Source organism: Daphnia carinata, chromosome 4 (genome assembly GCF_022539665.2).
Source record: "Daphnia carinata strain CSIRO-1 chromosome 4, CSIRO_AGI_Dcar_HiC_V3, whole genome shotgun sequence".
In the NCBI taxonomy this organism is placed as follows: Eukaryota; Metazoa; Arthropoda; class Branchiopoda; order Diplostraca; family Daphniidae; genus Daphnia; species Daphnia carinata.
The window spans coordinates 318,878-389,421 of NC_081334.1; the positions used below are offsets into that span (position 1 = coordinate 318,878).

Sequence of the window (70,544 nt, forward strand, 5' to 3'; positions counted from 1 at the left end):
TGGTGAAAACTCCAGCCGGTCGACTATACCGCCGCAACCGACGTTTTCTCCGCAAACGAATCCCGGTAATGCCCGGCCCGACGGAACCTGATTTGGTCCCACCCCATCCGAACATCCCCGAATCGTCGGTACCGCCGCCGCAACCCTCACAGCAAAACAACACCTGCCCACCACGTCGCTCAACCAGCCGCCCGGTGCCGACAAGAAAATACCCAGCCAGTACGTGGACCAAATAGACCAGGGAACAACAGGCTTCATGACACGAGAGTGACTTGTGGGCGCATTTTGGCGTCTACTTTTAGTTCAACTTTTTCGGTGAACTTGCGTCAACTGTCCGGTAGATGGTTGAACCGGTTGACCGTTTTGGCGCCAACTGCAAGGGTAAGTTGAACTGAAAAAGTTGAACTTCTTCAACGGTGGTCCAAACTACCGTTGAGCTCTAGGTCAACCGTGGTAGAGCTAATTTTTTTTACGCATTTCGTTTTCTGTAGAAAATAAGTATTGCAACCTTGTTTATTGCAGACGTTGTTTGTATTTTTAAACTTGATTTTCTTTTAATTTTTTTTTAGTTGTTTGAATTTACAGATTCAATCAAAATGGAAAGTCTTTTTTATTATGTAAGTGAAACAGAAGAAGTTATTCCAAAGAAAGAATGCTGGAATGGGAAAAAAACTGCCACACAAGTAGCAATTGATGCTGAGGCAGACTTGCCGTTGCGATTGTTTTTTTGATTTTGATCGCCGATCCGATCTTCACTGATTGATTTCGATCGGCGATTCGATCTTTTCCAAATGATTTGATTTGCGATAAAATTTCTGCGATTGCGATCATTTTTTAGCGACATCTGGCGGTCGAAATATCAATTAATTAAAAACAATTTTTGCTTAATAAAAACTAATTTGAACGAAATGAGATCGGGAATAATTATCGTATTATATCGTATTATTTCTTATTTTCTCCTATCGCCCATGCATAACTCATGTTAATACGTATTCTATTTATACCAGATAAGATAACATTATGTTTAAAGCTAGTGCTATTGAAGACATCAATAAAAAAAATATTTCAAATCTGTAACCATCGTCTCTTGTTTATTTGAATTTCAAACAACATTAGCTCATTGATTTATTGCCACTGTTCAAAAGCTGAAGAATTAACTTTTAAGAACAGTAGCATCTCAAAGTGTTTGTCACTTAATTTCAGTCGTTTGGGTGAATAAATTAGACCCGCTTGGCTAAACAATTTTTCGACTGCAGCTGAAGAAGGCAGGGCCACATTATATCGCCTGAAAAAATAATCAAAGACTTGCTTAATAGAAATGGAAAGAAAGAATATGACCTACTTGTAAATTAATGTCATCGTCGGATATTCCTTCAACTGGTCCAAATTGTGGCAGAAATTGAAATATTTTTCCACTTCATCATTGGTTTGCTGTACTTTAATCTTCTTCGTAAGGGACGCAAAATAATTTTTCTTAATTCTTTTTTGGGGACTGGGATCTGACCGTGAAGATGATGTTCCATCACTATTCTCGTCTGAGCTGTAAATGTATAAAAACATGTAAGTTAAGTACCATACTTTAATGCAACATTCACAAAGACATTACTTACGAATCACATTTTTCTAAAACCCCCTGCAAACGGCGGAATTCACATTGTAGCAAAAACTTCGCACGGCAAACATCTTCTTCTGAATCTAGCCAGGACAATTTAAACATGGGATTGGATATCGCAGCCAATCTCAGTTCGTTGTCTGCAAACATAGTTTGAAACCTAAATCAGTGTAAAAAGATTATTATGAGCTGGATAATACAAAATGTAAAAGGTTACCTAATATGAAAAGCATCCAATAAGCTCGTCAATAAAGGCTGACAAAGAATAATGGAAGCATCGTCTTTGAGCGTTTTCAAATTGTTTATCAAAACCACAAGAGTTGGCAGTAGGAATCCCATACCCACATTTTTTTCGGCCTGTAAAATGTCCAGCGCTTCTGCCACCGATTTCATGATGGAAACGAACTCGTTCAAAAAACGTTCTTCACCTTGTGTGATAGGCGTGATGTTGAAATCTTCAAATAATTTTCGCATTGCACGACCTTTTTTGTTGTGAAGTCGAACAAAGCAGCAGATTGCGGAATATTCGGAATTCCATCGCGTTTCGTTTTTCAGCACTAACAGCCTACCCAAGTGGCGAATGACAGTGTCGGAATTCAAAGAACTGGAACTCTGCTTGTTCCACAGCTTGTTCAGTTTTTCAAATGCGCCGGTTTTCAGTTTTAGGAAATTGTAGTCTTGAATTTTTTGGACATCTACTTTGGAGACCAGATTCAATAGATGACAAGCGCATCTTCTGTGAACCGGAAGGGTCGCGTTAACAAAAAGTGATTCCTCCGATTCGATAAAATGGTCGTCCAAGATTTCACCCAGCTCTAAGAAAATCATATCTTCATCTTCTGATTCACCATCAAAGAATTCATCTTCTTCTTCCTCGGGAGTGTGGCATTCATAGTTGGGAAGTGTTGATCTTGCACCCTTTTCCTTGAAACATTTGATGAAATTCGATCCATTGTCGGTTGTTGATCCTCTTAATTTTCATTTCACTTCGTATTCCTCGTGTATGGATTCAATTACTTTGGACAACACATCAAAGGTGTGATGCCCAATAATGCGACGGGTGGCAAGGCACGCGCTTTTCCTTATTAGGGATTCACTATCGTACCAATGGATAGTTTCCCCGAGGTAGGATCTCCTTCTACACGTCCAAGCATCCACAGTCGTCGCCGCATCAGTGCACTTTAACAGCGCATCCTTTAGCTGCAGTTTCATTGCATAGTACTTAGTTTCCAGCATGTTAGTGAAAAATGTTCTTCCCCGCAACTGCAAGTGCGGTGCCAATTTCGAGATAAGTAACTGAAATCCTTTTCTTTCGACAATGTGCAGCGGGCACACGTCTTCGATGAGGAAATTCTGAATAAGAGAGAATATTAGTAAAAAGTAAAAAATTGAATTATGTGAACAAATTACCATCACATAATTGTCTAAATCACTTTGTTTTGAAAGATGAGGTGTACTCGTACCACAATGTATGTATGAGTCATCCAAGTTTTCCTTTTCTTTTAAGCTGTTAACAGCTACGCTCCACTTGTCTTCGTGGCCGAGTTTATTGTCCGGATCATGTGACTAGAAAAATATTATTAGATGTAATGAAACTCTTCAAAAAACCTACTCAATACATTACCAAGAAATGCCTTTTCGCATTGCATCTTGTGTTATGGAAAACCATAAGCAGTTTTGGAGATCCATCTTTTCTAATCTTCTCCTTGCAGCCTTCCATTAGGCATTCATACATACTAGCATTTTTTCCATGTGCCACTCGTACAAGCTCGAAATATTCACTAGGCAGCTGAAGTCTTTTTTCTGTTCTGGTATAGGGAAAGACAAACAAAAAAGAATGTTGGAAGAGCTACTTGAAAATAAACAGCTATGAAGACGTTAAATTGAATACTCATTAAACCTTTATCTATGTTATTCTTAAAATTGTTGTTTTACCTTTTATTGTAATCCAAACTTGTGTTAGAACTCAGAACTTCTCCAAGCTGACGTTTTGACATTGTATGAGTTTAGTGACCACTTCGCAGAAGACTCTTCACAATTGGTAGGCATACCGTCAGAGGTTAATGATACTACGTCCCACTGCAACATAGTTAAAGTATAAGCTTTGATACTGTAATCATGTAATAATAGTATCATATTACCTTAGAAAGAATCCTGATGAATTAAATTTCAAAAAACCTACAATGTATACAGCACTGCACAGCCTAGTCAGTCAACACCTCTAGTCAGCAACTATATTGTTCTTGAAACTTCTTCGCAAACTTTAAATTTTAGTCAATTATATATACACTATCAAAATTATTGCATAATTACCTTCAAGATGTGAAACATGTGTTCAAGATTTGAAATAGCGTCATCACCAACTAAATTTTACAAGCTCTAGTACTGTGAATGAGGGCTAAACAGCTTCCTCAGGCAAAATGTTTCACAAAAATTTATATGAGTTCTAAACTCCTACGTTTGGTGGCGCAAAATTCAATCGGAATCAACGATCAACGAAAAAATCAAATCAAAATGAAATCAAAATCAAAATGAAAAGATTTGATCGTCGATCGTTTTTTTGATCGTAATCGGTGATCGAAGATCGCGATCGCGGCAAGTCTGTGCTGAGGCTACCGAAAGTTTTTTGGGTAAGTTATTATATTATACTTAGTTCATTTAAAATTTATAATTTAAAACATCAACCCATTTACATTTAGGTTTATTAAAAGATAAATGGGCAATGTTAAGCGATTCGAAGACAGGCAAACGGCAAATTTGGCACTGCATAGCCACTGAACTAGAAAAAGCTGGATTTTCTATTCGTGGCAGTGACAAAATTCAAACGTGCGAGACCAAATGGGAAAATCTACGCAAAGAATATAGAGGCTACATTTCTAAAAATATTGATTTATGAAAATGTCAGATTCACTTTCTTCACTGGATGATTGGATTTCATTGTAAATATATTGCGACAGAAGAAGACATAATGTTTTTATCTGCCATATTACCTAAATTTATATAAATGTTATTATACATAGTCACTTCAATCAATAATAAAATACTTACAAATATTTAGGATGAAGTTTTTAGATAATAAGATGGTTGTATTAATTTTAACTTTGACAATTATAAAATCGTACAATGTTACACAGAATGTAAACAAAAATAAGCAGACGAAAATGTAGCAGGCAGCCACCTGGCGGATGTCAATTGACATTAACTGTCATTTTACCGTAAACTAGTAGTTCAGCTGGGCAGTTCAACCTCAGGCCGTTTTAACGTCAACCACTCACAATAGTTGAACCAAAAAGGTTGAACTAACGGTTGACGCTAAAATGCGCCCTGTATCCCCCCAGCCCCGTGTACACCCTCGGCTTTCGAAAAAAAAAAAAAAAAAAAAAAAAAAACGGACATGTGATGACTCCGTTTAGCATTAACCCGCGTTAGCCACCAAGCGGCCAAGGTAAACGGTAATCCCAGATATAAGGGAGATGGGACACTTAATGGGAAAGCCGCCATGACAGATTTTGGCACTCCATCTAGCGGCTAATTCCCTCCCTTTCTCAATAGCAGACGAATTCCCTGCAAGCAAGCATTGTTACAGGCGGCTGATTTGAAATGGTCACGGAGAGTTAGACAATACGCCAGTTGATGACACACAAAAGAAAGTTTCATTACTAAAAGTAAATTGTAACAACTTGTAAACTGAGGCTGGGTATTTTGCAGGATAAAATTTGATAATTACCTAACAAGTTCCCTGGAGACAATTCAATAGAAACTGGAATGGAAAGTATTTTTAGCCAAAAATTCCAGAAAATCGACCCCTTTTGATTCTTCGAGTTTTCAACGCCCTCCGAGTCACAGAACTTTTGTTGTGTGTTTTTATCTGGCGAAATGTCCGACTTTCCTTTCTCATATTCAAATTAGCCGCCTGTCACATTGGTTCCTTGCAGGGAATTCGACTGCTAATGATGAAGGGAGGGAATTAGCCGCTAGATGCTGCCCCAAAAAGTGTCATGGCGGCTTTAACACGGTAGTGTCCCATCTCCTTATCTCTGGGTAATCATCGTAAGAGATCCCACCTCACACGGGAAATCAGTCTGGTATGATCTAATACAAGTATCACACACCAATTCAACTCTCGCCTCTCTCTCTTATTTCACTACTATTCGGCGCAGCCTAAATAGGTTATCACACTCGTCCTTGAGTAAACGATTCATCTGAATTTGCATGTAGGATTCTAGAATCCTCATAGATGTCTCTCACATGGTGTCAACACCAAAATAAGTTAACTCATTGACGCATAGTGTCGCACTTTTAGTTCAATAAATAAATCGTTGAAAAAGAAAGTTAAAAAAAAAAACCTTTGTAGCGATAAAACATCAAAGAGCATTTCAACTGCAAACAAATGCATTATTTACTACAAGAAGACCAGGAGCTATACACATTTTTTGAAGCACAATCGTCTTTAACGTAAGATGCACGTAAGAGCTTTGCAGACGACGTTGGCTTTCCGTGAACCGACAAACTTGTTGTTGTAAGCTAACATAAGTTTGATTGTCAAAAGAGCCTGCAGATAATCCATTAATGGTCTTTATTAGTTATCTGTAACTTCTCACGAGGCTGATTGATTTTAAGGTTCATAGAACATGGTACCTATTCCTTTTGGCCATACCTATCATCAGACTTGCCGCGCCGATCAATTTTCCGATCGCGATCTCCGATCCGATCTTTTGAGTTTGATCGGATCGCCCGATCTGATCAAACTGCGAAAGATCGGATCGGCGATCAAACTTTGCCGATTATTTTTAGCGATCATTTTTGTGCAGCATCTAACGGTAAAAATTTACACTGTTTCGCGAAAATAGCATTGGCTGTCACAGCGACAGTCACTGGCGGCCATTGAGGGTGAACACTAAACAGTTTCCTTCAATTGGCATTCGCATAAATAGCAGTGAAATAGAACCCTGCGGCTGAAAATCTACAACTAGATGGCGAAAAGTTTGATCGCTAAAAACGATCGGATCGCGATCAATTTTTTGGGATCGCCGATCCGATCTCCGATCTTTTTCAAAAGATCGGATCGGCGATCAATTTTTTGATCGGAGATCGGATCGGCGATCAATTTTTGATCGCGATCGCGGCAAGTCTGCCTATCATAATGATCATGGCCTTTGTTAAGGGTCTCGAGAAAGCACGGAGAAAAGAAACGATCCAGCACGTTGAAGTGACACCCTTTGAACTTAGTGTAAAGCATCTTCCCGTGTGGGAAGATGGACTTTACCGAAATTAAGACAATAAATGTAAATCGAACTCGAGGCGTTTTACCCACAATGACGTCTGTGTTTATTATAAGCTAGGACATAAGAAATAAAAAGACAAGAGAACAAAAGACGAGAAGAAACATTCAGAAAACAAGTTAAAAGAGGGAACAATTAAACAGGGTCTTACCGTGAACTCACGAGTGAAAGAATGGAAGATAAAATGACACAAGACGAGCTTGGAATTCAGCTTCCACACAGACAGAGTTTGGAACGCAAGAATTGGCACAGAACGTCTGAGAAGACTCAAGACGAGAACGAGTTTTCTACTCAAAGGTTTGGTTACTGAAACATTAATTAAGGCACAATACTACTCAAATAAGCAAGAAAAAATGACTTAGGGCAACTACTCGGCACGGCTGCAACAACTTGTCTGATCTTCCTCAGATGCTGGGTTAACCACGGAACTTTGCATATTGCAAAGTGGCGTGATTGGGAGGAGCTTGTAGGCTTCACGCGGTTAACCAATCAAAAGGACGCGTTCAATATGGTGTGATATTGGTGACGTATCGTCTGCGTGAATCAGCTTGCAGGTGTTCATCTAGGTCAGCTGCACTGCGTATAGTGTTGCAATTGTCGTGCCCAGACTTGTATTTACTACTGAAGCAAAAGCGAGAAAAGTTAAAGTAAGATATATTCGGCTTCGTTACATCACTCCCGGCGGCGTGAGATTACGTCCCGTAATCAGAGTTGATGCATCGGAATCGATTCGGGAGCCGCAGGTCTTGGATCATCGGAAGGGCGACAGCAGACAGCCCAGATGAGGGTAAAAAGACCGCAGGCATAGCAAATGCGCAAGAAGATAAGCACCAAAAGACATAAAATGCCGATGAAGAAATAATTCGTGATGGTGTCCCACCAAGATGTATAAGTTCCGACACTGGCTGATGTCATTAAGACGGTCGACGCACTGTATTTGTGGTGTAAGGCAAATTCAGGTGCAGGATGTTCATTAATCGCGGCGGCTATATCGGCCATAATGTTCATATGATTTAGCATATTGTCAGTATATGCCGGGTTGCTTCGATGGTCGTAGTCGAGAAACTCGACATTTTCATACCGAAAAGAATGTGCAAGTGTTTGTTCCGGTAACACAATGTTTGCTTCGATTGGTTTCCATGTGTCGTTACGGAAGGCGTAAGGTTTGTCGTTAAAATTAACGAAACCGTTAGTCCAATAACAAGGGGAATATTTAACAAGTTCCCATCCGTCGAGATTAATGGTGTAATTTTGAAATTTCGGCTGCGGTCCGCAAGATGTCAGTATAGTCTCAAATGTAACATTTAAAGTTTTACATTGAATTAATACAACTGTTTTTCCAAAGGCCTGTAATTTCGTGCATTGTGGTAAATTTAACTGCGAAGCTGCTAACCATCCGTTATATTGAGCCGTTGTAACGGCCCTTTCGTGTTTGGCCTTGCGAGCTTCACATTGCATTAGTCGAATTTGTCTTGCTAATTCATTTTCATGATCAGTAAGTTGGTCTCGAATATATTGTATATTCGCGGGTACGTTTAAATTTTCATCGGTAGATGGCGCCGGAGTCTCCAAAGTGGTTGGTAAATTTTCCATGATGGCCGCCGCCGAAACGGTGAGTTTCGATTGGCCGATGATCTCGAACGACGAAGTTCTATTCTGAATTCTAAGTATTTTTATGCGGTGACTGGTGTCATTGGGAAGAAGAAAGAATAATCTCAATGATGCAAAAGAAAAATTCGGGAAACAATGCATCGATTAGACAGGAGAAGAAGAAAATGCATGATATAATTGTAACGACGGGGAAAAACACAGGTCAATTTTCATTAGAGTGACACAAAGGCGCATACGGATAGGGTACAAGGCAAGTGAAACACGAGCAAGGGAAGAGAAAAAAAGGGCGCGCTTGGTGGGCTTGGAGGGTGCATTTTTCCTAAGCTCAACGTAAGGCGTAACACAGATGCTAATAGCTCAAAAGGTAGAGCGCTCGGCTGTGATGCTGTGGGTCTGAGGTTCGAATCCTCAGTAGGACTAGATAACTCATCCATTAATGAGGGTTCTAACCTACGAAAAAGGTTATACTTCATTCTTTATGGTAAATAAAACGACGCGAAAGCTAACTTTTATTTTCTAAGTCCAACGCATGAGAAATGGTATGGGGAAAGAAGTAAAAGGGCGCTAAAGGGAATGAAACATATGGGGAAGAAAGAGAAGCGGCTCGTGCGAGACAAGGGAAATTTGTCCCAGACACACGGAGTTGGGGAAAAATAGGCGGAAGATAAAATTTTGGGAGCTTATGTCTATTGTTTTGTTTAGAAGGACCAAAGGGGCAGGGAAGAACTGCATGAAATGAGAGAGACGAGAAGTTAAAAGAAGAAAAGGAGAAGAAGAAAAAGAAAATTTAGGGGGGAGTTTCAGAGAATTCTAATTTGTATAGTAAAGTCGAACGCATGAGAATATCTTTCCCATGCGCCGCTATAGGGAGGGCCCTCTTTTTTTTTTTTTTTTTTCTTTTACTTGTTGTCTTTTGGATGGAAATCTTATGGATCGTGACATATTTATTTAAAATCAAGTGGGGCGAGTATTGTTGGTAGCTGGGTGTATTTTTTTTGTTAGGAAACATATGACAGCATACAGATACATTCGGGATTGGGGTTACAAGGGAAGACAAAATTCAATTTTCTTCCGGCGGCGGAATGGGACGGCGGTTTTCCGGGTCCAGATCCAGGATTGAAGCAAATACTTCGGTTGCCTGGCTCCATTCTTCACGTTCGAGGAGTTGAACGAGTTCCTCCGTGCGAGCTCTCGTCAGCCTGGCGATTCTCCACCGATTTTGGAGATGGTGCTGGAAGTTTCTCAGCCCTGATCCGGATGGGCGCCGGTGGTCTAGGGCTTCCCGCATGGCCCGGTCCTTCTCTTCCACTGTTGAAGAGGTGCTAGTAGCTTCCGCCACTATGAAGGATCGTTCAGCGGTAAGACCGTGACAGATTCGTTTCCAAGGAGGCATCCCCGTTTGACGGGAGTGATTTTCGGCCATCGTGTAGAATAGCAGTGGTTCTCTTGGTAGCTTTGGTAGTGCTGTTGATCTCCAGTGATGAATTGAGAGTGGAGGCTCAGCGTTCGAACCGCGTTGACTTATATGGTCAAACCTTCCACTTGTAGGTTACCACTTCTTCACATCTATGTTTTTTTTGTTTTTTTTTTTTTTTTTTTCAAAAGTTCGAGTTCAACACTAAGTCCCTCGAGGTGGCCCTCGATTGTTTTAGCAGGTGTCAGTTTTCGCTGCCGTTGTCATGAGGGGAATTATTTATTGCTGTGTAGGGTCGAGTAGCATTCTTCCAAGGGCGCACATGGTTCGTTTTTCTTTCATTTCTTTTTTTTTTTTTTTTTTTTTTTTTTTTTTTAAATTTAGATTCACTACTGTTTATTAAATGGTTATAGAGAAAGAAGGAAAAGTGAAAGAAGAAATGACGAAGTATAGTGCTTCTACACGTGAATAGGGTTGATTAGGCGTAAATTGGGTATATCAACTTGAGAGGGATTCGGGGTATAGGCGTTGGCTACGTGGCATAACGTTAGAGCTTCTGACTTCGACTCGGGAGTCTTAAGTTCGAATCACGCCGTGACCTTGACTAAGAATTTAACTGGTAGATTCCTCTTGAGTTGCTGAGGGTAGCTAATTCTTAATTGTTATTCTGTGGGTTGATTAACAATAAATGTTAAAAATTCTAATTATCCTGTTTCAAATTTTCGAATGTTGCTGAGTATTGAAATTTATATTTATACAACTATATGGATAGTTGTTATAGCCCTAGAATATGGTTCAGAATTCGAAGGTTCAAACCGCGCTATGATCATAGCTCGAAAAATTTTGTAAGTACCTCACGAGTTGCGAAGCTGATGAATTTATAACTAGTTTGCTATGATTGAAAAATTTTTTATTAGATATTTGAAGGTTCTGGTTTGGGCTGAGATTGTTTTGATATATAAGATGGGGTGTACATATATCTCTAGACGCCATAGCGACACAGCCCTCGACCACCACTCGGGAGTCTCAGGTTCGAGTCTCGGCTCAGCCTTCATTGCAAACCTTAAAATGAACTATTTTCTTTTTTTTCTAAAATTAGAGTTGTGAAAACTTGAGGGTCTTTGGTTCAATCCTTGCCTCGGCTGTTTTTTGAAATACCCCTAAATCGATATGTTAGCTTTTATTTTTTTTATTTTCCTACATTTCCTTTTTCCTTTTTCATTCGCCTGTTCTAGATCGTCGGTTTATTTAAAAGTTTGTTTTAAATAGTAATATAATAAAAGATCTATGCATCCTACTGTGTTTATTCGATTTACTTTTGTAGAGAATATAATGTGAAGGGGGAAACAAAATTGTTGGATAGAGTCCTAGCCTATGGGGAATAAACACATGTTTCTACTGGGGTAGGGGTAAATAAGGGGAAAGAGAAAAATGTCTTGTTCGTGGTCTTGATCCTTTTTTGTTTTCCGTTTTCTTATTGTGGGATGGTGATAGGGTCGCGCCTCGGTCTTTTACGACCAGTGTCCCACTGCTCAGGCAAAAAGCTGTAAAGAGGGGGGTAGCGCTTTGTTGGATCCAAATCCAGAATTTTTTTCAGGGTGTTGACTGCTCCCTCCCAATCTTCGGTGTAAAGATTGGTATTTAGTTGACGGATGAACGCAGCCGTGCGTTCCTCGATATGGCGCTCGTAGCGGTCACGTTCCATGTCCCATTTTTCCATGTCGTCGAGCTCCGGGGACTGAGGCGTTTGGCTGACGATGTTGCTAGATTTGTCCGGAACGGGCGTCCAATCGGCGTAGACGGGGATGGCAGCCATTGGTGCCATCACTTTCTCTGCTTGCTCGTCGGCACTTAGCCACTCGCAAGCTGCCTGGGATTGCTGGTTAGCAGAGTTAGCGCACGGGTCCATTTTTCGGGATTTTTTAAAATTGTGGAGCACAATTGAGGAGAACTTTACTCAACAAGTGTCGAAAACGTTGTGAAGTCCCTTTGAAATGTCTCGCTGTTAAATACACGACGGTTGTTATGTGATCGTTTTGATTTTGTTTCGACGAAAATGTACTCTTCTAATTCCTATAACGCATTGGTAGTTTTCGATTTCTTTGCGGGCGTCCGGTAGCATGTTGGGGTGGCAGTATTTCTTGCTGACTGATGGCAGGCGCCACCTGTCGGGCGTCAGATTCAAGATTAATCACCGCAGCTGCGTTGTTTCCGTGAATTGTTGTGGTGTTCTTTGTTTTATTGGACGCACCAACATGAGTTGACTCATTATCGTCTGAAGTATATATTCCTTGGGTTTCGCTGACGATATGAGAATGTTTATTGTTTTGGGTGGCGGCCATTTGCAATTCCGCTGCCTCCAATTCCACAGTTTCCAATTCCACACTTTCCGCATCCATACTTTCAACATTTCTTTCCGTACCCACATTTACTGTTTCCAAAGGTTCCAATTCCATATTTTCCCATTCACTCGCGTTTCGCTCTATGTTTTCCATAGTTTCGATTGTTTGGGTGGAAATCGATTTACGAAATCGATTCTCGAACTTCGAAGGCGTCTCGATAGGGGGACAATGTTCGTCTTTCCATAACATTGTTTCGTACAGGGGTTTTAGGCGGTTAACATGAGTGCGTTGACAAATGTATGAATTATCAGCAATATCTACTGTATTATTGGAATATACTTTTACAATTCTATAAGGACCTTTATATTTAGAGGTAAATTTCCTACTATCGCCCTCTTTGACTACTCTAATATCTAATAATACCCTATCTCCTACCACATATTGTTTTACATTTGCTCTTTTATTATATTGTTCCTTCTGACGTTTTCTTGCTTTTTCGCTCTCCTCACGGACGCGTTGGAAACTATAACGTAAGCGATCAGCTAAATTACCTACGTAATCTGATGCGGAGATAAATGTTTTTGGGGAAGCGTCAAGGAATTCATTAATAGGTATATTAGGATCTCTACCGTGCAGTAAATAATATGGGGTTTCACATGTCGAAGAATGGACAGAACTACGGTAAGCAAATAAAACATCATCCAGCATATCTTCCCAATTCTCATGTTCTCCATCTTTTAATTCCTTTCTCAACATTGTGGTCAATGTTCGATTAAATCTCTCAGTTTCGCCATTGCTAGCTGGATTGTAAGCAGTTGTTAACTTTTGATCAATTTTTAATTTCTTACAGAAGTAACGGAATAATTTGGACGTGAAATTAGTTCCACGATCGGAAAGGATGGCTTTAGGCATACCATGTCTAACTATAATTGTTTTATATACACAATCTGCTGTCGTCTGCGCTGTTTGATCTTTTAACGCAATAGCCTCTACCCACCGGCTAAAATAATCGGTAATAACTAAAATATAATTATTTCCATTAGGTGAAGCCGGCGTAATAGGACCCAAAAAATCCATTCCAATGACCTGGAAAGGGGCCTTTGCTATTTCATGAGGATGCAACAATGCTTTATATGAAGAAGAAGTGTTGGCAATGCACACCTCACAAGCTTGACAGTATTCTTTAATTTCCTTTCTCATATTCGGCCAATAATAATGATTCTTTATTTTCAAATAGGTTTTATAAAAAGCTAAATGCCCACCCATCGGTGCGTCATGTAGTTCTTTGAGCACTAGATGGCGTAACGATGCAGGCAAGACTAACTGATGGTTAGTTTCGTTTCTTTTGCTATCGGTAGATGGCAGCACGTGCCGGTAAAGTGTTCCATCAATAACTTCAAAATACTCAATTTCTTTCACCCAATCTGGTTTAGATTGAAGAAAAGCTTGATCAAGTTCTCCGTTATCCAAATAATTACGAATGGCTATGCAAAGCTCATCGTCCAACTGTTTTTCACAAATTAAGGTAATATTGCTCACTGTTTGGATACTAGCTATTTTTAAGCGGGACAGGCAATCTGCGTTTTGGTGAACACGTCCTGGCCTATATTTCAATTCATAATTCGTTGCGGCCAATAGTATAGCCCATCTCCCTAATCTACCATTATTATCTTTCTGTTCTTTAAGCCATTGCAAGGGACGGTGGTCACTAATAATTTCAAAGGGTTTATCTAATAGGTAATGCCTAAAATGCTTAATGGCATCTACGACTGCTAAGGCTTCCTTTTCTGTCGTACTATAATTCGATTCTGCTTTTGTCAACTGTCTACTGGAATAGGCTATGGGATGTTCCTGGCCATTTTGAATTTGGGATAGCACTGCTCCAATACCGTAGTCGCAGGCATCGGTGAAAAGAATAAATTTTTCATTGAAATTGGGGTAAGCAAGAACTGGTGGCGTTACTAGAGAATTGCGCAATTTCTCGAAAGCAACTTGTTCCTCAGGTCCCCAATAAAAAGGCTTTCTGCTAAGATCTTTATGCGTTAATCGAGTTAACGGTTTGGCAATTGATCCAAAATCTTTAATAAATCTTCTGTAATATCCAGCTAATCCGAGAAACGATCTGATTTCGTCGACTGAAGTCGGTGTTTTATAATTGACTATTTTGTCAATTTTGCTCGGATCCGGTTTAATACCATCGGTCGATATTACGTGACCTAGATAATTTACTGAGCGTTTAATAAACTGGCATTTCTTGAGTTTCAATTTCAGATTAGCATCTCGTAATAATTCAAAAATTTCTCGAATATCACGTAAATGATCGTCGAAAGTGTCTGAAAAGATGATAACGTCATCCAAATAAACTAATGTTTTACGCCCCAAGACGTCTCTCAGTACGTAGTTCATTAGCCGTTGGAATGTGGCCGGTGCATTGCACAAACCAAATGCCATACGTTTAAATTCGTAGAGGTTGTTTTCTACCACAAACGCTGTTTTTTCAATAGCTGGATCGTCAATTTGAATTTGCCAATAGCCTGAAGCTAAATCAAGAGTTGTGAAAAATTTCTTCCCATATAATTTGTCTAATGTTTCGTCTATTCTAGGCATAGGGAATGAATCTTTTTTCGTAATGCTATTCAATTTTCTATAATCAACACAAAATCTTTGTTCACCACCTTTCTTTTCTACTAAAACCACGGGTGAAGCCCATGGGGAATGCGAATATCGGATTACATCTGCATCAAGCATTTCTTGAATTTTATCATCTAATAATTTCCTTTGGTTATTTGTTACTCTGTATGGGCGTTGTCGAATGGGGCCTCGTCCTTGTGTATCAATCGTATGTTTTATAAGGTTGGTGTTTCCTAATTCCGAATCTTTGGACGCAAACAAGTCGTGAAAGTCGAGTAATAATTTTGAAAGCGGTTCTTGAAATTCTGAATCTACTTCTGTGAGTAAAATTGGCTCAATTACTGGTTTAGGATTATCTTCTAATTTCGCTAACGAAATTTTTCCGATACAATGTTTAATTATTTCAATTACGCCTAATTTAGTGTTCCTATGAATTTTGATTTGATGTAGTGAATGATTCTCGACCAAAATTTTATAAGTTCCATCTTCCGATACATTTCCGATAAATTCTTCGATATAAATGCCTGCTGGCAAATCTTGTGCTGGGGTAAATATAAATGCTGTATTTCGTGGGACATACGGAAATGAATCTTTCATTTCCGCTGCAATTACTGTCGACGTCTGACGAAATAGCGTCGTCTTTTTGACCGTAGTAACCGCCATGTCGGGTACCTCAGAGATGGCTGATCCCTGCTCATCCCTCGCTAGGTAAATGCTTCTGGCTTCTCCGTCAAGCCGAAATCCGTGCTTCTGGATTGCATCCCATCCAAGGATACAGTCCTCAGAAACACCATTAGTTACAATAAATTCTTGTTCAAAAACTGTTTCTCCGTATCGTACGGGTAAAATAACTCCTCCCAGCGTATGTAATTTCTTCTCCCCTACATCATATAAATCGAAATCAAGTTGACTGCAGATCACCTGACCTCTAGGGGGTAACTTATTAAACATCCTCTCGTGGATAATACTTTTAGACGCGCCTGTATCAAATAATGCTTGTAACGGAATCTGGAATATTTTTAATGGAATTCTAGGGGTTGATTCATTCGTAATAGTGGTTAATTTTGCGACTTGTCGGGGTTTAATCTGAGGCTCGTTATCAACTGACCCGAAGCTACAGTTGATAGTTACTGGTTTCCCTGATGTTGAGGGGGCCCTGGAATATTAGGTCTTTGTGAATTCCTATATTTCGGACAATTATTAGACTTATGCCCAATTTCTCGGCAGGAGTAGCAGACTGGAGGCTGGGCTTGTTCCAGACTGTGACGCTGGAATTGACGACAGTTGAACTGAGTGTGACCGCGGTAACCACAAAATTTACAAGTTATTATCTGCTGATCAGACCTGTCACTATTATTATGGTTAGGTGGCCTTGAGAAAGGGGGCGCAGCTTGCGTTTGTCTGTTTGGAAATCGAGGAGGTTGGTGTTGGTAAGGATTAAGATTATAATTGTTATTATTATAATTATCATTGGGGCGTTGCTGGGGAGGCCTCCAGTTCCTGCCTTGATCAGGGTTAATCGATTGAAATGAAACTTGTTTCCTATAAGGAGTTCCTGGTGTAGCAGAAGAATAATCTTTCCTATCTTGCTGGAGTTGTCTTACAGCCTGTGTGAGTTCGTGAATAACCTCCTTGATCTCATCTTTATCCGACTTTGGATTATCCCCTTGCTTATGGCTTTGGCGAATATTAGCAACGGCACTGCTTACAATTTCTTTCTGGTCAAGTAACATTTGCTTAAGTTCTTTTAATTCCGAATTTTTGTTGTTAAATGACTCGTCAATTGCCCTAACAAATTCATGCTTCTCGCGGTCTGTTTCTAGAGCTTCCAACCGAACAGCATAGACGCGTGTTGCTGCCACGAGTTCGTTATAATCTTTAAATTCCTTATATCTGACTTTAGCTTGTAATTTTGAATCTAATCCTTCGATAAATTTCTGCATGAGGATAACGGCGAAGGATTTTTCCATATACCCATCAGGATATGCCTTTTTAAAAATTTCCTGTAAACGATGAGCATAGTCAACAATTTTTTCTCCAGGTTTACGTTTAGCTTTATTGAATTTCTTAATGTACACATCAACATTTTCGTCTCCGTGGAAGTGATCGAGCAAAGCCGTTTTAATCGAACCATAGTCGTATGGATGATTTTTAATTAAGGTTTGTATGACAGAAAAAGCTTTATCTGTAAATTTTGCACGCATCATTTGAATAATTTTCCCTTCAGACCATCCTGCCCCATCAATTATACTCTCAAAAGATTCCAGCCAAGAGTCAAAACGAGAAATTGGACTTCCGGAAAAAGGAGGGAGAAGTTGTAGACGTGAAAAGGTATGCTGGTTGTTTTGCATATCATTCAAATCATTAACTGTAGCTGCCTTGATAGGGGAATAAGAGTAAGCCATATTGTCGGTAAAAAAAGTTACAGGGGAGTTTGGAGCTCCGTGATGGTGAGTTTGCGTGATGCCTGGGATGCGGTTTGAAACCGACCGGGATTCGCTTACTTTGTTGTCGGTCAGTTGTATCGACGGTTTTTGAATCGTAGTCGTTCTGTCTGGCGCTTGTCTGTCTGCTGTGATGATGTCGAACAAGTTGGGGTGATATCCGGCTCTTCCTGATTTTCCCGAATGGACGATAGCAACTGTTTCAATTGTTTGGCAGTCTGGGTGAGTACGTTTTTGATGATGGACGATAGGTGCTTGTGGCACGGTCGTGCCACTCTCCGGAAGTGGGTCAATCTGTTTTCGAGCAGTAGCAGTTCGGGTAACAGTGGTTCCGAGCTGGTGATTGATTGTAGCTTCCTTAAGAACGAGAGTAGGTTTAGTATTGCCGTGAGAAGAGTCAGCTGGAATTCCAACAATGTTTTCTCCAGGTGGATCGAGAATTCGAATGTTTTCAGGATGAGGAACTCGTAATGCCTCTCTTCCTCGCTTGCTTGCGTTGTCACCTTCGGCACAATGCCGAAGAGGGCCTTGTCTTTGGCTGGTACGAACGTCTGTAGTTCCTCTATGCTGTACGTTTGTCCTAACAGGAACGTCGTAAACTGCCTCGCATACGTCGTAAAGGACGTTGTCAACTCGGTCGCCTGTTGGTCCGCCTTCCGCGTTGTCCGCTTTATCCTCCCGCTGGCCCTCACTTCTTGAATCGCAGCTAGGTATCTCAGGAACACTGTTGGCGTCTCCACGTCTGTCAGCAAATGTGGTTTGCCCAAGGGGCGGCTCCTCAGCCCGAAGTCGTTCAGTAGTTGGGTCAGCTGGCTCCAAATTTTCGGGTCGTGTGACTGGAAGTCCAACACCCTCTCCTTCAGACACTTGAGCGCTAATATTAGGGATGGAATCGGACTCGACGGCGTCGGAAATACTTTGGATGGATTGCTCTGGATCTCGTGGTATAGGTGATGGAGACTCAGGTTGAGGTGATCGTCCATTCACTGGGCTTTTCTTTTGAAAGAAGCTTAAAAGAGTACTCGAGAGGAGACTAGCCTTTGATTCGCTTTTCGTAGGTGATTTTGGAGGAGCAAGACGAGAAAAGAATTTAGCATAGACCGATCGTGGACGTTGAGTGGCTGCGGCGGTAGACTTAGCACGTGTACCAGTTTGTTTATGGGTGGGTTTAACGAACGGAGCGACTTCCTCATAAGCAGGATTCGACCGTAATTTACGTAACTGAGTATTATCTGTCTGCACTTTAGGTTTCAAAACAGGGGAAGCAGATTTCGTAACGACCTCAGTGTCTGCTTCTGACGCTTTACAGCCCTGAAACTTATCTAACGTGGACGAAGAACGACCTGGTAGTTTCTCAAAATCAATTAACTTAGCAACTGTTTCGTCGGTTATTTGAACCACTGGCGTTATGGGAACAAGGGGGGTGCTTACAGGTGTGCGAGGTATCTTATGGCCGCCATAAATAACATCATCAGTCATTGTGGTTGAGTTCGAGAAACCGCTGCCACCATAATGTAAAGCATCTTCCCGTGTGGGAAGATGGACTTTACCGAAATTAAGACAATAAATGTAAATCGAACTCGAGGCGTTTTACCCACAATGACGTCTGTGTTTATTATAAGCTAGGACATAAGAAATAAAAAGACAAGAGAACAAAAGACGAGAAGAAACATTCAGAAAACAAGTTAAAAGAGGGAACAATTAAACAGGGTCTTACCGTGAACTCACGAGTGAAAGAATGGAAGATAAAATGACACAAGACGAGCTTGGAATTCAGCTTCCACACAGACAGAGTTTGGAACGCAAGAATTGGCACAGAACGTCTGAGAAGACTCAAGACGAGAACGAGTTTTCTACTCAAAGGTTTGGTTACTGAAACATTAATTAAGGCACAATACTACTCAAATAAGCAAGAAAAAATGACTTAGGGCAACTACTCGGCACGGCTGCAACAACTTGTCTGATCTTCCTCAGATGCTGGGTTAACCACGGAACTTTGCATATTGCAAAGTGGCGTGATTGGGAGGAGCTTGTAGGCTTCACGCGGTTAACCAATCAAAAGGACGCGTTCAATATGGTGTGATATTGGTGACGTATCGTCTGCGTGAATCAGCTTGCAGGTGTTCATCTAGGTCAGCTGCACTGCGTATAGTGTTGCAATTGTCGTGCCCAGACTTGTATTTACTACTGAAGCAAAAGCGAGAAAAGTTAAAGTAAGATATATTCGGCTTCGTTACATTAGGCTAAACCTAAAAACCAATGGAATGTCAGTGACAGCAGAAATACTGTCGTGAACATCTGTGAGCAGTTATATACCAAGGCTGGTAGGCCTACACATTCTCCTTTAAACAGATATGTGTTGGACTTCCTGTTACAACTTGGTAAATTACTTTGGTTGTAGTCTTGATGCTGGTAAGTTTAAAATTAGGGAAAAGTTGTTGGCCAAAATAATGACTTTGTATCTCTAAAAAACAAGCCTTAGGACCACCCCAGATGTGACATGAGAAAATACTACAAATAATAAATATAGTAAAACGATTACACGCGGGCACACAATTTTACGACGCCTGCGCCCTTTGGAAAATGAAGAGCGATCAATTTGGAGTCGCTGCATTGTTGAAAACCATTTTCTTTTAGCAATAGACAAGAAGACAGAGGATTGTTGTAGGAAGCAGTATTCTAACTGACAACAAGTGTCTGATTCCTTGTATTTATCACCGCCTGAAGTGGATAACGGAAATGTCACGAGAACTGCAAACATCATCGATAGAGAACCTGTTTTTAGGACCATCATGACGCACTCGTTTAACGACACGTTACAGTTTAACGACATATTCAATATGTCGTGGGGACGTAAGTTTCGAACAGAACGATCTTAGTTTATCTTAAAATAGTTCTGGCAGTTCTATATTGTAGATCTTTTACATTGCCCCATAGGTTTCTTGATACCTTGTGAAAATTGGCGTGAACCACAGCACATTCTTTTCCGGTTGGCTTACGGTTGCTTCTTCATTTCATGCCTGGCATCAGATCACTCTGTAGGCATTGTCACCATGCACGCCGCTCTTCTAGTAAGTAAATTCATATCAATCTAATATAACAAGGTTTCCTTCTTTAAGTAATGTAAATGACGATTTCTATGCCAGTTGGTTTGTTATATTCTACTTGGGCCTGAAATATGCTCTGTACTCCTGATATATTTTCTTGGACCTTTGGTTTCGTGTTCCTTAATTGTTGTCGACTGATGTACGATCTCTAACGTATACGGCCTATGCGTCTCGACCCAGAAGTAGAGGCCCTTTTTGCGCTTCTCTTCCAACCTCTTGGGGTAAGGTGTTCGAGATAGGTGCCATAGTAGTTTAAATTTGTTATTCAAAAGGTTGTATCAATAGATAAGTCGAATGGCATTCAAAAAGTTGGTGAGCCGAGAATACGCTGAGATCTCTACCCTATAACCTGGTAAAAAATCATTACTAGAAGATATTGTTAGCTCTGTTTTAATAAATTTCCTTTCTTAACCATGGGGGATTTTTATGCTCTTCAAAATCTTACACGCATTGATCGACTATCAATGATGCTTTCCGGAAAGGTATCGAAAATCGCTATTTTACATTTTTCTAAATCTTCTTGTACTCGTAATAACAACGTAAAAAACAGGTGCAAGTGGTATCCAACGGAACAATACTGCACACCATAGACGCAAAAGACTTTCTTGATTCTCCGGAATTTGAATCTAGTCGTGCTTCTATCGAAGACAAATTTCGGGTAAGCCAAGATCGTCATCAAGATGATTTGAGCAGGATTTTACACAAGTTAAAATTTCCCCAGGTATCAATTGCTGCCACTGGAACAACGTGTCGTTACATCAGTTGGCAGAGATCAACCCTCGAATACCTTTTCGTCAAAGAAACAACTTTGGAAAATGTTTTTTTTTTGCGTTCTCGTCGCTAGGAAGGTGATTGACAAAGTCTTTGCCATGAACAAAAAAGTTTCACCGTTGTCCATAATTGGTCTATTAGTTGAATTAATCAAAATTAAAGCCTCAAAATTGTATTCCAGTTAACAGTTCAGAGAGGCCATCTGTTAGATATCCGTCTGCCGGGAATCGCCAATTGTAGTTACGATTTGTCTCGAGAAACATCATCAAATGCATCATCAGATTTAAGTAATTTTGAAAACTAAACATTTGGCCAGTACGGCTGACTTAAAATTCCTTTAGATCTGACTTTCGTTCCACAGGCCCCTCACTGAAACTCCAGCAGAATGGGGGTTTGCCCAATTGTGTACTCTCTCCAATGACTCGAGCAAAGAATTCTGAAACAGAATTCCACTGAATGTGGTCGATTTTACGAAAGATCTCCATCTGTTTTTTAAAATCTCATTACCAAGATTGATTATTGACTGTCAAGAAGAGCGGGTTGGAGCGGTTTTCGACGAAAAATTTATCATGGCGAAGGAAAACGAATGCCAAACGTCCACAAACAGATTTTGTAAGCATCAAGCCTAAATGAACAGTTAAGTTGTTAAAATAACTTTTCTTCTTGATCTCATTCTTGTATAACAAAACCTGTACATCAATTATTAATCCAGTTTTTTACTTAAATATTGAATTAAATTACTGTTTACATTCCCGAATTAATTCAAATTTAGAACCAGAATAATTTACTACCGCTTCAGCCTGGTAGTAGCTTGGAACTGAGTAGTACTTCTGTGCCTTGGTGTGGTAGCTATGAGTGGCATAGGTTGTTGGGTAGTATATCGGAACTTCAGTGTAATAGCTTGGTGCAGCATACGTTGTGGTGTAGTATTCGGGAGCCTCCGTAGTGTAGTATTGAGTAGGCCTCAATGTAAGAAGAAGGAGCGGCGTAAGTGGTGGCAGAGTACTTCGGAATTTCTGCATTGTAGCGTGTTGCAGCATAGGTTGTGGTGTATTCTAGAGCCTTTGTAGTGTAGTATTGTGGACCCTCCGTCTTGTAATACATGGGGGCCTCAGTATAGTCAATGGACTTTTTTCGTGTAGGCAGTGTGAAGTTTGTACTGAACGGTAAAAGGAACGTATACGTTCAATGGTAAATCCAATAGAGGCGGAATTTTCGAAAGCCATGGACAATGAACGGACAGCTAAATAATCAAAGACGTACAATTAGCCATCGAATTAGAAACACCAATTAACAATTTGAGGTACCTTGTGTTCGACAAAAGTTGCATCTTTTGATGCGGTGAAACCCAGGTCTGTCCTAATCTTTAAAGGATACGAAACCGTTTCAAAAGTGGCCATCGCAGGCAAAACAAGATCAAGTTCGCGCTGGAAAAGACTATCCGTTTTGGCAGTTGATCATCAGCCCCCTTGAAGAACACAATCGAAGAGTTTTCTCCTGAATGCACAATTTAAAATTATGATATTAAAAAACAGTATGAGGTAATACAGAAATACGTTTTAGAATACCGTGCTGCCTGTGCGAACAGGCCTGCAGGGCAACTCACGTTCTGAATGAACACTAACCGTTGACTGCTAGCCACAAATTGACTAAGAACATCGCTGCCAGCGTGATCAGCCTATTAAAGCATACGTAATTATATGTCCCAATGCCAACTGTTTGGGCTCTACGTCACCTTCATTTGCAGGGTCAATCGGTTGACACCAGGCACAATATTGACATCCTAAACACTCAGTTTGTGCGTGTATTCTTCCTTGATGACTGAAAGGTCGGTTGGTAGAAGCCCATGACTCACCTTACGTCTAGGAATTGATCGAGTTAGACTTCGAGTACGAGAACCGATAAAAAAAAAATACATAAAAAATACTTTACTCTAGGAGCTATTGGGCACTTGGACATACAAGTGCAACTGAACTTAGACTGCCATCTTGCTTAAGATGAAGTTGTTCCTTAATCGGAATAAAATCCGATGACGAAGTGTTTGCCTTTGTGGTTAAAGCAGAAACACCTAGCTTTTCGATCCCCTTTGCGTCAAGTGATTTTTCCGCCACAGATCTTTTCCCAGCAGCTTTTGATTACTTGCTGTCGTCATTTGCATTCTTAACCGCTTTGACTGTTACGGTTGTTTCATTGCATTTTACAGGGCCAGGGAAATGGTTAACCACTTCCACTTCCACTTCGGCACGTACTATTGAGTCGCACAAAACCGAGCAAGGTTCCTTCAGGCTTGTATCGAACTGTATACGTATATCGACCAAATCCATCATGGAAGAGCAATTGATGGACCGGAACTCATCTATGAAAAAAATGAAAATTTATAGCTAATGGAAACAACGCATGCTGAAAAATAACTAATACCTAGAGCTGATTGAAGTAAGTAGTTGAAATACTTCATACGAGTTTCAGCATTCAACGCTGGGTAGGCTGCGATATTAGAAGAAGCTTCAATGAATCTGAGATTTGGCAGAATAATTATACCGTAGCTACTTAACACAGCCTATAGATTAATAATTACCTGACTTTATCGCCGATTTTCTGAAAGACTTCAGCAAGCTCATTTTTGAGGCTGACCAAGTTGCAGGTAAAAACGGGACAGATCTCGGCCAATCAAGCGTGCAGAACGCAACCGACCAAAGTGCTTAAAAGTTCTCATTGCCAGTTCACTCAGTTCCTGTAATTCATTTAGGCTTTTATGGATTATCCCATGTAAAAAATGTTTACCAAATAGTGCCTTGTAAATGCTTGGCTAGAGGAAAGAGCCTCGTTAAACTTATCGACAGGCGTGGGGCAGACAGCCGATTCATCTCCATAATCCGTGATGCCCGACGACGCAACGACAACTCGGCGCTACCCACAGAAGCACCTGGAAGTAGACCACATTTGCGTCCCAGTTCGTAAAGCTTATCTTTCGCCATGTTCCAAAAAAGTGCAAACGACTCCATGGACTGCTTGCTAGTTGCTCCAGCGTGAGATTGGCAAGTCGATAAAACCTGGAGGCAAGTTAGCAGAATTCATGTTGGGATCACACCATCGACCGTGCTGACATTGAGTAATTTCAGTTCGTACATATAGCTCTGCACATATGACAAACACCGCCGAGCAACCTGAAACATTAACCGGATGTTAGATGTGGTAGAATTCAAGCAAAACGAAGATGAAATACCTCGGCTGGTTTAGATGAAATAAGTAACAGAGCAGACTGTCTAGCAAACAGATAATTGCAAAAGTCGATAACCGACATTGTGTGGTTTTGGATCTTTTGACGTAATTCCATATTGAAAGTAGTTTTCGGATTCAGGCGTACGCCGGATCAGTCGTTGGGAGTTGCTTGAAAGGCCAAAAGCCAGCCCGGTGCATCTATAGAGGCCGTTAAGAACAAGCGTTAAGACTTGGCAAAGCCTAATTTAAATCACAAAAACTAACCACCAACAGCAGAGTTTAGAACAAACTGCGTGAACAGAGCGTCCAGTTCATCATACTGCACTAAAGCTCCGTCGTATAACCCCAACATTTCAAATGTAAATGCAAGCTCTTCCTAATTACTGGTAAAAAAAAAAATATTATTTGAGTACAAGACAGTTATTTCCTGAGCTTATCTGTCATACCTGCAACAAGAAATAGTTACAGAAATTCCAGTTCAATTCATTGCAACGTTCCCGTTGAGTACGCACTGTTTCTTCAAACTTGGTTAGCGTACGACTAAACGCTGCCATTAGGGCTTGCCTCAGACGAAAACAAACGTTTGCCAAGATTCCGATGACTTTGTTTCCCCCTTAACTGGATCTATGACCGCTACATACACCTGAATAAAAAATATCGAAATAAACGAATGTAACGCCAAATACTACGTTACCAACTACCTTTCTGTTGTTTTCCCTCCAAAGTCGTTTTTAACTTTGTCTAGCACTGTTGTTCGAGAAAGAATTTGTTTACTTTTCTTAGAATCAGAGTTCTCTACAAGGATTATGAGCCAGTCTGAATATTCCACTTGTTTTATCGGAGTGAACCAAGTTTGAATGCTTTCTCAAACATTGGCTTTGTAAGTATCAACATCCTGTAAGATGAGGCAAAAAGTGAGTAGTCAAAAGAATTTACAGTGCCCTTGTTTCGTACTTACTGGACATCCAACCCAATATGTACGAAGAACCTCAGCTCCTAATAGTTTTTTAAAACCTTTTGACTCTTCTTTGAATCCATCATTGTCAATCTTAAAGGGCTGGAAAGAAGCACTTAAAGTGACTGCTCTTGGTGGGCGCCCATAAGATCTTTTCCATTCTACTGTTTCTTGAGGTAAGCCTTGTACCACTGCAGATTCCAATGTACTAAAGAGTTGGGTATCTCCAGAATCTTTTTAATTTTTAAATTCACATAATTTTGGATATGCAAGAGTTCAAGTAGACGTTGACCTACAAGTAATAACAGGTTGTGTTTTAGAAGACATGATGCACATGACAGGTCAGCAAAACTTCTAGAAGCACAATCTAGGACACCATACGGTGGCTGTTGCAGAGATTCATTTCATCTATTGTGTCAACAAATCAAAATTAATTAATTTATACAACGATCACGAATGATAATTTTTCATCGTATACCTTTCTCTCACCTATCCAACTACCTAACTAAACACCATCGCACTTATTATTATTAAATCGTTTTAAGATAGCTTTCTACGTGGAACAAGAGTGGATGTCTAGAAATGCTTCGAACGAGAAACCTAAATAACTACCACAACCAAACAAACATATGCGTCCTGATCTTGATATATTAAAATATTTGTGAAATAAAGGAAAACGAGGAGGAAGAAAGAAACTGCCCATTCGTCTGCTAGACCTTAATTTCTGCGTTGCCAAGTAATTTATCGTTCATAATGTAGCGAAGTGCCATTCTAAGAAAAAATTGTAAAACATTAGAAAAAGGATCGAAATTCAAGGAAATGAAAAAGATGACATACCATACATTAATTTTAATTTTTTTCTTAACATAAAATTGGAATTGTGAAAATAAGATTAAATAAAATAAAATGATATGTGGTAAACAAGCACAGGACGAATGAGAAAAGTCTGGAGCGCAGAATTCGATTAAAGGGGCGTGGTAACCAATCATATCAAGCCCCTATTCAAGGTTTCCAGGCGTAGCATATTTACTCTGTCATTTTGTTAGCTCTTTTTACTCTAGTTTTGTTTAGAATTAGAAACTAATCGATTGCTGTTGTAGATCTTGATGGGAAGTACAAGGTTCATTATTCCATTTATTGGTTTACCAGCTAATGCAAAAATTAAGTTAAGAGAACCTACTTAGAGAAGCGACATACGTCAACAGCGAAATTTTCGATGAAATTCACAGGTTAAAAGGGTTGAGTATCCCAACCTAGTACAGTGCCGGTCCAGTTATAGAACCGGCCTGTGCGCGGTTCTATAACTGAATGGTTCTATAACCGAGCAGTCGATCTCAGAGCCACCTATCGTCGATTCTTTCACCACACAGATTTTGACAGTATGGGGATGTAAAAGCGAATAGCGCAGGGATAGTGCTGAGCTCTATGCAACTACCCAGAATAGGGGGAAGGGGGTTCTCATATTAGAATTTAATATCTCAACCATTCCTGCATTATTTTTACCAACAATAGGGTTCTACCACAAAGAGGATGCCCCATCAACGATTGGTCATTATATTAGATACAGTGCCAGTCAACTTCTAGAAACCCTTAGCTATGGAACTGGCTCGGTTATCGAACCGATTTTTCTTTGCCGTGTTTCACCGCCCATAATTAATAAATGGGAAAAAAAACGACACGACGAGCAAAATGACACGAAAAATGTTGTTTTGTAATACAGTTATTTAAAAATTCTGAATTCGTTTGGAAGGCTATTATTTTACGTAAAGTCATTAAACCAATTTATACTATTGTCTAAAATTGATAAAACCAATTCCAATAACATTTGTTTGTACGTTTTAAAGTGCGTAATCCGTTCATTCCAACCAAAATATATGGATTTAGTTCAAAATACGGCCAATGGCGGCGCTGAAACACGGCAAGGAAAAATCGGTTGATAACCGAGCTGGTTCTATAGCTAAGCGGTTCTATAAGTGGACCGGCACTGTAGTGGGAAGGTCGAAGGAAAGGTAAGTATAACAAAGAGACTCTGCGATGCCGACCTTGCTCTATAGAGGTCACCATTAGAGATAGTATCAATAATGGTGTGCACCCATCCATACCCTGATGGTAGCTTGTCTACCTGCCGCTTTCGAGCTACAGATCAGGCATACCTCTACTTCAGAGTTACATACCCGCTGATCGGAGAACGAAGACTTCAGGAGTACACAACCGCTAACAGGGGAACCTAGGTTGGATTGGGCGAAGACTTCGGAATTACATAGGTGCCAGTAGGAAAATGAGGAGAGTCTCCGAAGAGTCTCTTTTTGCCTTGCAAGTTTGCTACCCTCGTTGAAAGATTTAATTCGGAAACACAAAATTTAACTGGGACAGTGTGTGTATCATTCGGTTAGAGACAGAAGCAATCACAAAGCAGCCAGAAACCAAATGAATGACAATATCGGCACGAAGAAGGAAAAACAAGGAGGTTATTGTTAAAACATGCATGTCGAGCTTTTATTCAAATTCATTTCCAAGGAATAAGGGGAATGAGGGTTTCATATAAAAATAGCTGCAATCACAAGCCTGCCAATCACAAAGAAAAATCATTAACTAAATTTAAAGAAAAGCATTTCACAACCCCAAATAGTAATGACAGCATCGAGAAAGTCGGATAAATAATCTTTGGGTGTCATAACCTGGTAACATAACGGAACTATACAGTCGGCTACGTTGAAAGAAGAGGCAGTTTTTTATTTTTTATTTATTCGCTATTTTTTTAAAATCAAGAGTGGCGACACAACATAAAAAAACCAATAAAAAAATAAAAGGAAAAAATAGAAATCAGGTAAACTCAATGGCAAAAAAAGAAATGCTGAAAAAAAAAACACGAAAAAAATAACAGCTCCAACGTGCAGGTTGGAAAACGAAGGCTGTCAAATGCAAACGAGCCACGCCCTTTTGCTTATGTTATCGATTCCAATGTTTTGATAGATTCAAATAAATGTTCGTGTGTAGATCATGCTTTTGGTAAAGGCCAGCAGACCTTGGACATCGATTTTCAAGCTATAGGAATTACATTAAACGAAATAGAATAAAAGCTTTTACCGGCTTCTCTTTCTCCGTAATCGTCCATGGATTCATTATCTTCGCTCTTGGGTGGCATTTTGGCACCGCTGCTCAAAGACGCTTTGCTGGGCGCCCGACTGCTATCGACTCTACACGTGAAAGCAAAACAAATATTCATATTGTTACGGAATCGTTGATTTTTCAACGATTCAAACGTCTAGCTTTCGTATCTGTGTAGGCAGAGAGACGTTTATCGAGTAGAAGAGTGGAACAGCTAGTTCATTGGCTGTACGGGGAAAAGATAGGTGTATCGAAGAAGCTCCTAGACTAAATGGTTAAGACGGTATTTCTATTCTTAGTTATTGTGTTGTATTACTTTACCGTACAGACCGTCCGGGTATTTATGTGGTTGATACGGACGGTCTGGTGAATCATGTTGTGTTGTGTTATTGTACAGATCGTCCGGGTATTTATGTCGTTGGTACGGACGATCTGGGTATTGTTTCTTGGTTGTACCTGTTCGTGGTACTGGAAGCCAAGGTTGATAAAGTAGGACGTTGGTAAAGACGTCCGATTAAAAAAGACGCTGCGACACGCCGATAATTAGCAAAATGTGGCATTCCCTAGAATTCGTTTAACCCTAGAAATGGGGCGTATATCCTTCACGAGGGTATAAAAGCCCACACATTTTTTACCCTAAGTTAGTTCTTGTCAGTTCCGTAGTTCTTAAGTCCTACTCAAGTTCTCAAGCGAGTTCTCTTCACGTTCCTGTATTTCAGTTAAGTAAAGTGTAGTTATTCTTCCTTTCTGTTATGCATTGTATTTTCCTCTTTTAGTTCAATACAATTCATTAACGAAGTAAAGTCCAGTGTGACAATTGGTGGAGATGCAGCTCGTTACCCGTTGTTAACGAATTAGTGCTGCTTTAAAGATAGTCGATGCAGAAGAAGAATAGCTCACGTTTACCTAGTTGCCCCCGGGATCCAAGTAGACGATTGCACCCGCTTCGTGACTTGCCCACCGCGCTGTCTGGTAACGAGACTACAGCAACTAACGAGGCACAAGATTCAGAAATTTCTACGTCAAGAGAAGATTTAGCGACGTCATCTACAGAGACGACTCGCCAGAGAGGTTTTGAAAATCTCGCAAGACAGTTAGAATCAAGTTCTGACTCTGAAGAAGATTTAATAGAACCCACGCACCCGGTTGTTCCCACGATAGGACAACACATTTTTGGATCTCCAAGACAATTGCAAGAAACAGTCATGGCGGCTGTAAGAAAATTCATAAGTCCACCTATTTTTCGAGGTAGCCCAACGGAAGACGCTCGTCAATGGTTAGAGCGCTACGAGACTATCTCTACCCACAATGGTTGAGGTGACGCGGACAAACATAATAATTTTTGCATGTACTTGGATGATGCTGCAAGAAATTGGTTCTTGTGTGCAAGAGTGCCAAACGACTGACAAGATGTGGCAGCACAGCCGGCTGCCGGAGAAAACCAAGCAAGACCTGCAGTTCCCGGTCTACGTTCGGTATTTTTGAAAGAATTTCAGCCTAATTCTTATGGTCTTTTCCAAGAAACTAGACTAAGAAGTAGAACTCAAGGAGTGGATGAACCGACCACCAGATACTACTACGAAATTCTTAATCTTTGCAGACTGGTAGACCCGAACATGTCGGAAATCCACCGACTAGAGCACCTTTTTAGAGGTCTTCGACCAGCACTTTTCAGAAAAATCTATCCTCAGAAGCCACAAACGTGTGAAGAATTCTTAGAACTGGCAAAAGTCTATACGGAGACATCGATGATGTCAGAAGCCAGAGGATGGAAGGACCCCGTGGCAGAACCACAAAAGTCGTTTGAACAAGTTCCAAACCTTTCGGTGGTCTATCCGGATCAACAAGTAGATCTTTTGTCTCTTGTGAAGTAATTCAAGAAACTTGTGAAAAATTGTTTAAAGAAGGCAGTCAAGAGCAAGCGAAACCAAAAGGGCCGTTCAGAACCAAAGGACGCACAACAAGCGGTAAGCCACAGTGCTTTTACTGTAAAAAAGCAGGGCACATTGCCCGAAACTGTTTCAGAAACCCTGAATCTGAGCAGTACAGAGGCCCAGCAAAGGACGCTGGGGCAGGCACAACTTCAAAAGAGAATCCATCTGTAAACTCAGTGGTTCAAGAGTTGGTGATGCCAGAAGAAAACAAAAATGGGTCAGAAGATTGGCGGAGAAAAAGGCCCAGAAAAAGGCCCAGACGAAAAAGGCCCATACAAAAAAGGCCCACTTTATTCCAAATTTTAAAGTTGGCCTTTTTCTCCATTAAACTGGGCCTTTTTCTCCGCTTAATTTCCATGTTCCTAAATCTTTATTGAGTTTCCAAAAAGTATTTCCCACTTCCTATTCCGTGGAAGTTGGAATATATAAAGGTTGCTGAAACCGTGACGTCCTGAAGGTAGATTTGTCTTGAAAATGTCGTTCTCTACAGAAATAACAATAGGCTAGGATCGTCGACATTTTCAAGCCAAATCTAGCTTCAGGACGCCTCCACCTGAGGGCAGTATAAGCAGATGGAAACCATGAGCAATAACAAAGTAACTAAATTGTGTTGAATTTGTATAAGATATAAGAATATTATTATATTTGTATAATATAAGAATTAAAATTTTCTTAAAATTTCAATAGACAATCATAAGAATTTATTTTACTACATTTGTTTTTTGTACTACCTTTCAAGCCAAATCTAGCTTGAGGACGCCTCCACCTTAGGGCAGTCTAAGCAGAGAAAGTATACAAAAAATCGTATGAAGCGTAGTTCAAAAAACAAACGTAGTAAAATAAACCCTTAAGATTGCCTATTGAAATTTTAAAAAAAATTAAGTCTTATATTACAAATTCAATAAAATTTAGTTACTTTGTTATTGTTCATGGCCTCCATCTATCTGTGTAGTACGAAAATTCCATTGATAGCTTTGCTGTTATTGTCTGCTAGCATCGAAGCTAATACCGAAAAAATTCAGTGAAACAAGGGAAAAGGCCGTTATTGCAACAAAATGTTTGGTGCAATAGATTCTACGAAAAACTCCTTTTATCATAAAGGACGGCTAGCTGCTTTAAAGAGGTAAGTTGAGTAAGCTCTTCTTCAGAGACTTACGTGCAGCTTGCAATCAAATTGTTGATGTGGAATATATTATGCATTCTCATTCACATTCAATGTTTATTTTGTTTCCTAGGAGAACACAAAAAAAAATTGGCGTCAAGGATGTTTTGTTATACGGGATTATTGATTATTACTAGGATCCAAGCATAAACCAAAGCCAAACTTAGGACTTGGTTAACCACTCAACAATTTTACTGTGAAAGGATGCAAAATTATGAAAGCGGTATAACATTTTAGTAACCAATATGTCTTAGAATATCTTTACTTTGTTTTTGCATGATGCCAGGGGATCACCCAAACCATGCACCTTTCAGATTGGAGGTCTTAAATGGATGAATGTAATTGAAACGAGTTTTCATATTGAGCCTGAAAAAAAGGTATGTGAAGGGTCAAAACCTAATTTAAAAAATTTTCATACATTGTGGTTTTCTTGTGCATCATATAACAAAAACTGAGAGCATAAATTTGTTATTGGATTCTAGGGAAGAATGGATGACTGCTGTTGATTATGCTGCTGAACAGCTTCATACAGATCCTGATTGCAATGATTTGGATATGCCAGCCGTTTCTGAAAAAACACCAGGAACCATGCTTCCAATCCTTAAGAAATGGAAAAACAGCTAACAGCTAAGCTCTCGCTTTTCACAGGTATGTGTTAATCTTTACATTTAAGTAAGACCTGCCAGTTTATTCCATTGATTTTCAGGAAAAAAGCTGGATTTATCTGATAAGAAAACAAAAATCAAACTAAACGGAAGTTAAATGAAATGAAGAAAAAATTATAAAGCAAAAAGAAGAAGAGTAGGTCCTGAATTGCCAAACTTGCATGAGCAACCAAGGTAGCATCTGTGTCACCAACCTCTGTTCTTTCAGAGTTTGTCTAAACAGAAATTTCTGAACCAAGACTATCAAGTACATTGCCAACACCAATTTTCAACAGTGAAGGCTGCCCAGTTTTCAGCAAATTTGATTTTGGAGAACTATTTAATCCCTCACCCATTCTGAAAAAGACCACTTTAGATCCATAATTGGCAACGATTAAAATGAAAAAAAAAAATACTTAAACAAAAAGTGAAAATCTTGGTAGGCCAAGCTGAAGGTGAGAATCCAGAAGCATGGAAGAAAAACAGGCTTGCAATGGTGCTCTACACATAGCTGAAGGTTTTCAGGTAAACTATCAATTTGACAAACATATTTGTTAGGTGTTCAAAACTTCTAACGTTTCTGTATTGCAATAGGTAGAAGACTGTGTGGAATTCCTTGGCAAATAAATAAAGAAACGAGGTAAAATCAAATCAGAAAATAAAATAAATTGGGCTGATCGCAACGAAGAAAAGGAAAAGAGAAAGGAATGACAACAGAAAAAGAGAAAGGAATGACAACAGAAAAAGAGAAAAGCCAACATTAAGAAAAAGAAACTGAAAAAAAAGAACATACAGTGATTAAACCAAATCAAAAAAAGGAAAATTTATCGTATGAAATAATGATACCGACTCATAGATGAGCTAAACTCGTGTTCTTTCATGTGCAAGCCATGGCGCGACAGTCTTTTAGAAAAATACACTGGCATGCCTTTCATGATTTTGGAAAATTTGAAGAAAAAAATCTTAGATTCATTTTTAATTGTTTAGTGTCTTCACTATAGCAGACTCATAAAAACAGTCTTTCATGGTAGAAAATAATTAAAATTGATTTGTACTTGTTAATAGCTTTGTCAACTTTAGGTGCAAGGCTTCCTTATTGTTCATTGTAGTATGTGATGTGAATTAGGTAAACAATAGCAGCTGGAATATGTGCATAAGGGGAAAACAAGACACGAAGAACGTAAAAAATTATTTATCATTGCTTGAAAACGCGAGTTCTCACCAGAGACGTAGTATATGGTTCTCTCGGACTAAAGGTGAGGTTACTCTTTAACAAAAGACTGCTCTTTACCAAAAGCCATTACTATTTAAGTTTGACTCATAGACGTTCTTATGCAAATTAAATATTCCAGTTATGCTAGAACTATTTATAGTTTTGCTGAAAAGCGCTCCAAGACAACAGTTAGCAGTAAAAGGCCTGGCATATTTATAGCAGTAGGTTATGATTTTAATACATTTATTGGGCTCTTTGTAATCGTGAAAAAATTGAAAATGTGATAAGGAAATAAATGGTATGAAAATCAATATTGAATTACAATATTCTTTCTTTTTGTCCTTATCGCAAACGATAGTTTAAGCTTGTAGTGTTCTTCCTCAAAAAATTATTTATCAAATGTTAATAATAATGAACTAGTCTTCGTATTAACATATCTTTGTTCCCAGCAACCACAAAAGCCCCGCGGAACTCATTCAGTTTCCGTATTCATAACAAATCAGTGGTCTTAACCTATGGAATAAGTATCGACAAAGAGAAGTTATAATGAAGATGGATTTAGAGTTGGGGGGAATGATCAAAGAGGGTGGACAGAACAAGGCTAAGTGCGGAAAACTTATAATTCTTATATTATATTTAAAGAAGCTAAAGTAGTTCAATAAATAAAAATTGTGAAAAATGAACTTTATTTAACGGGATATTAGCAATAGATAGATACTAACATAATCCGAAATCCGATAGCTACATAATAAATAATCAAAGATTAACTAGCGTATATACGCTAACATTGTTTCATATGGGCAAACCTTATAGAAGGTCACGGTTTCAGCAACCTTTATATATTCCAACTTCCACGGAATAGGAAGTGGGAAATACTTTTTGGAAACTCAATAAAGATTTATGAAAATGGAAATTAAGCGGAGAAAAAGGCCCAGTTTAATGGAGAAAAAGGCCCACTTTAAAATTTGGAATAAAGTGGGCCTTTTTTGTATGGGCCTTTTTCGTCTGGGCCTTTTTCGCGGGCCTTTTTCGTCTGGGCCTTTTTCTCCGACCTCCGGTCAGAAGACTACATTTTAAATCTAAACCCTGCAAGATTGATTAAAGAAAAAGTGAAGTGCGGTAAGGAAACAGCTACGGCGTTGATTGATACAGGAGCTGCAGTTACAGTGATTTCTCCTGAATTATTGAAAAAAGCGGGGTTCGTGGAAAAACCCCGGAGTGGGCCGAAAATTCGCCTTGTAAATGGTCATACTCTGTCCCCACAGAGTACAGCTGACATTGTAGCAACCCACAAGGGTAAAACTATCAAAGGAAACGCGATAGTCATGCCAATGTCGGGTTTTGAACTACTATTAGGAAATGATTCCCTACAACAATTTCAAGCTATTCACATTGATTACGAGTCACAGGAATTGTCGTTTACGACAGGAAAGTTGCCACTTGCAGATGCAGAAATCTCGCTTATTCAAACAGAAGAAGCCAAAGAAAGTAAACTGGTTACAAAAGATCGTCAAGAGATACCAGCATACTCAATCAAGCAAGTTTCAACAACAGTTTCCAGCAAGATGGAAGGTTCCTGCATTGTGACACCCTCAGAGTCATTGCTAGCGACAAGTAGCCTATCAACTGGTCATGCACTAGTACAAAAAGATTTAGAAAAAATCCCTGTTGCTAACTTGTCACCGAAAACGATTTGGCTAGAAAAAGGAGTGACCTTAGGGACGTTAGAAGAACATCCTGAGGCAAAAGAGGTAGAAAACAAGCCAAGCAGTCCTAGCAATGGACACCTCACTCAAGGAACAAGATTTGAATCAAGATGAAAAGCAATTGTTAGAACACCTAGAAGAAAGAATTGGAACGGGTCTAACAAAGGAAGAGAAAGCAGAAACGCAAAAAATTCTCGAAGAATTTATCCATTGCTTTGCTCTAAATGAAGATGATTTGGGATACTGTGCAGTAGTCAAACATGACATCAATACTGGGACAGCTTCCCCAATTCATCAACTCCCTTGCAAAAGTGCTTGGAAGGAAAGAGCTGTAAGGCAAAATCAAGTAGAAGGAATGTTACGTCGAGGAGTAATTGAACCGTCTGACAGTCCTTGGTCTTCCCCAGTGGTTCTGGTGAAGAAGAAAGACGGAACTTGGCGTTTTTGTGTAGATTATCGCAAGCTCAACGCGGTAACAGTTAAAGACTCCTACCCCTTACCACGCATAGCTGATACACTAAGTCGGCTAGAAGGGGCTACATTTTTTCAAGTATGGATTTGCAAGCAGGATACCACCAAGTTCCAGTGGTTAGCAGTGATAGACCGAAGACAGCCTTCATCACTGCAGATGGATTGTATCAGTTTCGCACTCTTCCGTTTGGTCTAACTAATGCCCCAGACACTTTTCAGAGAGCCATGGACATTATTTTGGCTGGACTTCGCTGGACAACATGTCTGATACACCTGGATGACGTCATAATCTACTCAGCAACATTCCAACAACACTTGGAACGTCTTCGTTGAGTGCTGAGTTGCCTTATGAAAGCTGGTTTGAAACTAAAGTGGTCAAAATGCTCGTTCCTAGAGCACACTCTGAAAGTGTTGGGACATCTGATTTCAAAAGACGGTGTAGCACCAGATCCTGAAAAGCTCGAGGCAGTCTCGAACTTCCCATCACCAAGTGAAGGCCATTCAACAGCAAACAAAGTTAAACGAGTGCAAAGTTTTTTGGGCCTATGTTCTTACTATCGACGTCATATCCAAGGCTTCGCTTCAATTGCTCGCCCACTCACGTCACTCACGAAGAAAGAAATTTCGTTTGTGTGGGGAGAAGATCAGGCTAACAGTTTCAATGCCCTGAAAAAAGCGCTCACCTCATCTCCAGTTTTGGCCCATCCCAACTACGACTTTCCGATGGAAATTTTCCCTGACGCCTGCGAATACGGGATTGGAGGTGTACTGGCCCAGCGCATAGAAGAAGCAGAACGTCCCATCGCATACGCCAGCCGTTTACTGACTAAATCGGAAGTGAACTATTCGATAACTGAAAAAGAGTGTCTTGCATTAGTGTGGTGTCTCTCCAAGTTCAGATGTTTTGTGTGGGGCTGCAAAGTGAAAGTCGTCACAGATCATCAAGCTCTATGTTGGTTGATGAGCAAAAAAGACCTAGCAGGTCGTTTAGCACGTTGGAGCTTATCGCTACAAGAATACGATATCACGATCGTATATCGCAGTGGAAAAACGCACGACAACGCAGATTGTCTTTCAAGAAATCCATTACCAAAAACGGAGGAGCAAGAAGACGACCGCTGTGTCGTCATAGGGGCACTAACTGATGACCCAACACGCGCTGAAGAAGAAAACGAGTCCCTAGCAGACAAGCAAAAAGTCTGCAGTAATTGGAATCAGCTAATTCAAAAAATCCAAAGTGGAAAAGCAAGAGTGAAAAATTTCGTGATGAACAATGGCAAACTCTACAAAGAAACTATAAAGAATGGGAAAAGTTATAGAAGATTGTGCGTACCTGTTGACTATCGTGAGAGAATCCTATACGCCTACCATGACGACATCGTTTCCGGTCACCTTGGGATCAGTCGCACTCTACAAAAAATTTGTGATCGTTACTACTGGCCGAAGATGACACTGGACATAGTTCGTCATGTGCAGAGTTGCGTACACTGTAAGAGCAGAAAAGGAGTTCCAGACAAACCCCCAGGACTTCTACAATGCATCAAAGTGGAAAGACCGTTTCAAAAAGTAGGAATGGACCTTCTAGGGCCATTCCCGCTCTCCACAAAAGGAAACAGAATGATTATAGTGGCAGTGGATTACCTAACCAAATGGGTAGAGTTGAAAGCCATGCCCACTGGAAAGGCAGATGACGTGGCAGAATTCTTCGTTCACCAACTCCTTCTACGCCATGGGGCCCCAGAACAAATCATCACGGATCGGGGAAAGTGCTTCATCGCCGATCTAACTCAAGCTGTCGTCAAGAAACTGCTCACCAACCACAAGACGACTTCCAGTTATCACCCCCAGGCAAATGGAGCAGTGGAGAGAATGAACCATATATTGGCAGCAATGCTCTCAATGTACGTCAGCAGTGATCAACGAGATTGGGATGAAACTCTGCAGTATGTTTGCTTTGTATACAACACAGCTAGACAAGAGTCTACTGGATACTCACCATTCTTCCTCCTCTACGGACGTGAACCCAGACTCCCTATTGACTTGGAGTTGGAAGCAGATCCAAATCCATTGCTGGAAGAAGAGGAAGCGACAATGGGATATGCAGATCGCCTAATAACTGACCTAGCAGCAGCTAGAGAAAAACTGAAAATTAGAATGCAGCGTGTACAGCAAAAGCAAAAAGAAACTTACGATGCACGCCATAGAGAATTGTCATTCAAAGAAGGAGATTTGGTGTTGGTCTACAAGCCTGTGCGTAAAGTGGGAAAATCAGAAAAACTTCTTCATCGTTGGCTAGGACCATTCAAAGTGTTGAGACAGACCACACCAGTGAGCTATGAAGTGATATCGGCAACTGGCCGAGGTAAAACAGATATCGTTCACGTAGTGCGGATGAAATCATTCCATGAAGCTGTGACGAGCCCTAGCATCACCGAAGAAACTTCAGAGAAAGAAGATGAAAATCAGCAGGAAAAAGAAACACAAGAGATACCTACTTCAAGTGATCCACAACCTCAGGCTGATCCAGAAGAAACACTAGCGGAGCGGAGCAGTGAAACACCGGACATCGAAGAAAATGATGTGGTCACGCCCACTCCGGAAGTAATCACGCCAACGTCAACTAGAAGACCCACTCGTAGCAGAAGACCTCCAGCCAGATATTTAACTCTATTGGTGCCGTTCCTCATTTTCCTGATTGGGCCGCTGTCAACCAACTCACTGCTCCTGAGAGAAAATTCAATATTCAAACAACAAACTGATGTGGCGTTCAGTGAATCATCATGGACCATCGTAACAGACCTTGACTTGGGAGTAGCTGATACGGCAACAGCATACTTAAAGCAGAAAATAACCCAGCAACAAGCAGTGGCAGAGAAGTGGAAGAATACAGGTTCACGACCACAACGGATAGCAGCCAGAAGAATCGCTAGCAGAACAGAAACAATCCTAAGGGGAATGGAAAATGTAGCAGACAGATTGACAAACATCAGAAAGGCCTTGAATACTAACCAAAAAAGTCGTCGAAGTCTCGTCGACGGTGGAGGATCAATCCTGAAATGGCTGTTTGGAGTTTCAACACAAAAAGATTTAGAAGAATTAAATAATCAAGTACAACTTGTTGCTCGAGATCAGAGAGAAGTAATTCACATCATCGATAAGCAAGCAACAATAGTAAATGAATCACTTTGGGAGTCCAGAACAAACGCAAAACTCATCAGAGAGCTGCGAGGCCAATACTCCATGTTAAGCAATGTGACTACAAACCTCATGGACAGAATGGTGAAGATAGAAGAGCTAGAACTAAATCACTTCGAGTATTACATCCAACTGGATGAAACATTTGAAGCGATGAACCAGATCTTGCAGTGGCTACAACATTTGGCCGATAGTCTCGACGTCGGTTTCAGTCAATTGGCCAACGGACATTTGGCACCACAAATTGTTTCCCCAGCAAGATTCAACAAAGTTATTAAAATAATAAACGAGAAATTACCAAGGGGATGGTCTATCTCCAGTGATGAGCTTTGGGTCGCCTATCGAGAATCAACGGTCACCGTGGCGGCTATGGAAAACTCGTTTCGCCTCTTCATAAATGTTCCCATCTTCGATCACAGCCCGCAGTTCAAGCTTTTCGAAATAATCAACCTTCCAGCAGCTACTGACAACGGAACGCATGGTGTCTTGTTTGGAAATCTCCCAGCAAACCTTGCTGTATCTGCCGACCTCGAAACGTATCTGGAACTATCCAAAGAAGATGTAAAGGATTGCACTAAGATAGGACGACCACTGTGTAAATTCCATACCGGCATCAGCAAGAGAACAGCCCGAAAGTCTTGTGCAATAGCTGTCTTTTTAAACGATTCGGCCCGAATCAACACACAATGCAAAAGGAAGTTCACAGACTGGCGCGGGCCCGAAGTAGTCTACATGGGATCCAATCAGTGGGTCTATTCAGCAACAAAGAAGCACGAGATTGTGTTCTCATGTCCAGCAGGAGGAGAGCAGCCACCTTTGAGAACAACAACGTTACCAGCTGTAGGAATGTTTGAAGTACCTCTGGGATGCACCGCTCGAACCGAAGAATGGGTATTTCCAGCCAGCATGGAAGGAAGCGTAACAGCGCCAAAACTACAAGCAATTGTGCTTCCAACAGTGAAAATCTTTGCACAAGATGTCCAAGAAGCCGAAGGAAAAAAGCACAATTTCGTCGAGCTTCAACGAGAAAACACTACATCTGTAGACATAATCAGTCAGCTGCTCCATCGCAACGCACAAGCAACGTTGCCATCTGAAATGACTGGAGAGCAAATTCATAATTTAATTATGGAAAAACAAAAACAAAAAGAATTTTACCTTACTCGTTATCCTTACGAGTTAGTGGCTTTCAATATTATCTTGATGTGCGGAATAGTGTTCCTAGTGCTTAAATTCTACATGTTGCATAAGCGTCTCATTGCTCATGAGCAATGTGAGAACGCTCAACCCGGAGACCCCGGGAGGGATGAAGTGGAGACTGAGAATCTCTAAAAGAAAATTGTTAGTGATAAAAAAGAAAAAACAACTGCTGTTTGAAAAGTGAAAAAAGTGTATTATTTTGAAAGCAAGAAAATCTACAATCATTCTTCACGATTATTGTTTAAATCTAAAAAGTCGTCGTCGTGTTCCTCAAACGCAGCGTCCAAAACAGCAAGCCAAACGAGCCGAGCTTCTACCCGTGCTTGTGCTTCAGCTTGGGTGATCTCCCGGTAGAAGTCCGAACGGCGAGGAGTGGTGTGGTAAATGTCCTGATTGGACTCAAACCACCAAAGGAGACGCGCGTGGAGATGACAAAAGTAATCCCGGTATTTCGCATACCCAGGATACGTGCTAAAAAGAGGAGAGAAACGTTAGCATGAACGAACAAACCAATCAAAGAAGAATACTTACCTGTAGTAATAGTCATTTATCCACGGGGCGTCAACGATTAAAGGAGAGCCCAAAAGGACATTGTCTTCAAACACTTTAGTGAAGATGTCCCGAAACTCCGCACGGTCATACAGATTTAGCCGAACGAAAGGGCTCCTAAAACTGGAAAACCTATCCGCGAAACACACGAGAGCACATGCATAAGCGGGAAGATTGGCAAGAACCGAATCGAGCGTGAACATTTTTGGGCTGAGGTGAACAACGAACTGAAGACGGAAGATAGCAGTTGAATTTCTTATGCATCTTAACGTCGTAGTTTACCTTTTTTCACACCTAGGTGTGAATTGCTAATTATAGTCGTCTTTATTACGTTTGTATTGCCTCCGTAGTCCTAGAAAATTCCTTTTCGATAGAAGCACATTTCATTGTATGCTTGACTTCTATTATAGTTGTTCCTCTACCTCGCTAGAGCGACCGCGCTTTATCGTATGCTTGACTTCTACTATAGCTGTCCCTTCACCTCTGTAAAGCAACCACGCGCTTTTGTACGATTGACTTTTACTGTAGTTGTCCCTTCACCGTACTAAAATCGACCTCGCTCTATCGTATGCTTTTTCATTACTATAGTTACTCACTCTCTATTAGCCTTAGGGTTATTTTGAAATTTACAGGTATCTTTCCCCATTATTTGTTTATGCTCTTGATTTCCTTTTTTGATTGTTAGTACAGTCGGGTCGCCTGTCTTGAAGAAGGGGGACCTGTCGCGAGGGGAAAATCGCGTTGTGGTTGCCATTTCTGGAAAGGGGCGTCAGCCAACGTTTAATTGTTTACAATACAGCTTCCCTTGAAAAAAGACGCTGCGACACGCCGATAATTAGCAAAAAGTGGCATTCCCTAGAATTCGTTTAACCCTAGAAATGGGGCGTATATCCTTCACGAGGGTATAAAAGCCCACACATTTTTTACCCTAAGTTAGTTCTTCTCAGTTCTGTAGTTCTTAAGTCCTACTCAAGTTCTCAAGCGAGTTCTCTTTACGTTCCTGTATTTCAGTTAAGTAAAGTGTAGTTATTCTTCCTTTCTGTTATGCATTGTATTTTCCCCTTTTAGTTCAATACAATTCATTAACGAAGTAAAGTCCAGTGTGACAATATTTTCCATCTCTGTTTCGCTTAATGATGCAGACGAGGACCAAGACCAAGAGCAACAATGCAAGGGCCAGCATCATGCCGATAAACCATACGGTAGAGGCGACGGCGGATGATCCTTGGATATAAGGTCCATCTGAACATTTGGAAATAAATTGACATTAAAGACAAATGTTTATGTAAATTTTGTCTCAACTTTCTGGCAACTCACCGGCGTACATCTCGACTTCTTCGGGGTCGTTTTCGGTAAAGTAATCGCAATCAACGACGACGGCGCCAATTTCGTACAGTTGATTGGGTTCCAGGTCGCGTAAAATGAGGAAATTTTCGTCAAACTCATCTTCGCTTTTAATGTAGATAGTCTTGCCCTTGCGTCTGAACTGGACAAAAAAGTGAGATCCCGGTTGGCCATCGACTTTCGTATGCCAGACGACTTTGATGGCCGGCATACCGTTGTCCAATGTAACCTGGTTCCATGTGAATTGAGGCTGATCGGGTGGATTGCCATTGCGAGTGCTCCTTTCAATGTAATAACTCTTAAAGCGCAAAAAAAGCAGTAGAACATTAGCCAACTCCATTTTCTCTTAAAAAATAGTTTTTCAAAAAATGAACTTACTCGTTACCCTCGCTAGCGATCGTCATTGCTTTCATGTGGAGGCGGTATATCGTGTTGGGTTCGAGATCTGCCAGTTTAGCCCGCGTCTGCAGTCGGGTCTCGGATTGGCGGTTCCCTTTTGATCTGGGGTCCAATTTTCGTGCCTTCTACTTTCTCGTAGAAAATCTCTAGAAAGCAGAGGAACCAAGAGGAGCAGCTTCAAAATAGTCCACTGGTCCAGGCCCTAGAACACATGAATTTTTTTTGTTTACATTCGTATTAGAATCGTATTAGAATCGTATTAGTATTCGCATTAGAAAAAAAAAGCTTGTTAGTATTTCTTAAAAAATGACCCTTAGGGAGCGATTAGTTTTTACCTTGCACAGAGTCCGTGTTGTATGGATTCCACGAAAGGATGGCGCTTCATTCGTCAATAATTTGGTTCAACGTGAAATTGGACGGTGCCTCTAACGGCCGTCTTCTCCAGAGTACCCGTAACTTCTTGAACTGCCACGTTGGCCTCACCAACCTAATTGAACGCCACTACTGGAAATACAAAAGAGAGACAAAGAGTTTGAACGACATCCAATTTTTCAATGAATAAGTAAATGAATTTTACCTTTGATACGATAGCGTTTGAAAGTGGGTTGATTCGGTATGAGGATGGATGACTGTCTCCAGCCGGAAATCATTTCGATGTTTCAGTCTTCTCCAGGTATGTCTCGTCGCCAGAAAACGCGATAGTGAAAGTTGCTTCTGTTGTGTTCGATCTCGGGCACCGGGTTCCACGTGACAACCAAATTAGTGGGCTAAGTGCCACGGCCCTCTACATTCGGGATTCTTATTCGGCACGTCTGGAGGCGTCGTGCACATGGACGAGTGATCCGATGGAAGCGAAGGGCCGATCTTGTTGCGCGCAATCACGCGGAATGTGTAATTAGACCAAGGGCTCATCTCGACTTTGAACCGCGTTTCCGTGGCCGGCACGTTCTCGAAAGACACCTCCCAGCTGTCGGGTGTGAAGCTCGTGTTGAATTGGATCGTGTAGGTCAAGATTGGAGCTCGATTGTCGCCCGAAGGAGTCCATTCTATAGCTGCGTCGCGGTTATTGCACTGGATGCCAACCATTCTGGGCCGGTTGGGAACATCTGTCGAAGCAAAATTGCGCATCGTGATGAGCATTAAAAAAACCGCATCGAGGGCAAAGCGAAACTGGAAAAATTATTACCTTGAACTTGATGAGAGTGGCCTTGGCCTCTGCCATGTCCAGGATGGTTTTTACACGGCATGTGTAGTCGCCCGTGTCCAACTCTGTCGTCTTCATGATGATCAGCGACGAGTTCTGCAACTGGACGAAGCGTGGCTCTTGCTCAAAATTGATCAACTGGTCCGCGTGGAGCCACTCGATCGTCATGTTCAGCGACGAGTCGGCTACGCGTTACATCGGAAAGTGGCCGTCTGCCCGGCAGCCACTTCATAGTCTTCGGGTCCGTCTCTGATGACGGTGCGCTCTTAATAAATAAATGCCGAGAACTTTAGACGTAAGGTTTTTCGTTTCCCCTCACTGGAAGAAAATCATGAAATGGGCAGCTAATTAACCTTTCACGATCAGAGTTCCATTGGCATTGGCTGATCCGAATGTGTTGGTTCCGTGACACGAATATACACCAGCGTCTGTAAAGGTCATATCCCTAAAGATGTCTCTACAGCGTCTGTAAAGTCACATCCCCAGAAAAGAATATGAAAAATAAATTCTATTAATAAAGTATACGATGCAGAGTGAGAAAAGCGTGCAGATTAATACGCAACACGCCCGAAATATTGGACCATCTTTTAAACAATAGCCCAGCTGTTTAGAGCTGAAGCGGAAAATGCGGTTGGAAAAGAAGAGGGGAAGGTGGACGTCAAAAGCAGCTGGCCTCACAATACAATTTGAATATCGTTTTCTTCCGTTCAAAAAAAGCGCCACGATAGGACGTAAGCTTATTTTGAAAAAAACAAAACAAAAAGACGGTATACCTAATTTCCAGATCACCGCTGTCCATAACGCGATAGCGGCCGCCTGTCAATTCCAACCCGTCGCGGATCCATTTGACGAGCGGTTTGGGTGAGCCAAAGGCTTTGCACGTCAGATTGACGGCCGATCCGTCGACGGTTGCCGTGTCGTCCGGTGAGTCTTCGATGTCGGGCGCCAATGCCAACACGTTCAAGTAGACATCCTCGTAGACGTAGCCGATTCTGTTGGTCGCGTTGCATCCGTAGTTGCCCGTGTCACCCTTATGCAGCCGCCTGATGACGATGCGATTGGGGAAAACTTTGCGGCTTGGGTGGACGGCCGTCTCTTCGATTGGTTTGCTATTGTGGATCCATTTGATTTCGGTGGCAGGCGAGCCGCCACCGCCGGCCTCAAGAGAAAATGAATCATTATGTAAAGCATTCTTTTAGCAATGGAAAGAATGACTTTACATTATTTAAGACAAATTGTAGTTTAGAAAATTAAACTCGGAAGGCGTTACCACAATGTCGAATATATTTGATTCTAATAGGCCAGAAGGATAATAAAAGAATACACAATTATACGATATAAATGGGAAACGGAAATATAAAAGTGGAGTTATGCGAGTTTAGTCTTACCGTCACCGCTGTGGCGAAAATAGAATAAGATGTCGAACGTTGTAAGAAAAAGAGTAGAGAAAAAAACAGGACTTGTCGGTCGCACAAGAAGCGATGAGAAGCACTCCCAATAATTATTCAACAAGAACAAATTGAACTCGCTGGATTTGAAGAATTAGAACAACACTTGTAGCACTAAGGGTGAGAACTAGAACTTGGGTAGCCGGTGAAATAGGACTGAAACGAAATAGGACTGGAGAAATTAAAACTTTTAGAACAGTCCTATTTCTCCTCGGCATCAGTCCTATTCCTCCTTAGAAATAGTCCTATTTATTTTATTTTGTTCCCATAGGAACGATATGTCTCCAATCCGGTAGGCAACATATTGCGTAAGAGCGTCAGCTTATATCCATTTCCCTTTGTAAAAAGCCGATGGTGTTAACTCATAACTTAAATGGTTCACCAAACATTTATCTTTTATCCTATTTTAATTTAAATTGCAGGGGACCATTAAATATGTTATATCTAATATAGTTCATTTAATAAAATACTACAACGGCCACACCAGAAATATTTATTAAATTTTTCCTACTTTTTAGTGCATAAATAACTTTTCCAGTTGCACTCATGTGGTACTTGCTCATACAATTATCAGCAACGAATAACAAGCAAGTCTTACCATATCGGTAGCGCTCTAACCTGTGACACGAGTAGTCCTATGTTTGATTCTGCGTGGTTACATTTCTTCTGAGGTTTTTAATAACATTTGCGGTTAAGTTAACTATGAATAGTAGAAGAATGTTAATGAATCTTCGCATGTATGAAAGCTAGTTCCTTACCAGGAGCAAGAAGAACTGTTGAGATACAAGAGAATGGATGAGAGAGGAGATGGTAGATAACGGTAGATGGGCGAAAAATAAATGATTTGTAATTTAACATTTTAACAATTTCTCAACTTCTTTACCAGGAAGAGGATTCTACCACCGAAGTGGATGGCCGAGCATGACATAGCATTACTCATCAAGTGACGTATGCCAAAGGATTAAGTTAATATTTATATTGACTTTGAAATAAAATTGATGAAGAAGATTTATGGGTGCTAAAGCCGAGGAAGTTGAAGATGGTTGCCGGTGGCGAATAGAAAGAAGAGATTTGCAGAAGTAAAAGATCACCGGCTTTAGCAGATTAAATCTTATAGGTGCTTAAGACATAGAGGCCGAAGATTTATGCCGGCGGCGAATCGAAAGCAAAGATTTAGGAAGGTCAGAGATCTTCGGATTAAGCAGCTTCAGACTTATGGTTGCACCACATTTAATGACTACTCCATACGACCTTGTATCCCGGAAGCTGATGACGCTTGCCTGCGGCGAATTGAAAGAAAAGCTTTACGTAAATCCAGGTAATCTTCACTCACCGCAACAGCAAGAAGCGCTTCCTTCCTATTTGCCGAGAGGTGTAATTTCGTTTGGCTCCTCGCCTTTTTGGCAGACTATATATATGGATACAATAATACCAACAACTTTAATAGTTCGTCTTAGACTTCGATCTAGCACTTACCATTACCATGTCTTCAGCTCGCTTTCAATGTTCGGGATGCAAATCCAGTGTTATCGGCCGGAAGCAATTCTGCGTTTGCCTAGGCTGCCATGTTCCTGTCCATCGTCTTTGTTGTGGTGTTACCTTCCATAAGGGTGTTTCGCCTTCATGGAAGGAGTTCAGCAACTTTTATCGGTGCGCCATGTGTTCTAGTGGTAGTGCAGTCCTAGGTTCCACCGAAGATGTAGCGGATGTTGATGGTGCAGTAGCTGGGGGATCAAAAGGCGATGTAGCTGTTGTTGCTGTTGCTGGTTCTGAAGGTGGTCGTCCTAAGAGATTGCTGAAGCCAAGGAGCATTTTCGACCCTTCCGACGTAGGCAAGAAAAAGCCTCTAGTTCCAGCTTCTCCACGTCGTCCCTCATCACCACGACAACGATCAACTCCTCGCACATCTCCTCAGACTAATTCTCCGCGTCGTCCAGCAACTCCGTCTTCTCCACCCTCCCCACTTTCTCCGTTGACAATGTCACCATTGGTGAGTCTTGTTGTGTCTCCTTTTCTTTTTATGTTGTCTCCTCTTCTTAGGTCAACTCCTCCAGTTCCACCACCACGACGAGGACGCAGGGCCCAACCTCAGCTACTAGACCAGTCGCCAGAAGCTGCAATCCCAAGGAGTTCATATGCAAGCGATGGAAGAAGAGAGGAAACATTTGCCGAACCCAGCGAATCGACAATGGAGGTATATATTTCTTCTTTATCGCAACATGTCTTAGTATTTTATTAACTAAACGTTTTTGTTAGCAATCATCGCATGAGGAACCGACGGAGGCATCCTACAAGATTCATGACGAAGGAACGAACAAGGGACTCCATAAGCTTACTGATGGATTAGGTAATAATTCGAATATAATTGCTAATTGAATAAGACTAAAAGAGGAATTCCTTTCTTACTATAGGATTTTGCTTCAGCAAAAAAGCCATCAGTAAGAGCACATATACATGGCGCTGTACCTCCCGACCTTCTGGAAACCCATGTAAAGCGATCGTGAAACAAAAGAAAACCCCCCTTTTGGATTGTTTGCTTAATTACAATAATGCTGACTTCACCCTTGTTCCCCACGATCAAGAGAACACCCACAATCACCCACCAGACATTGGAAACCAGAAAAGGGTAAGTGTTTTTAGAAAAAAGTAATTTGAGTTTCTAAATGTGTAACTTGCAATATTTATACATAGGTTGACATCTTTAGAGAATCGAAGGAAGCCTGCGTCGATCAACAGTTTACGGACCCCAGGGAGATCTTATTTACCGAACTGAAGAAACGCAAGTCCATAGAGGGAAGACACATGCCGGATGCTGATTTGGCCACTCGTCGTTTACGGTACATTAAATAATAAATTATATCAATGATTATGGTTAACGATTAAACTTTATATTCCAGTTACAAGAGAGCGAAGGTTATGCCCGCTAATCCCAGGAAAGATGACCCTTTCTTTCCTGTAGTGGAGAATTTCTTCCCACCCGACTGGTATCAGGGCGCCATCTTTGCTGGAACGGCCCAAGACCGTGCCCGGCACCTTCTGTTCTTCACCCCTACCATGAAGCGCCAACTAGAAGACTGCAAGACATGGTTTATGGACGCAACATTCTATTTTGTTGATGAACCCATCAAACAGGTGCGTTTAATTATCTTGATAATGTAACCAAATTTAATTTTAACCTATTTCTCTCTATATAGCTCTTCACGATCAATGGGTTCATCAAAAACGACAAGAATGAAATAAAGCAAGTACCCTTATTGTTTTGTTGCATGACCAGGAGAAGAGCAGCCGACTATAGCGCTGTTTTCGAGAAGATAAAGGTATAGATACTATCTCATTTACAAATAGTTTGTTATGTAAAAATAATAAATTTTATATTGTTATAGGATATAATCCCCCTTCCTAGAGTCCAGCGGATCGTGACCGATTTCGAACGTGCTATATTTACGGCTGTCCGCAGGCACTTTGTGGATTGCCAGCACTTTGGCTGCAATTTCCACTGGTGCCAAGCCGTTCAGAAAAAGGTCCGGGATCTTCACCTTGCCACCCTCTACAACAACAAGGGACCGAATCCAGTGCGAGACTTTGTGTTTCGCCTGCTATGTCTTGCATATCTTCCAGGTAAATAGCACACAAATGTTATATTTAATTGTCATGAATAACATTTGTGAACTTTTTGTAGCTGGTAAAATTCCTGGTGTGTTTGACGCGTTGAAGAGCTCAGCACCTAGCGAACTTCCAGCACTCATGGATTATATGGAGCGGAATTGGATTCGGGGCAAGTTCTGGACTCCTGAGAACTGGTCATGCTTCAACATCTTAACGCGTACCAATAAGGACTGTGAAGGAATGCACCACCAATGGAACAAGGTAATTTAAATTTGAACAATAATATGTAATGAATAATTAATAACAAAAATGTTTGTAGTTGGCAGGTAGATCTAATTTAAAATTCTACAAGATGACAATGGTATTGCGGAAACTGGCCGAAGAAGTTTCCCTTACTAGCACGCTACTCTGCCATGAAAAAATAAGGGCTCACTGGAAGAAAGAGACCCGACTTAAGAATTCCGTACTGTTCCAGCTTTGGGTGCGCTATCAAAATAATGAGGTATGTTTTCTAAATTTACAAGAAAAAAAATTTCCCTATAACTAATCATTGTTTTTGCAGCTATCTACAATGGATCTACTAGAAGAAATAGTTTTAGAGCTTAGATCATCTTTTCCCGCTATTGTTTCCTCACATGCCCTTAATGTTGCTATAAATAATATTAATGATGAACTAGATATGTCTATAATTGAATAACATTTGTTTGTTTGTAACATGTATTTTATTTGACGAATGTTTACAAATTAAAATACTTTATAAATAAACTTACATAATCTCAATTGACTTTTTTATTTTAATGTAATATGTAATGTAATACATCATGCTTGAATTATTACGATAATACTTGTTGTGCAAGCGACGACTAATGTGCCGATTGATGGTTTTGGTTCGTGGCCACAATTCCCGAGAAGATGATTGTTCTAAAAAAAATAAAATTGCAATAATTATACCAATGTACTCCATATAACTATAAATGAATTTACCTTGCATGTTTAAATCCTTCCAACCATTTACCAAACGAGTGATAAGAGAAAGCAAAAGCTTTCAATTGTCCGGAAGAATGGTTTAAGAATTCGTTGATCAGAGCTCCCTATGAAAAAAGAAAAATAAAATTAATGAAAAAGGCAAAAAAAGAACTTAAGAAATAAAAAAACATTAAACCGGCCTGAGTAAACTGTAAAAAAATTGCCACGCAAAACCTACAAAGAAGAAAAAGAAGAAAAAAAATTTAGTAAAACATAAGCAAAGTTCAGTTGAAACACAATAAAAAAAAGTAAAAGCATTAAGTGACGTGAAGTATAGTTAGGTAGCATACCCATAATTTGTAGATGTAATTAAATAACTATCGTAAATATTTCGAATCCTAGTCGGCCTACGTCCCGACTAAGATATCTATTTAACTGAAGGTCCACTGACCTGGGTCAGACAATTGGTTTCACGACGACATTGTGAAACCAATCCCGATACCTGTGCCCATTGAGGTGACAAGTCTCAATGCCCTTACACTTAAATTAACAATGCCAGCACTCGAACCGTTGCCTATCCGTTCCGAACCTGATACAATGTGTCCGGGTACGGCCCAGCACTAGTGAAATAGAAAATGTACTTACGGTTTGCGACTCCTTAGAAACAATCCGCAGCTGGGTAGGAACTGGGCAGGCCGCTTGACACGAACAACTGATGATTAGCACATTCACAGCACATTCACGGCACATTCGAAGCACCGTCGACAACCTACACCACGAAGATCTAAATACTGACTGGCTGAAATGCTGAAACCGCATGTGAAAATTGGGAAGTCAGAACTACCATTATTTGCCATTTCAGTAGTATTACCCTAAACACCAGTAATTGTTTTCTCCCAAAAATTCTTTCATAGAATAATTATTAAAAACCTCATAAGAAATGTAACCACTCAGAATCGAACATAGGACTACAAGTGTCACAGGTTAGAGCGCTACCGATATGGTAAATCTTGCTTGTTATTCGTTGCTGATAATTGTATGAGCAAGTACAACATGTGTGCAACTGGAAAAGTTATTTATGCACTAAAGTAAGAAAAATTTAATAAATATTTCTGGTGTGGCCGTTGTAGTATTTTATTAAATGAACTATATTAGATATAACATATTTAATGGTCCCCTGCAATTTAAATTAAAATAGGATAAAAGATAAATGTTTGGTGAACCATTTAAGTTATGAGTTAACACCATCGGCTTTTTACAAAGGGAAATGGATATAAGCCGACGCTCTTACGCAATATGTTGCCTACCGGATTGGAGGCATGTCGTTCCTACGGGAACAAAATAAAATAAATAGGACTATTTCTAAGGAGAAATAGGACTGATGCCGAGGAGAAATAGGACTGGCCTAAAAGTTTTAAAAAGGCAGTCCTATTTCTCCCAGTCCTTTTTCTCCGGTAGAAATAGGGCTGGAATTTTTCAGTCCTATTTCTCCAGTCCTATTTCGTTTCAGTCCTGTTTCACCGCCAATCGGAACTAGAACAGAAGATAACTGAAAAACTGAGGAACTGAAGAACTGAAGCGAACTAACTTTTGGGAACAAAAAGGGCATTCTTTTATACTTTCACAAGATTGAGGAAAACATAGCATTTTCGTCAGATGATTCCGGATGCGGAATGTCGCACACGCATTTCGTATTCATGGAAATGCATGGCGCGATGTCCTACGCATCTAGCACATCCAATCAGCAATAAGCAGGATGTCAAATGTAATATAAAAAAATAGATTTCGACGAAAGGGCATCAACACTTGAAGTACGATATTTATAAGACGTAATTTTTCAAAAGAAGGGCAATGGACGTAACATATAATTATATTAATAAGAACAACAAACAGACAACAATATAATTCAAAGATTGTATTCTTCTCATGGCTTCGTTACATCACTCCCGGCGGTGCGAGATTACGTCCCGTAATCAGACTTGGTAAGCGAAATCCGGTTCTGGTTCTTGAATTGGGCGACAGCATAACTTGCTGTTAAGTCCGAAAAATCCACAGCCATAACAAATGCGTAAGAAAAGTAGACCCAGGAGGCAGAGTACGCCGATGAAGAAATAATTTTTAATAGTTTCCCATCAACTGGTATAAGTAGTCACTCCCAGATGCAGATAACAAAACGTTGGTGACACTTGGACGATTATTGGTTGAAAACTCACTCGGCGAATGTTCATTCATCGCTGCGGCAATATCAGCCATTATACTCATGTGATCCATAATAGTTTCACTATACGCAGGGTTACTTTTATGTTCATAGTCGAAAAATTTCACGTCTTCATACCGAAAAGAATGCGCAAGAGTTTGTACCGGTAATACGATACTTGCGTTCACGGGCTTCCAAGTGTTATTGCGAACCCATAAGGTATGTCATTGAAGTTCACAAATCCATTGGTCCAAGAACACGGCGAGTATTTCACGAGTTCCCAACCGTCTAAATTAATTGTACAGTTTTTAAAGTTTGGTTGCGGACCGCAAGATTACGAAGAAGTTACGACGGTTTCAAAGGTCACATTTAAAGGTTTGCACGTTATACTACATTTTCGATGATTCAGTATAATCGCATACGATCGCTTCTAAGGCTCGAACATTAAGCCCATAAAGACATAGCAGTAAGACAATTGGAAAAGGCGACATTTCTACATATGTCAGAAATACAAAGAAAAAAACATAGGGAAAATTAAACAGAGTAGTGGCCAAAAATATTCTACATCAACATTGGGTTTTTTATAGTTTTGATTATATATATATTGTTGAAATAAAATAAAAGGCAAAGAAAGAAGAGAAAAGAAAGTAAAAGTAAATAAGAAAAAAAAATTTCGACGACTCTGAAAGGTCAACGGTTTCCCGTCGGCTTTTCAGTAGCTGCGCTATGGTAAAAGATAGGAAAATAAAAGGGTATCGCATTATAACTGTGTTTTCGGGCATAAGGAAAATTTATTTTTAATCGAAAGTGGTATCGTTGGAAAGAGAAGATAATCTTAATTATAGAAAAGAGAAAAATGTTAAAACAGTTTATGGTTTAGCGAGGTGGACAAGAAAAAATTAAAAATTCTAAGGAGGAAAAGTTTTGCCGTGCAAGGTCATACACTGCAGTGTGGAAACGAAAGGGAAAGTGAAAACTAGTGTGTGCAAGAGTTGAGAACTAAAATGCAAAGTGTTGGAGCTACGACTTTGGAGAGTGTAAAGGAAAAGAGATTCACAGGGGAAATAAAACGCAAGGAAATTCTACATCGTTATTTAGGAAAAATTTTCGTTTGTCAAATGCTACTTGTTGGGTTTTAATATCTTGTTATTTTTCGAAATTATACTACTACTCATTTTACGGCACTGGGAGAGGGAGATTTTATAAAAGACATACACTATAGAGAAAATGGGAAAAGATCAAGTATTATAAAACATTGTTCTACTGAATACAAAATAATGATTGAATGAAGAAGGGTGCCAGAAAAGTATCATAAGGAAGCATACGGCACATAAGAAAAACGTATTGTTCGTTTGTTTGTTTTTTTTTGTTTTTTTTTTGTTTTTTTTTTCACAATTGAACTCGTTTCCAAGAGCACCCATTTATTGTTTATGTATTTTTTTTTTGATGAATATGCTCATGTATAAATGGTTCTGTTTATCTTTTGTCTGTTATCGAGATAATTATTCGTTTTTATTTATTTTTCTTTTTTTCGAATTACGGGATAAGCATGAAGTCAAACGTGTTGTATCGAACTTCAATAAGGTATATGCTAATAGCGAGTATAGACGGTTAGTAATTGTATAATCTGGCTTAGCTTGGTTAAAATTGGTTAATAGGTTAACGGTTATACAGAGTTCGTCCCCTGACTGTTTTTTTTTTCTTTGCAGATAAATGTACTTTTTCTTCCCTTTATGAATTTTAGTTATTTTTAATCGTGATAAACAATCTGCATTTTGATGAATACGCCCCGGCTTATACTTGAATTCATAATTTAATAAAATTGGGATACACGAGAACTGGTGGTGTCACTAAAGAAGTGCGCAATTTCTCAAAAGCGATTAGTTCTTCGGGTCCCCATGTAAAAGGTTTCCAACTAAGATCTGTACTTTATACTCCAAAATTTTTCGTTGATTATTTGTAACTCAATAAGGGCGTTGCTGAATAGGGGCCTCGTCCTTCTGTATCAATTGTTTGTTTTATAAGATTAATTTTCCCTAATTCTGAATCTTTTGATGCTAGCAAGACGTGAAAGTTATTTACTAATTTTGAGAGCGGGGCTTAAAATTCAGAGTCGACTTCTGAAATTAAAACTGGCTCAGCTTCTGCTTTAGGGTTATCTTCCAATTTCACTAGAGAAATTTTTCGACAACGTTATTAATAATTTCAATTTCGCCTAATGCAGTGTTTCTAGGAATTTTGATTTGATGCAATTAATGATTATCGACCATAATTTTATAAGTTCCATCTCCCGATACATTTCCAATAAATTCTTCAATATAAATGTCTGCTGGCAAATTGTTTGCTGGGGTAAATATAAGTGCTGCACTAGGGGGGACATACGGAAATGAACCTTTCATCTGCGCTGCAATTACTATCGACGTCTGACGAAATAACGTCGTCTTTTTGACCGTAGCAACTGCCATGTCCGGTACCCTAGAGATGGCTGATCCCTGCTCATCCCTTGCTAAATAAATGCTCCTGGCCTCTCCGTCAAGCCGAAAACCGTGCTTCTGGATTGCATCCCATCCAAGGATACAGTCTGCAGAAACACCATTTGTAATAATAAACTCCTGTCGTAAAACTGACTCTCCGTATCGTACGGGCGATGTAACTGTTCCCAGCGTGTGTAACTTCTTCTCCCCTACATCATACAAATCGAAATCAAGCTGACTGCAGATCACTTGACCTCTCGGGGGTAACTTCTTGAATAATCTCTCATGAATAATTTTAGGCGCGTCTGTATCAAATAATGCCTGTAACGGGATCTGAAAAAAATTGTAATGGAATTCTTGGGGTCTATCCATTCGTTATAGGGGTTAATTTTGCGACTTGTCGGGATTTAATGTGAGGCTGCCTATCAACTGACCCGAAGTTACAATTGATAATTATTGGTTTCCATGACGCTGAAAGGGACCTAGAATATTAGGTCTATGGGAGTTTTTGAACTCAGTACAAGTATTAGATTTATGTTCGAATTCACGACAAGTATAATAGATTGGAAGCTGATATTGTTCCAAGTTCTGACGCTGAAATTGATGACAATTGGACTGACTGTGTCCATGATTTCTTCAAAAATTGCAAACTACTATAGGCTGATCTGATCTGTAATTAACATCGTTAGCTGGTCTGAAGAGAACTGAAGAACTGAAGAGAACTAACTTTTGGGAACAAAAAGGGCATTCTTTTATACTACCACAAGATTGAGGGAAACATAGCATTTCCGTCAGATGACTCCGGATGCGTAGGACATCGCACACGCATTTCGTATTCATGGAAATGCATGGCGCGATGTACTACGCATCTAGCACATCCAATCAGCAATAAGCAGGATGTCAAATGTAATATAAAAATAGATTTCGACGAAAGGGCATCAACACTTGAATTATGATATTTATAAGACATAGTTTTTCAAAAGAAGGGCAATGGACGTAACATAATTATATTAATAAGAACAACAAACAGACAACACTATAATTCAAAGATTGTATTCTTCTCATGGCTTCGTTACAATTACTTCGACCACAGTTAATTGTGACACAATGTTTTCACAAGGCAACGTCTAAGTGATTAGAATTGAGGAGGTAATCTTGTTTTTGGACAAGGGGTAGGCAATGTTTGAAATGCTTTTCCACATCCACAATATTATTCTTGTTTTTTTCTTAACGCCCATCGTTCCTTATGTCCCGTACGTATATGAATCTAATTATCAATAAACGGCATTAGAACATCCCCTGGAAAATCCATTCTATTGATTTGAAATCTGTTTTGAATTGATAATCTGTTAAAAAGAATTAATATCTAAGAAAAGTATTTAAGGCACCAGAAAACTCTGGAAAATTCCGGGAAAGTGGTGGTGTCTATTGCACCGAAATCTTTCGGTGCACTAAGAGGCATTTTGGCTATTGCACCGAAAGATTTCCTTGCACTTAAAAGTTGTTTCTACCCTATTATAACTAACTATTAACACCTCTATTACTAAGAACTATACTAAAATTAACTATTTACTTCTTAAAATTATTAAATTTTAATAATAATGTCGTATTCGTATTGCTGAGTGTATTGCTATGAAATCTTTCGTTGCAATAACGGCCTTTTCTCCTATTGCAACGAAAGATTTTTTTTGCACTTAAAACTGTTCCACCCTATCGTAACAATAGATCCCTAGGTATATTTGAGTCTTTAAAACTACTTTTAATTTTGGTTCATAGATGGCGTTCTGTGAGCTTCTCGCTCATGGACCAAAAGCTCACGCACAAGCTCGCATTTTTTAAAAAGAGCGCGCTCAAGCTCAAAGCTCACCAAATGAGTGAGCGCGCTCAAGCTCAAAGCTCACCAAATGAGTGAGCGCGCTCACGAAAAGCTCAAGCTCACGCGAAGCTCGTTTCAACTCTGCAAGGAGAATGACAATTTTTTGTTTGCAAGCTATTTGATTCGGCTTGATTAATTGTACACTGATAAAACATAAACGAAAAAGGTATATTCATTATTTAATTTAAGTCTACCTTTTAAGCTTGTCTGGCAGAAGTAATGGGTCATTTAAAGCAACATTTCTTCTTCTAACATTTGCTAGCGATCAGCAAAGAAATTGGTAAATTTAGCGTAGAAACCATTAAGAGAAGAAACGAATTTTATGGCGAAATTATGATGTGCCGAGTGTTAACGAATTACTTGTTCTATCGACGCAAACTGTAGACGAAAATACACTGCCGTCGTCTACAACGCTCTGATAGTTTAGATTTCAAATTTGTTTACTACTGATATCAGGGGGCCATCGCAATTAATAATATTTTTGTGCATCAAATTAACAATTATAAACATCACAATAAAAAATAGAAGACTGTTATGCAAAATATTTCGGAAATCTTGTTTAAAAAACATCTAAACATTTTTTTTTTTTCAAATTTCAAAAATAGTAGAAAAATGATTGGTTTTCTGCGCTCCCTTGTGCAATTGTTGCTTAACTTAGTGGTGTCACCAATCCAATAAGGAAATCAGTGAACGCAGCATTCATGTTTAGTCAAACGCACCAAAAGATAGCCATAATGATCTGCAACGGTACGCTCAGCGTGCCAAGTGCTTACAGAGTGTTCTTCTTCTAACATGAAACCATTAAAGTGCAGGAAATTTTTGATGTACCCCACAGATATCCGTTGGTTGGCAAGGTATAGGCTTGTATCCAGATTTGGTCACCTTTGGCCAATCGCAGCTTCGATTGCATCGGAAAGGTTTCGAATTGTTCGCTAGGAGCAATCTCGTCGGCGAACGCAGATGCGATGGGTAAACCATTCATGTACATGAAAAGGCCGCAAATGAGTCTGGATGGAGATCCACCCGGAAAATAGGCCATTCCACAGAAAGAGAAAAAATATTTGCCTGCATTTGGAGCCGTGTACTTGCCACTTGTCTTATCACAGCCTCCTCCCACGTTCAGTCTCTCGATTTGGAATGTGATAGGAACCTTTGTTTGGTTAGAATGACTGTTTCGTTGGACGTATAAATAACTTGGCGATGACTTGACATCTGTATATCCGATCCATTTTTTAATACCTGTCATGTTTAATTGCTTCAATTCTGTTTCCGTTAGTGTGTTCGCGATTCTTAGCCGTTCAGGGGTCTTAGCTTCTATTATTTGTCTACAACAAACTGATTGTAAGTCTTACCTGCATCTGTCATTGGCAGGCAGAAATTGCAGTGAACCATTTCGGCCGATTTTGCCCCGATGATGGAATAGACTCCGCTTAGGGTGTGACCTCTGTCCTTCAGATCCGCACAAGATCATGGCATTCTGATTGGCACCTGTCTCAGTGTGGTACCGGTAGATTCTAGAATTGGTTTTGCAGCGCTTTCGCTACCTCTCTACAGCGCAGTAACTTGAGCTTCAACTTGATTTAAATGAGCTTGCAAAGCTTCCTGTATATATTTTTAGCGAGCCATGATTCAAACTAGGACTTGTTATGCAGACTATGTTCTGGAATCAAACTGGAAGTTGCGGACACGGCCGTTGTCGTTTTATAGTGCTCCAACTCGTTCAATTCATCGATTCTAGTTCGTTGTCCATGTTTTTAATGCCTGTCGACTTTCCGCGGCGTGATTCTTGTCGTAACTGTGGCGTACCTGTAGAAAGCTTTTTTTTAATCCGCTGTCATCGCTTTCCGATCTTTCCGTAAATCAACAGGGAGTTCGAGACCACTGTTTCAATAATCCGGGTTGTGGGTTTGTGTTTGTGCAGTTTTTGTCAATATTAAAAGAACTTATCATGAAACTGTCGAGTAAGCTTCCGTCACTAACGCTAGTACGGAGTTCAGAAAATATCATCAACTGATGGCCCTAATGGCAAAGATGATGTTCACTATTGCGAGAGCCGATATGCATAGGAAAACAAAAATAGCGAAGTTTAACGGTATATTCAATAATGACGACACATAAATAAATTAATATTGATTAAGCCGATGTAAGGAAGGAAGGAAATGTAGATTGCAGGCAAATTTGGTTAAATTTTGCTATCTCTGGATTCATTAAAAGTTTTGAAGCAACCTTTTTTTTCCACTTCATGTGTACTATTATAGTTCCAAATAGTCATTCCATTCGTTCGGGACAGTCACATTGTAGCCATCAGCTGTTAACGAACAGGGAAGTTGCAACATAAATTAAATTAACGCGATCCACAACTTTTTAAAGCTCTTTTATTGTTGACTGAAGGTTTGCATTTCTTTTGGTACAATTACGTAACAATGATTGTCATCTATTCGTCTGGTGTTCACAAGGCGATACTTTGAACTGTGCGAGGCAAATGACGTTGCTGTTGTGCGCATGTGTACAGCGCACATACAAAACCCATTCAAGTGCGTGTGTGTTCAGTAAGCGGTTTGCATGACATTGGTCGACTGGCCGATATCTTCTTCAAATAAATCAAACCAATAAACTGAAATTGGAGATTGTCTTATCTGGCAATATACGGTAACATGCTTTTTGGCATAATTATTATAACGATGTCATCACCGACGTTGATTTCAAACGCTGCTTGACAATGTTTTGCGAAGTAATCATACAGGAAGCAGGAAAAGTTGAATCTTTGCTTGATTAGCTCTGGACAAGAGCTGTTTGGTCAAGGAGTTTTAGGATTTCGTCCTTGTCGTGTATTCTATTATTTTTGCGTAACAAAAGTAGTGCATCGTTGCCCTGCGATATGATACGAATTCCATGGTGAATTAAGAGTTGGACGGTGTCTTGTAAATTAGAGCTTGAACTGTTTCGACATAAATAATGGAGTGCATTCCGTTCCTTGTTGTCTTTTGCGTTCACGTCAATTCCTAGGTGGATTAGCAGTTTAATTGCGTCGATTAAACTTGACCTTGAATTGTTAGAGCACAAGTGAAGAAGCGCATTCCGTCCAGCTTTGTCCCTTGCGTTCACGTCGACTCCCAATTGGATTAAAAGTTGAATTGCGTCTAAGAAATTTGTATTTGAATTATTCCAACACAAATGGTGGAGCACGTTCCATCCAAATTTGTTCTTTGCGTTCAGGTCAATGCTCTGTTGGATTAAGAGTTTAATTGTGTCGAGAAATTGTGAGCTTGAGTTATATCGACACAAATAATGAAGAGCATTCCATCCATCTGTGTCTTTTGAGTTCACGTCAATTTTCAATAGGATTAAAATTTCAACAGCGTCCTTTAAATTTGAGCTTGAATGAGAACGACATAAACAATGAAGCGCTCTCCATCCATCGTCGTGGTTCACGTTGATTCCAAACACAGTAAAATCTTTAATTTTTAAGATATGAGCGTCCGAAAAGTCACGAGCGCGTAAAAGTTGTCGCAATTCTTCTTCCTTGGCATCGAGCTAATTTAACGATTTGATTATTGTTTTAGCGATGCTCGATTTACAAAGAAAAGCACTGTACCTTTACTTTGATGAAACTAAGCTGCTTGACGACTTCTTTTGATGTAATCCTTTTGTTAGGGTCGTCCTCCAACATTTTTAAAAGTACATAAGCCTCATAAAGTTTTCGTAGTCCATCATTAATTTCTACAATAGAACTCTTCTGCAATAAATTTATATTTATATATTATGGTAGTAAAGTGGGAATTACTCTGCATGTTTATCGGATTTCCGTTTCTTATGTTTTTGCCAACATTATGTTCACTAGAACCGTAGAGATGGTCTCCATTCAGAAGAATATAACAGAAGACAAGGCATAGGACAAACACGTCGCTCTGAACGGTACCTCGAAGCTCACCTGCACTTTGTTTGTTTTTGAGCCATTTCAGGGTCTCGGGAGCGAGCCAATTTTTTGTTCCTTTGATTTCGCTCAGCGTGCACGTCCCTCGTTTATTTACTGTTTTAGACAACCCAAAATCAGCCCATTTGATTGTTACCTCATGGTCTCGGCCAGTTGAACGAACGGAAATGAGAACATTCTCTGGTTTAATATCTCGATGAATTAATTCCTTCAAATGGATGTATTCAAGACCTGAAGCTAATTGACGAAACACTTCGATATGACATGGCATTGGTCCATTGTACTTTTTGGGATCATCCGACTTCAGAAAAAGTTGTTCCAACGAGGCATCACACAATTCTAATGCAATGGTTCTGCTCGCATAAAAAAGGGCATTTAGCGATATCGTTTTTTGCGCTAAACTGCATAAAATAATCTTACCTGAAGTCGTTGTCACTTTCACTATGAAAAAGTTTGATAATGTTTGGGTGATCTAGTTTTCGCAGAGATTCTTCTTCGTTTTCATTGAATTTGTTTAGGAGAATTCTTTTTACTGCGACTTGACGGCCTTCAAACTCCCCCCTAAACACGGAGCCGTAAGCGCCTTCTCCCAATGGAGCATTACGTTCGAAAGTAATTTTCTTTTCCTCCATATTTTTGAAACACAAGAAAAGAAAATTGTGAATGTTGAAGTTTCCTATAGTACTGGTGCGATTTCCTTCTTTCAGCCTAAGTTATGAAAGGGCCAACGCGTTTATTAGTTGATATCGCATAATCTTGAACGACCAGAGATACCACTATCATTTGTAAATCTACTTGCTACGTTTATCAGTAAGGTTTATTTAAGTGACCAACACATTGAAATACTACTGTTCTTAAAAGTTAATTCTTCAGTTTTTCGACAGTGGCAATAAATGATTCAGCTGCTGACATTTATAAATCAAATAAACAAGAGATGATGTTTAAAAATTTTAAATAATTATTTTAATTGATGATGTTCATCAGCACTTTCGTGAAACATTTTTACGTTAGCTCGTATAAATGGACAGGTGTGAATTTGTCTTATGCCAGGGTGGTAGGAAAAAATATGAAATATAGGATGTACGTATAAACTAAGGAAAAATCAAAAACATAATTTGACGTAGGCTACCAAACAACGCTACCAAATTTCCCAATGGTTCGGATGCCACCCCTTCCTCCAATTCTTCGCTAAATCATTTCGTTCAAATTTATCAAAACTACTGTAAGTAAAATTTTTTTCACTTAGTTCAACCTTTGACCTCTAGATTTCGCTCAAAAATAATCGAAATCGAACAAATTTGATCGCCGAACAAATTTGATCGCCGATCAAATCATTTTGAAAAGATCGAATCGCCGATCGAGATCAATTCGTGATGATCGGATCGGCGATCAAGATCAACGAATCAGTCCAACGGCAAGACTGGGCAAGGTAAAGATATAGATTTCGCTGCCGTCGCTAGAATAGTCTGGAGACGCATGGCCGCTCTGGAACACTCTGTTCCGCAATCGTGAGGACGAATGGAACGAAGACTAAAATTCATGCCAAAACAATCAGTTGTCATCAAACTCAGAAAGCTATTTGAAGAAAGATGCAAACACCATAGCCCACTGTTGGACAGAAAATGTATTTTATGACCACACAGGGATAAAAGAGGGTGTAATATTTTAAGAGCAATACAATTAACAATAACCCTATTGTTTGTTTGGTTTATTTGTTTTGTTTGTTTTTTTTTTTCGTTTTTTTTAATTGACAGAAATGTATAATTCAATTCGCGTCTGATTTGTGTGGATGGGTATCGGTATAAGTAAATTAAATTTTTCTTTTTTATTTCGTTTGCAAGAAGCTTATAGAAGGTCTACAAAAGAGTCGAGGGCAGAAGAGAAGGACTGAGGGCAAGTAGACACGACTGTGATAAATTAAAACGTGTTAGAAGCTTCTATAGGTCTTGATAGGTCGTCAACATCGCCGCTGCGCGTGAAATATCTCCGGCCACTGAGCACGTCGAATTCGGGCGTGCTGCTCAGGGACTCCTTGAGCCGGCCGACTAAACGATCAGAACCATTGAGACTTTCTTCATCCTCTTTGCATTCTTCGATGTCGGCCAGCGGTTGAACCCGGCTGGGAATCGGTTGGAAAATTCCCTGAGCCGCGTCTTCGGCTTCTTCGAACTTCATTTCCATCCAACGTTTCTGCTTCTCCAAATCTTCAATGACGTCCTCAACTTCAACTGCGTCTTCTGGTTCATCTTCTGCCCTTTCAAAAGACATTTCATAGTTGTATCCGGCCATAGTTGGTGGATCGAAGGCTGGGCACGGACCGGAGTTGTTGTTTGCGATCGATTGTCTTGCTGCAGGAAAACAGTTTCAAACATGGCCGAGGCCAAAATGGCTTCGGCCATACGCTCGGCTCGCTCATCCAATGGACTCTCGTCCGGTCTCGGTCGGTGGTGGTCGTTCAAAACGCTGGCAACTTGCGCCGCGACCTCTCCGGTATTGTATACATGGCGGAGGTAATTCACTGCTGGGTGAGCCTCTTCGGAAGCGTCTCCGAATCCATGTAGTTCCGTTCTTACGATTTCTTTCTCATTCGGGAAGAGACATCGTGGCACTTCCACCGCATTCAGCTGCTGGAGAGTTGAAAACCAATTCTCCCACCATACTCTATTTTCGCCATCAACTGGATCAGACCACCGAAGGCCCTGTACGCCCAACTCTCGGAGCTTGATCTTCGCCTTGACGATCATGGGTGCAGCCATTCCCTGCGGGTCGAAGATGCTGGCAACCTTACTCGCGATTCCTACGCGAGTATAAGCGACATCTTCTAAATTACTCACTCTGAAGGTGAGAAATTTCTTCCCGGGCCTTCCAATATATTCCCAGGACCTTCTCCGTTTCTCCACCATCCAGGAATAATTCTGTGCTGTCGGTAGAAACACTCTGAAGGGACATAGCCTCCAGAAACTCTATAGAGTTCGAAAGCCATCCTTGGAGGTGCATATCTCCTTCAGAGAGGGCTCGCTGAACTCCTCTGGCCTCTTGCACGCCCTGTGCCACTGTAGTCGCTGAGCTCAAGTAGTCGTCGACATACATCTTCGTTTCCACCGCTTCTATAACCTTTGGGTCGGTGGCAAAGTCGGCGGCTGCCCTGCGAGTCAGACTTATGGCAATAAAGGGGGAGCAAGTGGCTCCAAAGGGTAAACGTTTAAATTCACATACTCGCGTGACGTGTTCCCCTTTTCGGCGCCATAGGAACCGGAAGAAACGGCAGTCTTCTTCTTTTAGCCGTATCCGGCTAAACATCGCACCGATATCAGAGGCCCAGGCTATTTCTCCTTCTCTGAATTTTATGATGACGGCCGGAAGGGGTGCTTGCAGTGCCGGCCCGCTGATTATGCTATCTTTTAAGCTCCTTCCCTTGAATTGGGCAGCTGCATCGAACACTACCCTCGTCTTCTTCCCTTTTTGAACTCCGTGGTGCGTTAAGTAGTACTCCGGCCCGTTTGTGGTATCCGTAAGCATCACGGCGTATCCTTCCGAGAAATTCTTCTCCATAGCAGCGCGGTAACTTGCCCCGAACGTTGAGTCGCCGCGGAATCGCCGTAGTAGACTCTCCAATCTGCTCTCCGCCAGGATCCGATTGTTCGGCAACGATGGCTCCCCCGTCTTCCAGGTGATTGGAGCCTCGTATCCGACCTCCAGCTTCCGTTCGCCAGACTCGAGAATCTGTATGGCTTGTCTATCAGTTTTGGATAGACCAGGGCTCCTATATTCTATCCCAAAACCTTCCGTGTCACAGAACCTCTTGAATTGCTGAGCCAGGAGATCGCCGTCGTCGTTTGTGGCGAAGATAGTGTGGGTCCTTACGGCGTTCGTTGGAGAAGGATCTCCTATAGCACCGCGTACGATCCACCCAATTCTCGTCCAGCTTGCCGTAGGTTCATAATCCCGGCCTATGCGTGATTCCAGGGCCGTTGTCAAGTGCACCACGTCGCTACCCAGCAAAATGTCGACTCGTCCACCGCTCGTTGTTATTGGTAGATCTGCTAGATGTTTCAATCTTGTCTTCAATAGATGTCTATGTAGATGTCCCAATCTACTGTAGGAACTGGACTAGCGACAGTCGGCATCGTCGAGCCGACTAAAGTTATTATCTCTCCGGTGGGAAGCTTCATTCGCAGTTGTACTCGTTGAGAAGCGTAATTGTTTTTAACCGCTGCAGCTCCATCTGCGGAAAGGGTCTGGGAGACTCCACTCAGTCGAAGTCTCCGTACAAACGCGTCACGCGGTCGCTACCTTCGTCCACAAACACGTTTGCCTTGACTGTATGCCCGTCGGCATCGAAAACATCCAGACGAAGCATCGCCACTGTGGTCTTCTCTTTCTTGGAGTTCACCTGTGCAGCTGCCGGACGCACATTCTTGGTATCTGGCTCCGTTTCGTCGTGGAGAAGAAAGTGATGCCAATGTTTGCATCCCGGAAAAGAACATGGCTTCTTGAGTTTGCATTCGCGTGATGAGTGGCTCGGACGAAAGCAAATAAAGCATAATCGTCGGCGGATGCAGAAGAATAACCTTTCTTTTGTAGCCGTTTCGTTAAAGATTGGACACGCCTCTAACCGATGCGATCCTTCGCATTGGAAACAAAAAGTTTTGCCATTGCCGGATTTACCACTGAATCCACTTGCGCTTCCTTTCCGCTACATCTTGATGTTGGTAGAATGCGACCGGGCGGAATACTTGTTAGGTGGCTTGATGTTTGGGACAGACAACTGTTCCGCTGCGAGACTATGGGCATTCTGATAAGCCGCGGCCCGCTTGTATAACCACCTCCCGAAAGTCAGGAGATTCATTTTCTCCAATCCGGTTCCACGTTCCTCATTCCACGCGAGCCGGTCAGGTAGTTGAAGCTTGAGGCAAATCTGGTCAATAATATCTGTGGTAGCCGTCTCGCCGATTCTATTCAAATCAAAAAGGTAAGTCCGCGTTTTTTCAGCAAAACGCCGGAAGGAGTTCGGGTCCTGTTTGCCCATCTCCAATTTATCCAGAGCCTGAACGAGCGCTGTTCTCATTACGTCTCGTCGACCGTACGTCTCCTTTAAACGAGTAAGTGCCTCAACGTAGAGACTTTCCCCAACTCCAAGACCATGCACTATATCTGCACATTCTCCACGCAGACGTCGTTTAAGGATCGCCAACTTCTCTGCCGCAGCTCTCGTTGTGTCGTGGACTAGCGCTCGGAAAAGGTCGATCCAGGTGAACCATTCCAGCGCTTGTCCATGGAAATCTTCAAGCTCCGCCTTTATCGTAGATCCAGGCCCATGGTTGGACCACTGTGGAGGCTGCAATCGGCCCTCTCGGTAGAGGTCGATCCATGCATCGGGAGCCAAATCATCCATGAACTCGTCGTGCCGCCGTACTTGCTGTGATTAGCACCATTCTTGGACATCGTTCTCCTTTCGATCCTCGATTTTGCGTTCTAGGTCCCTTTCTTCTTCCACGAGCGTTAGCTTTTGTAAGGCCTGTTCTGCCTCCGCTCACTCTCTCGAAGTAGAGCCTCTGGACGAGTTGGTTGGCCTCTGCTCGTCGACTGTGGCCGCCAACGCCTTCTTTGCCTTCGTGACGAAGGCGGTTGGCGGCCATTCGATTGTCGGAAGGTTGGTTTTAGTATTGGTTTATTGATTTGTTTTGTTTTAAGGGTAAATGTTTTTATATGGCCCCCGCTATTCTACTCTATTGTTCGTATTTGTATTTTTTTTGTTTTAGATTTCCGAGATAAGTCGCGTCCTTGGTTTGATTGTTGACCTGGCACGCAACCGTGAGAAATTGTCATTCGGGGTTTCGATGAAAGTGTTGCACATGTGTTCGAGAATCACATCATCTGGGTTTGGCGCAGTTGAACTCGGCGGTTCTAATGTAGCTCACTATGCGACGATTTTCTAGTTCGATATTGTCTATAACGTCACTTCGTTCCACTATATTCTGGCCTGAGTCGTTTTCACTACCCGATTGTACTTCTACACGAGTTTGAGTAGCGACGTGTTTCCGAAAACGGTCATTTGGTTCGACCGAAGACTCGATATCTGGCATGGGCTCGTCCACCCATAACATAGTCTCGTAAAGAGGTTTAAGCTGGTTTCTGTGCACAAGTTTGCAGTTATACGAATTGTCTGCTATGTCCACTGTGCGATTCGAGTATACTTTAACGACGCGATAAGGGCCTCGAAATTTCGATGTAAACTTCCTGTTGTCTCCCTTTTGCACAACCCGGACATCTAACAAGACTCTAGCTCCTGGTTTGTAATTAAATATTTTGGCCCTTTTGTTGTATTGTTCTTTTTGGCGTTCCCTGGCTTTCTCATTTTCTTCCCGTGCCCGGTGGAAATTATATCGTAGTCTTTCTAGCAGGGTGTCGACGTAGCCACCAGATGAAGGTATGGCTTCGGGAATTGCTCCCAGAATTGTGTTTATAGGCATGTTACAGTCCCGGCCGTGCATCATGTAGTAAGGTGACTCGTTGGTGGAGGAATGAACGAATGCGCTGTACGCGAAACAGATTTCTCCCAATACATCTTCCCAATTATGATGTTGCCCGTCTACGAATTCTTTTCTTAGCATAGTTGTGAGGGTCCGGTTGAATCTTTCCGTTTCCCCATTGCTTGCTAGGTTATATGCCGTGGTGAATCTTTGTTCGATGTTGAGTGTTTTGCAAAAGTATTAAAATAGACCGGAGGTAAAATTTGGTCCTCAACATTTTTATACACGCATTCGGCCGTGGTGTGGGCAGTTTGGTCTGGTAGGGCAACGGCGATGACGTACTTAGTGAAGTAATCGGTGATGACATAAATACAGTTATTTCCATTGGGGAATATTGGTTGGATCGGGCCTAAAAATTTATTCCTATATTCTGGAATGGAAATTTGGCTAGTTCGTGGCGGAAAAGGAAAGCTCTCAGTGTAGTTAGTGTTTGCAATGCAAATTTCGCAAGCAGAGCAATATTCTTTTATGTCTTTTCTCATTGTGGGCCAGTAGTAATTATTTTTAACTTTTAGATAGGTTCTAAGGAAAACGAGGTGGCCTGAAATAGGTTCGTCGGGCATTTGTTTTAATACTGCCCGTTGTAACGTAAGAGGCAGGATAACTTGTTTCTATCCTGTAAAGTACACCATTTGTAACTTGGTAAAAACTAATTTCTTTTGCCCAGTTTGGCATATTCTTTCCGTCCTCGTCGGAAAGGAATCCGTCGTCTAGATATTTCCTTATTGCTTGGCATAATGGGTCCATGGTTTGGCTAGCTACTATATCTATTTCTGCGTTATCCACATGAATATGAGCGACACGAAGGCGTGACAGACAATCAGCGTTTTGGTGCACCCGTCCTGGCCGATACTTAACTTTATAATTGGTACCGGCTAATAAGATAGCCCAACGGCCTAATCTGCTGTTGTTGTCTTTCTGTTCCTCCAACCACTGAAGCGGACGGTGATCGCTAATAACGGTAAGTGGTTTATCCAATAAATAGTGCTGGAAGTGTTTAATAGAGAATACTACACCTAATGCTTCTTTTCTACAGTGGCGTATTTTTGTTTGGCCGGTTTTAATTGTCGACTCGCGTACGCTATAGGTTTTTCTACACCGTGCTGTATCAGTGAAAGAACAGAGCCGATTTCGTAATCGCAGGCATCGGTGAATAATAAAAATTCGAGGCCGAAGTTAGGGTATGCTAATAGTGGGGGAGTGATTAAATATGTACGCAGTTTTTCGAAAGCTAATTGGACGTCATCAGTCCAAACGAAGGGTTTGTTTAATGCATTTTTATGGGTTTTTGCGATCAATGGTTGGGCAATAGCTCCGAAATTTTCGATAAAGCGTCGTTTATACCCAGCTAATCCTAAAAAGGATCGTACTTCTTCTGCTGACGTTGGGATTTTATAATTAGCTATTTTGTCTATTTTGTCTGGGTCCGGGCCGATGCCGTCGGTGGAAATAATATGCCCCAGATAATTTACTGATTGTTTCATGAATTGACATTTCTTTAGTTTTAATTTTAATCCTGCGTTTTTAATTAAAGAGAAGACTTCCCGAATGTCACTCAGATGGCTTTCGAAGGAGTCGGAAAAAATAATTACGTCATCTAAATACACTAGGGCTTTCTGTCCTGCAACAACTCTTAATATATGGTTCATTAATCGCTGAAAGGTAGCCGGCGCATTACATAATCCAAAAGGTATTCTAATAAATTCGTATAGGCTATTTTCTACGATAAAGGCAGTTTTTTCTTTAGATAATTCTTCTAGTTCGATATGCTGATAGCATAAGGCCAGATCCAAGGTTGTAAAGAATTTCTTTCCGTACAGCCTATCTAGAGTGCTATCAATTCTTGGGAGTGGGTAAGAATATTTTTTTGTTAGGGTATTTAGTTTTCCTATAGTCGATACAAAAACGCATTTCCCCTGTTTTCTTAACTACTGAGATTACCAGTGCTGCCCATGGGGATGTTGAATGTCTTATTACGTTCGCTTGCAACATTTCTTTTATTTGTTTCTCTAATTCTTCCTTTTGGCCCTGGCCTGTACGGTAGGGTCGAAGTCGAATATATACCTTTCCCCTCTGTATCAATGAAGTGTTTAATCAACCCTGTACTCCCTAATCCGGATTCTTTTGTCGCAAATAGTTCAGTAAATTCATTAAGAAGTGCCGCTTAAGGTTTTTTATATTGGGGGTCGATATCCGGTTCTGCTACGTGTTCCTCGTCAGGGGGATTCGCCTGAGAAGCAGACTCTTGACCTGATGATACTTTGCCTATCAGTTGACAAGAAAATTCTACCTCTCCTAGGGAACTATCCCTCGGCAGAGTATGTGCCCTATTGGATTTATTTTCCACAACGATCTGATATCTTCCGTTTCTGTTACTAGCATTTACAAAATCACCTATAAATATTCCCTCAGGTAAATCCATGCTCTGGGAAAATAAAAAGAGAGAACTGGTGTCCATATTATTGCCAGTCTCCTGAAATGTGGCCTCCACGACTTGAGAAGATCTGGGGGCAATTAAGACCCTTTTAACTAAAGTCGTGGTTGTTTTAAATATTGGCTCTTGGCTCTTCGGTAATAAGCCCTCTTGTTTTACTTCTAGATTACTTTCCGGTCTGCCACGGGAAAGGAATATTGTTTTAGAGCGGCCATCAAAAATAGACTCGTGTTTGTCTGCGGCGTCCAAACCCAATATACATGCTTCAGAAATACCATCCGTGACAATAACTTCTTGGTCTAGTATATTGGCGCCGTAAACAACAGGTAGGGAGACTATCCCTAATGTGAACAATTTCTTGTTGTGCACATCGTATAATTCTACGTCAGACTGAGAGCAGCTTAGTTGATGTTCCGACGTTATTTGATTAAAAATATCTATATTTAATAGGCTCCTGGCCGCACCAGTATCGAATAATGCTTTAAACGGAGTATTGTGAATCTTCACAGAAAGTCGTGGGGCTGCTGATTTACTGAATGGCGTAATTTTTGCGACTGATGGTAATGGTTCGGGGCTTACTGACCTATTCTCTGTCGACCCTATTCTACGGCCGGCCCTTATTCGTTTCCCAGATTCGTAGCATCATTAATTTCATTGGACCTTATTAAGTTTTTCTTATTGGGACAAAATTTTGCTATATGCCCTAACTGTTGGCAAACGTAACAGGTAGGTGGTGTTCCTGGTGTTGTCTGCCGCTTTAGGAATCGGAAGCAAGATTCAATGCTATGGTTTGTGAGTCCGCAGTTGGAACACCCTACGGCGTTTTGCGCCGACCTGTTTTGCTGGGAAGGTTCCTGACCTGGGGTGCTTTCGTTGCTTTTACCGAAGGTATTTGTGAAAGGCTGACGAAACCCATTCATTTGGCCTTGGCGAGTGAAAGTTTTACTTGGGGCGGGGTCTGAGAAGTTGACTTGTTTAGGGTGGTAATTGGGGTTGTTTCTTATTGGGTAACGGTTTCCATTCTCTTGTCGGAAGTTTGTACGCATGAAGTTGCCTAGATTCGTAATGACATCCGTTAGGTGGTCGATTTTGCTGTCCAATTCAGGCGATATGTTTGTTTCTTGTCGAATAGGTTTCGTGGTGGCTATTTTCAGGCAAGAGGCGATTGAGTTGATATGGTCACTTTGTTTTTCGATTGCGTTTAATATTGCTGTCATTTGGGGTATTCGTCACTGCGTTAACAAATATTCGTTTGTCCTTTTCTATTATATCCGACTGGACTCGCTTTGCGTACTTCTGTGTGATGGACACCAGCTCTTCGAAACTGGACACCATTTCATGTCTTGCGATGTTTTGTAGTTCCGCTTCGAGTCCTTGCAGGAATTTTTGCCTAAGTAATCTTAGTTGCGTTGTTTGTTGTTCGGGCGTTTCTTGGTAATTGGAGGGATAAGCGCGTTTATAGAGAGTTTTTAGTCTATAGGCGTAATTTAAGATATTCTCTTTCGGTTTTCGTGGTATTTCGTCGAACTGGCTTTGGTAAAAATCGATGTCTTCGGAAC

General features: G+C 40.7%; 3 protein-coding genes, 1 long non-coding RNA gene and 2 pseudogenes across 5 annotated transcripts; 2 read left to right on the forward strand and 4 right to left on the reverse strand.

The window, feature by feature from the left end:
* The first annotated feature begins 19,690 nt into the window (after positions 1-19,690).
* LOC130695279 (popeye domain-containing protein 3-like) lies at positions 19,691-21,670 on the forward strand (annotated as a pseudogene).
* A 981-nt stretch (positions 21,671-22,651) lies between these two features.
* Positions 22,652-26,044, reverse strand: LOC130695278 (trafficking protein particle complex subunit 10-like; annotated as a pseudogene).
* A 5,228-nt stretch (positions 26,045-31,272) lies between these two features.
* Positions 31,273-33,170, forward strand: LOC130695151 (uncharacterized). 2 transcript variants are annotated; one of them, XR_009420860.1, is made up of 6 exons: positions 31,273-31,553; positions 31,666-31,815; positions 31,879-31,969; positions 32,075-32,240; positions 32,299-32,761; positions 32,835-33,170. It is a non-coding gene; the product is annotated as an uncharacterized LOC130695151 (long non-coding RNA). The 2 variants fall into 2 exon arrangements; XR_009002277.2 differs by having other exon boundaries at positions 31,274-31,553; positions 32,831-33,170.
* Positions 33,171-40,242: 7,072 nt separating this feature from the next.
* On the reverse strand, positions 40,243-42,453 carry LOC130695271 (neuroglian-like). Its single transcript, XM_059494971.1, has 5 exons — positions 42,293-42,453; positions 41,888-42,210; positions 41,678-41,812; positions 40,553-40,625; positions 40,243-40,492 (listed from the first exon to the last, which is right to left on the reverse strand). Exons 1-5 carry the CDS (start codon positions 42,325-42,327, stop codon positions 40,243-40,245), a joined length of 816 nt encoding a protein of 271 aa, XP_059350954.1. The 5' UTR covers positions 42,328-42,453.
* Positions 42,454-43,514: 1,061 nt separating this feature from the next.
* On the reverse strand, positions 43,515-46,450 carry LOC132087734 (neuroglian-like). Its single transcript, XM_059494972.1, has 4 exons — positions 46,442-46,450; positions 44,291-44,676; positions 43,871-43,962; positions 43,515-43,782 (listed from the first exon to the last, which is right to left on the reverse strand). Exons 1-4 carry the CDS (start codon positions 46,448-46,450, stop codon positions 43,703-43,705), a joined length of 567 nt encoding a protein of 188 aa, XP_059350955.1. The 3' UTR covers positions 43,515-43,702.
* Positions 46,451-58,442: 11,992 nt separating this feature from the next.
* Positions 58,443-60,684, reverse strand: LOC130695106 (serine/threonine-protein kinase/endoribonuclease IRE2-like). Its single transcript, XM_057518232.1, has 4 exons — positions 60,439-60,684; positions 59,869-60,371; positions 59,680-59,804; positions 58,443-59,618 (listed from the first exon to the last, which is right to left on the reverse strand). Exons 1-4 carry the CDS (start codon positions 60,648-60,650, stop codon positions 58,857-58,859), a joined length of 1,602 nt encoding a protein of 533 aa, XP_057374215.1. The 5' UTR covers positions 60,651-60,684; the 3' UTR covers positions 58,443-58,856.
* Between the last annotated feature and the right edge of the window lie 9,860 nt (positions 60,685-70,544).

Excerpts from the sequence above, each read along its gene's own strand:
- LOC130695106 (XM_057518232.1), bottom strand. The coding sequence starts at position 60,650 with ATGGAGGAAAAGAAAATTACTTTCGAACGTAATGCTCCATTGGGAGAA. Across the intron at positions 60,372-60,438 it reads GAAAGTGACAACGACTTCAG|AACCATTGCATTAGAATTGT; the intron begins GTAAGATTATTT and ends TTATGCGAGCAG. Across the intron at positions 59,805-59,868 it reads AAATCCGATAAACATGCAGA|AAATTAATGATGGACTACGA; the intron begins GTAATTCCCACT and ends GTTCTATTGTAG.
- LOC130695271 (XM_059494971.1), bottom strand. The coding sequence starts at position 42,327 with ATGAAAGCAATGACGATCGCTAGCGAGGGTAACGA. Across the intron at positions 41,813-41,887 it reads AGAAGTCGAGATGTACGCCG|ATGGACCTTATATCCAAGGA; the intron begins GTGAGTTGCCAG and ends CCAAATGTTCAG. Across the intron at positions 40,493-40,552 it reads ATAAATGACTATTACTACAG|CACGTATCCTGGGTATGCGA; the intron begins GTAAGTATTCTT and ends TCCTCTTTTTAG.
- LOC132087734 (XM_059494972.1), bottom strand. Across the intron at positions 43,963-44,290 it reads AGCGGTGATCTGGAAATTAG|GGATATGACCTTTACAGACG; the intron begins GTATACCGTCTT and ends AGACATCTTTAG. Across the intron at positions 43,783-43,870 it reads TGGAACTCTGATCGTGAAAG|AGCGCACCGTCATCAGAGAC; the intron begins GTTAATTAGCTG and ends TTATTTATTAAG.